Raw genomic sequence first — 53,233 nt, 5'->3', positions numbered from 1 at the left:
GTGTTTTACAGCATTATTTCCCTTTCTCTTTAATTTCTACTTTTCAAGTTAAATAAATTAATCTGGTGGCCGAAATAATTAAATAATTTTGAATAAGAGACCTCCCTGACCTAGCCCAAAATAATAATATAAAAACAGAAAAAGAAGAATAAGAGAATAAAAGCTCTTTTTTGCGCGCTCTTCATGGATTGCCATCAACTTTCAATTCCTTTATGTTTTTTTTTCCAAGCTTTTTGTTCAACCTTCTTTCAGGTGCCCCTTTTGCTAAACGACCTCGCGTAATAACTCGAAATTACAAAATTTGCAATATTAAATTATCTGCATGGGTCTTCAAAAGCTTAGCCTCCCATTTGCCCATGCAGTATGCATAGCTTTCCTCACTCAAAAGCAATGTAAATAAATAACAAATGCTTCAAAAAGAGAGGAAAAGAAGGCCTAGATAAATAAACAGATCTTAATTAATCAATTTGTGATTCACCAAAAATATTTTATTCCTTTTTTCTTGTACCGAGAGAATCTCGTTCAACGTTCTTCTTTTGTCAGATTTATTTATATTAAATAGTTCATAAATTAATTTGATAAAATAGATTAATCAAACAACATTTACATTACTTTGGCAATAAAGTGGACGTTGTGCTATAACCCAAAAGGCACTATTAGCTTAATCTAGTATTTTTCTCCTATAAAAATTAAGAGAGAAACTCGCATACATGTTTGCCACGTGCTTATTCTTAATAAACTTTAATGTCCTTCGCCGCCTTTACTTTTGTTTTTGAATCCACCAACAAAACGGGGACGTACGGGAGGTACGATAACACATTCAATACTTTCAATTTAAATAGTTGATATTTCAATTTGAATGTTTAGTATTTTTATTATTTATTCGTGATGATTAGTACAAATTTTATTATATTTATTTATAGTTGAAGCATTTAATATGTTAGCTCAAATAGGTCAATTGAAATATCAAATGCTTCACCTTAATCCCTTTTCATGTAAGAATTTATCTTGTTTTTGAGATATAAGTAAAAATTTGTTGAGAAGAAAGTGTAGTGCATGTGACATGCTATTATATGGTAATAAAGGTTTCAAATTCGATTCTCTTGATGAGATGATCATAAACCTTTATTGGATTTTTTTATTTTCTTTCATGAGATCTATGGCCTGTCTGATAATATACTTTTGTCCAATTATCCAATTCATGATTAATTTAATTGTTTGATTGTTCATTTGCCTGCCTGTTAGAGATATTAGTCCAATATTTAACAAATTAAGATATTTTAAATAAAATCGTATCGACCAAATTGTTTGGTTGATTTCTTATGAATTTTCAATGTCTATTTCAAATATTATGCTGATATTTTGAGATTATATATTTCCTAATTAGTCATATTTTCAAACCTATAAATAGGCGAGTTAACTATGTAATTCGCTGAGCCTTCCTATTCAGTTCATATTTTTGCTGTAGTGATTTTGGGTTTTTGGCCACCACGTAATCTCTTGTATCTCAACTCTCTCTTCCTTATCTTTTACATATATATATATGCCTTCCGCATGCCTTGTGTTTTTTTTCCCCTGGCAAAACACAAGGCCAAAGTCCGCTTAGTTATATTACAAATTGAACAAGTTAGTTGGTGTAATATTTATTTTTTTCTATATTGTCTAGAAGAAAATTTACGCCGAGAAACTTTTACTCATTAGTGGGCATTGGCTATATTAGATTAGCTCAATTAAACTTCCGGATACCATGATTCATATTAAAAAAATAACTATGAAATTATTAACCATTAGATTAAAAGGAAGATAGGGCATATTAGCCCGTTCATGTTTTTTAACTACCCTCTACTACATTCTTCTCTCTCTTCCTAGTTTCACTATTTTCCTACCCGCTATTACATCCTTCTCTCTCTTCCTAGCATGGCATTTACCTTTTTCATTATTTAAATTAATTTTAATTTTTAAAAAAATCAATCTACACAATGTCATATCCATATTTAAAAGAAACACAATAATTTTCGTATTATAAAGAATCAGAATGGTGCGATATCACATTTATATAAGCAAGACATAATAAAAAAAGAAGGATGATAAAATATTGTGCGTCGCGTTGGCATAATTATTGTCTTGTTATATCCAAGGAGTTTGACTGACAAAGAAAAGAGTATATTGAATCGAAAAAAAAGAAGAGAATTAATTTAAAACACATTTACTATAAATGTATAAGTAGAATATAAAGGGAGAATTCAAACTTGAATTTATATATAAAAAAAAACCCTCCTTTATTTTTGCAAAAGTTCTTATTAACATTCAAAAAAACACATATTGTAAAGACTAATTAATTAATTTCAAAAAAGTAAAATAAATTCCTCAATGCCCGCCCACTCTCCACTGTGCATTAAACTACCCTCAGTCTCAACTGCTGGCGTTCATCCTTATGTTTTCTCACCCTTTTTTCAGTTTTTAAACAATTTTTTACCTTCATCTGAACAATTTTCTTTCATTACTTTTACCCCTCTTAATTTTTTATTTTCTTTTCAAGTCAACCTATGTATATAGAGCTAAAAATGATAAGAATTGAAAATTTGAATATTAGACGCGCCTACTTGGTGAAAATTCTATGAAGAATGAAGCTCAATAAAAAAAAAACACATATAGCGTGAATGATACTCTAGTAAGTAGAATTGCAGCGTTCATTTTGATTTCATTATGTTACTATTTTTATGAAAATTGGGCCATTCAAGATGTTTTTTTTTTGGGTAGAAATGCAAGAGAATTATCATATTATCCTGGTGAGCAAGAGAAGTAAATAGAGTTAATACATGTTAAGCTGACATTAAGCGCTGATAAAGGACTGACTGGAAACTTGGATCGATCGGAAGTTGGAATCTAATATGCACAAGTGGGAAAAACAATCTTAAGATATGCATAATTGTATTAAAAAAATTGAAAAACACGAAATAGCGTATCTTTAATATTTTAAAAGCTTAAACAGTCGTTACACCATTCCGAAAGACTAACTTTATCATATGATAATCCAGTAAAAAAAATTATCATATGACAGGTGTTATTTTTATCACCTCAACACTTCTCTTTACGCACAAAATGAAACATGAATAAATAGGAGGCAGACTGATGCATGGAGAGTTAAACGCGCACGATATTTTATGCAAATTTGATATGATAAATATCGATTAGTCTAAGAGAAATTAACCTTCTAAAATAAATGAATTCTTTTACTTATGACTTTAACACATTACACATTTATCGCACATAACAATTTGATAGCTATTCTATTAAATATTTAGATTTGTACCCTAAAATAATAGAGAAGAAAATGTATTATGAAGTTAAAGAAATCAAAAAGGGAAGCAAAGAAGCAAAAGGAACACTAGGGTTTGCACAGTAAGTTAGGCAAGTGGCAAGAAATGGGACCCAAAAACACCGGTCAAAGAAGACACGTGTCTGTGCTAAAAAAACGCACACACACACACATATAATATATATATATATATATATATATATATTGCGCGTGTATATACGTGGTGATGTGAAGGCCAGAGGAGGAAGAGACTTGACATACGAAACAGAGCGAGTGAAAGACAGCTTGACGTCCTAAGTTACAGTGGGAGCTAAGAGGAGAGGAACAGACACATTAAAAAAAATGACTGTCCAATTTATTGATTGAGATGACAAACTTACATTTCTCTCTGTATACACTTTTGAAGTATCTACCATCCTTAATTTTTACATTTTTATCTGATTTGGATGTTAAAATATAAATGTCATAATTACTTTGACAACGAGCACTTAAAGTGAGATCATTTCTGTTCACTGAAAAAAAATGATATCATTTCGACTTAAAAAATACTAAATTCTCCTAATAATTATGCTTAATCACATTTGATAAAATTTCCTTGAATATATGTTTACATACTTTTGTCGCCATTATGAGGAACTGGAAGAATAATTAGGAGTAATTGGTAAAACACTTTCGCCTTAAAGAACTGCTAGAAATTAACTTAAGTTGCGCTACACAGAGACCACCTGAGTTGATCCAATGGCTTTCAGTCCAAAATGATGTAATAATATTCTTTTTTTAAAGTAAAACACGAAGTGCTTTCAGTTCCTTAATTAAGATTAATTCCTATTTACCTGCGCCATCAATAATAAGTTTTTTTTTTCCCTTCAGTCTAAGTTGATTAAAAAATGAAAAGAACAGTGTGGGAGTCAAAGATTGAGAACTGAACTGGGAGACCAATTAAAACAACTACTGCAACTGGCAAGAACAGTGGCTTTGTGTCAAGTAATCAATGGATTAAACGTCTCTTCAGTCTGAGGGACACTGCTGCTGAGTCTGATGAGAGAACACAACACAACAAAACAACAACATATTATAACAACAATAGATTGAGAGGAATCGTGTGGGCCTTAATATCTTCTCTCTTCTCTCTCTCTCTCTCATCAGTCAGAAAGTGAGAGAGAGCTGAGTGCGGGGGAGTAGTGGAAAATGGACTCGCGTAAACAGCGCGGGAGCTGTTTCCCGATGCAAAAACCCTATCCCCAGTCTCTCTCTCTCTCTATATCTGACAGACAGTATTCTCTCTGCCACCCTCTCTCTACTTTTTCATGAGATACGCTTGTATATGTCAATTCACATGGGCACTCTCTCTCTCTCTCTCTCTCTCTCTCCCCCCATCTTTTCAAGTGTTTAACTCAGCTCTTGAATGATGATTGACTCCCCCCGTTAACCCTTAATCTGATAATCTTAGACATGTCTGACAAATCATTGTAAGCCATGGGAAATTTTCACACGGTTTCCTATCACGTAACACTGGATCATCACAGTCGTCTACTCGTGATTGAAACGCAAAGTCCATGCGAAGTGAACGGCTGTGATTTTCGTTTCACATAATATGAGATCATGTAAGATCCTCCAGGAAATCATTTGATGCATATGCTTATCATCAGAATGGGGTTCCGTATAGTAGTACGTGCTCACTTAAACTAAGAGGATTCTGTGATTGGTTCTTTTCACTGATAATTTATATATATATATATTGTTATTTCATACTCGAAAGCTTGCTTGATTCGAATTACGATTTGATTTTAATGAGTTTTGAACTTTTATATTAAAAGTAAAATGGTTAATCACCTAGAAAAGCACGATATTTGTATTTTTTTCTAAATATAACACGACATTTTTGGGAATAGCACAAATTACGACTCTCTCTGGGACTCGAGCACCATCGCCGCCAACTTCACTATTGTCTTCCTCTCTAGAAGAACAACACGACCTTCAAAAAGTAGCAGAGAAAGGCAAAGCCTTCAGACATGATTTTTCTTTTTTAACGTGTTAGAATCGCAGTTAAACATGAAGGTTGTGCATTTCCTATATCTAGGAAAAATATTTCTCAAATGTCATACTATATTTTAAAAAAAAGTGCAAAGGGCGTGCTTTTTTAAATGGTTAATCCAAAATAAAATTTCATCATTTGGAAATTTAGTTATTGCCGAACCGCATTCTTAAGATTTGATGATGAACCTCTTTTAGTTATGTAAGCCAACGAAACTTAAACCATTGGAAAAACTTCAAATTATATCACCTTATAAGATGACCCACAGCGGGCATCTCTCCCCGTTTGAGAGACGCCCGCTGGGGTGTCACCTTGCGTCTCTTGAATGAGAGACGCGTGAGGAGCTATTGCGTGACTGCAGAGGGCCTTAAGTGGCAGCTTTCCCGCCCTTTTTTATTTTTTTTTTAAAATTTGGCCGTTAGGGGTCCAACGGCCTTATTTTTTTAATTTATATTTTAAAAAATTACCGATATAACTGCCCAATTTTACATCCAATTTTTCACTTCAACTTCAACTTCACACTCAATTATCAACTCAAACTCCAATTTTACCCCAAATTTCCTCTTGTCTTCTTCGATAAAAAAGGATTGATCACCTATAAAAACACGTCATTTACATTTTTTTCTTAAATATAGCACGACATTTGGAAAATAATACAGAAAGACACAATCTTTATCATGACTCTTAGAGAATAGCAAAGAAAGACATGATCTTTGCACTTTTTCCCAGATATAGCACGGTCTTTAAAAAATAGTACAAAAAAGCACAACCTTTGGGCACAATCTTTTTTTTTAACGTGCTAGAATCGTAGCTAAACTTGAAAACCGTGCTTTTTCTATACTACTTTTTAACGGTTGTGCTATATTTAGGAAAAAATGTAAATGTTGTGTCTTCTTGTGCTACTCTTTACAAATGTCCTGTTATATTTAGGAAAAAATACAAAACTCGTGCATTTCTGTGTTATTTTCTAAATGTTGTACTATATTTTGAAAAAAGTGCAAATGTCTTACTTTTTTAGGTAATTAACCCTAAAAAATGGCTAATCCAAGGCTTTAAAAAGTAGTCGTTGGAAATAGCAGTTAGAGGTTAGTCGTTGGAATATGTCCATTGGAAAGTAGCTATTGCAAATTAGCCTTTGGAATATGTTTTCTCTATAAAATGATTTCACTCGCATATGCACTCGCTCACATCCTATCGTCTCCCATTCTTATCCCCTTGTCTCCAATTCACATCCTTTGAAACATGTCTGAAAACCCTACTAATCCTAACAATATGTCCATGGATCCGTTGGACTGGATGGAAGATTTGTTGAAACATGCTACGAATCCACGCGTCATTGACCTCCTTTAGAAGATGGAGCAAGCCGCCTCTGGTTAAAGCTCTTCCTCTAGACCAAAAAGGAAGACAATCGACATGGATCGCAAAGTAGGTCGTAAGAAACTTATGCAGGACTACTTCATTGACGAGCCAGTGTACCCTGTCGAGACATTTCGATGACAGTTTAGAATGAGGAAGCACCTGTTCCTTCGAATTGTGGACGACTATCAAGTGTTGATCCATTTCTCCAGCATATAAGCGATAAAGTAGGCAAACTAGGCCTAACCCCGCTACACCAGCCATGCGTATCTTGGCCTATGGAGTAGGTTCTGACGCCGTTGACGAATATCTCCTACTAGCAGAAAGCACTACGGACGAATGCCTCTAAAGTTTTGTGAACGCTTCATCTCGATTTTCGCTCAGTATTTGCGCCTACCTAACGTAGAAGATGTCCAATGCCTAATATGGATTGGAGCGTCGTGCGGTTTCCAGTGCATGATAGGCAGCATCAACTGCATGCATTGGGAGTGGAAAAATTGTTCGAAGGCATGGCAAGGTATGTATAAGGGTCACCATGGAGTTCCAACTTTAATTCTTTAAGTGATAACGGGACTTGACCTTTGGATATGACATTCATTTTTTGGTATAGCTGGATGCAACAACGGCATCAATGTTTTAGACCGATCACCGGTTCTTGATGATGTGTTAAAAGGCTGTGCTCTTGAGGTAAATTATACTATCAATACCTTGGGATATTATTTGACAGATGGTATATATCCCGAATGGTCAACATTCGTGAAATGAATCTCTCGACCTCAAGGAGAGAAGAGACAGTTATTTGCCAGCTATTCAAGAAAGGTTATAGAAGGATGTAGAGCGTACTTTCGAGGTTTTGCAGATTCGATTTGTTATTATACGTGGCCCTGCTCAATCGTGGTTCGAGAAGAAGCTTGAAATGATCATAAAAGCTTGCATTGTATTGCATAATATGTTGTTGAGGATGAGAGGGAGACCTATAATGTCAACTTCGATCGGCGCTTGGAGAACGATGATCCGTGCTTGGAGTACGATAATCCCCCCATCGGCGGCTTACCACAAATTCAACGACGGCAGAAAAGATATGCTCCATACGAGGAGTATGTCCACAATCATATTCGGATTTGGGATAAACAACACCATCGAGAACTACAAGCATACTTGGTGGAACATATTAGCAATTTGAACATGCTCGCAATATCAACTAAATTTATTTTTCCGTTGCTCGTGTATTATTTTCGTTGCTTGCGTAATTATCTTTTCCCGTCATGTAATTTTCAAATTATTTTATGAATTTTATTAAGCATTCGTAATTAATTATTATCGATTAATATTAATTTAAAAAGTATTTAATTATTAATACTATTTAATTAATTAAATTTAATTATCAATAAATATAATTAGTAATTGTTTTTTTTTATGTATATTCATTATACGTATATAAATAAATGTGTGGAGCTCATTAAGAGATTTGAAATCAGAGACTGTGAATGGAGTGATGAATCTCTTTCTTTGATGAGTGAGTCTTTATCTAATGTGACGTTTATGTGGCAACAACGGAGTCCAGTTTAAAGACCCAAAAAGAGACTAGCATTGGAGATAGTCTAAGGTCAACAATGCGAGAATCTGCGATGCATCTCGTGTCCGTCCCTCTAATTTTAGCCTTGAAGGCTTTGTTGACCTTATAATCAGTTGTTAAGCGGAAACGAAGAAATTGATTGTGTTGTCATGTAAGGAAGCACCTAAAGCAAATCCCACATTCAAAGTTTTTTTTAAAAAAAACCACATATATATATATATATAAATGGAGAAGATTCCTCAATACTTGTAATTTAAGTTTCTCATGCAATAATGTCCCGTCTTTCTCGTGTTTGCCTAGATGTTGCAATATCTACACGAATGGGACATGTAGTCACTTCGCATTTCCATTTTAATTACCTGCTTCGTGCTAATAGAGAAGAGCAGAGAGGGACAATGCATGTTTATGATCATTGGAGTGACCCTTTTTGAGTAAATTCTCAAACGCGTATATATAATTCATAAATATATTAATTTCCTTCAAATTAATGAGTGAATAGGCTATTTGGTTCCTGAAATTCGGATGTAACATTAATATATTTTTTTACATCAATTGGGTCCCTCAATTTTGAAAGTTCATCAATGAAGTTCTTGATGCATCAATTTGGTCACCAAATTTTCATTGTTACATCAATATGGTCTTGATCACTTCATGAAGGTCCCTCAAGTTATAATGTTACATTAATACGGTCCTGCTGTTGCATCAATTTGGTCCTCTGCACTATCATTTTGATCCTTCAAATTATTTTTGTCCAATAGTGTTGCTAACTCCATTACAACATGGAAAATGCTACATCAAATTGATCCAGCGTTACATCAGATTGGTCATTCTGCTTAATTTTGGCATCCTTTTATTATGCTCCTCTTCAAGAAGCTTCATCGCTTCAGCCTCGTGCTTCTCCTTTGTGAGAATCTACATATAGGCTTCCTTCTCCGCTTGGTACTTCTCCTCGTAGGGCTTCTTTTCCTCAACAGTAGCATTCTTCCATTTTAACCCCAATATGTTCGAGATCTCCTTGAACTCTGCTTCAAGGCTCTCCTTCTTGATCTGCCAGCAAGAATCCTCTTATAGGTCATTCGGTCAATCAAGAATCAACAAGAAGATAAGATCTGAACATCTTAAATCAATCAATCAACAAAGAAGCCCTTCTTTTTACCTCAGCTCACTGATCTTTGCACCAAAGAATGTAAGGCGGCGACGACCTCTTCTTCTTAAGGCAAGCCTTCTTCTCTTTCTTGTCTTGCTCGTCTTTGACTGCTTGAACGATTAGGAACGTTTGTAACAAATTTTGAAAATCCATTTCAAATCTCTGTGAACAGAAGGATATTCCATATAGTCATATATTACAAGAAATGAACTAACCATTGTGGGCTTGAACTCCTTGAGTTTTTACACCTTCTTGAGCTCGGTCTGGAGCTTCTCCTGCTCTCGGTCCTTCGATTGGAGCTCCTCCTCCTTCTGCCTCAATCTCGTCCTGCTCTTTCAGCATTTCTTCAGTCTTCTCCTTATCGATTCACGCAATGTAGATGGAAAGGAACAGTGGAACAGGGGTCACGTTTCAAAGAGGAGAGAAAGACGAAGATTAAGGTGTCTGTGAAGTGAAATGAGCAGTAAAGAAGAAAGATAAGACACATATAAGGCATTGAGGATCAAATTGATGTAACTCTAATTGAAAAGTACCCCCACTATATCACTTTTCATATTGGTTCCTGGGACAGTTAATGTCCGCCTAACGCCGTCAGCCATGAAAATTGTCATTGTCTCCAGAGATCTAACTGATGTGCTTAGGGACCCCCATGATGTAATTCCTTATATGGAGGACCATATTGATGTAATCATGAAAACTTGGGGACAAATTGATGTTTCAATGAGTAAATTGACGTAACTTTCAAAACGGAGGGACTCAATTGAAGTAAAAAAATATAAGGGACTAAATTGATGTTACATCCCAATGTCAGGGATCAAATTGTCTATACTCTAAATTAGTGAATAAATTAATTAAAGTAAATATATTATTATTATTATTATTATATACAAGGAATAGAGAAGATGGAGTAATAAAATTATAAATTCAACGAGTAGGGCGCGCCGTGGGGTGTCCGGCAGGGAATACTATTGAACCATGTGGGGTTGGGGCCCACGGGACCATGTAAATTGAGACACGGATGCGACTGTTTTTGAAGGGGCTGAGGTTGGTGGGCCCCGCTACGCGTCGCATCACCAATCCTACTAAGATGGTGGTGGTGGGGACTCCATCACACCGATGTGATAGTGGGCCACCGTTTTGATTGGCAAATTAATAAATTTTCATTTCATTCATAGCTTGTCTTGTAATTACAACTTCGAAAGATTATAATTTTTACAATTATCGATTACGAGAAAAATCCGCAATAAAATGACACGTAAGTCTACCGGTGACAATTTAACTCGAGATTCATAATTTGTTTTGAGCAAAGAATCAGTGTCTAACACAATTTTCTGCTTGATTTTACTAATCAGAGCCACTCATAATTTTAGTCAAAAGCTTGATTACTTATGTTGGCTGAAATTTTATTTATCTCGCCTTAATAACCTTCTGGTTGGATTGTCAAGCCGTTTCGAATTTGAATTATCTCTCATCTTAACATGGTTGGAGAAGAGAATCCATACCAAATATACTTTCCAGATGATATTAATTCAAGCAAAGAAATACATATCTATGGAGATTTTAATTTGTCTCATCTAATCCCTTAAAGGAAGTGTAATGTGATTTTTCGGTGTGTACTCTGGTATAATAAAACCTACCATAAATTAGTCGAACAAGTTTAACGCACTAAGTAGTGAAACTCTATTTAATAATGAATTTTACAAGCATATAAATAATGTGATTTAATCGAGCAATTAAGATATTGTTCTAGAGCAATTGTAATAAGTAATAACAATCAATTCCCTTTTGTAAACTAGTTGAACAGCTTCATCAATTAAAGATATTATTGTACATTCTCTTTCATTGTACTAGATTTTAGGACATTTTTGTAACCAAAAAAATATTATTGTACTTATTTTATAAAAAAATTTAAAAATTATAAAAGAAAGTATCATTAGGCGTGGATTGCTGTTCTACTGATTATTGAAGATGTCTTAGCAAAAAAAGATTATTGAAGATGCCCTACTCACATCCACTTAATTATTGGGCTTAATCGGAGATGAAGTTAAACGAATGGCAATGATCTAGAGATTTGTATGGTTGATGTTGTTAAATTGGGATTAGTCAATACTTAATTGATGTTAGTGATGTTGATGTTTGATCTGACAGCGTGAGTAGCGGCTCTTGTGGATGTCTTGAGGAATTGGTTTAATCAGATGCATCCCATCACAAGATTCAACTTCCTTCTTCAGCTTTTGCAAGCACTATTAAATTAGTGATTAAAACGAATCATACAAGATAAACGACATTTATCAGTCGATTCAGAATCAAGAAATTATTTGTTTAATTTTTATTAATAAAACTTTGATGTCCCATTATTTTTTAGTTTTTTATTCCTTACTATTACTAGATATATGAGCCGCTATTATCGGGAAAAAAATTGAATGGTAAATTCTTCATTTCCCCATTAAATTTGATTTATATTTTTTAATATGGATACAATATGGATATGATTTGATAGCTAGCAGAATCTTAAACAAATCAACTGAGGTGCCACTCACTACACAATTTGCTAACAAGGGAATTTAATTTCATTCTGAAATTGAAAGCAACTGCCATGACCAAAAAAAAAAAAGAAGAAAAAACCTCTTCATTTGAAAATGGGGAAAGCCTACAAAGAATCTATTCGGAGCATTGCTAAATAATGGATTTATTCATTTGGCACCATTCTTCATTTTGGCATCCTGGGATCAAGCTGCAGTGATTTGTCTTTATAAAATTCCCAATTCTAGCGTGAATGACCGGGAAAAAGGATTAGTTGAAGTACACTCAAAGCTGGTCCGTGCAATGCTTAATCGCCTTGCCCAAAAAAGGGAGGAAAAAAGGGCTGCTCTGGGAATGGAGATAGAGGTCCTTATGCAACGGTATTACCAAAAAGTTGGATCAATTGTAATGGGCTGTGATTGTAATCTTGCATGTAAACCTGGCCCAAGGCTTTCACAGACCCAATCTTATAGATTTATCAGGCTCAAACATAGCTGGATATATATATATATATATAGATAGACGTGTTAGTTACCGCAAGATTGACGAGAAGAAACTATCATATCCTGTTTTGTAGCAGAGATGGAATTGAAAAGGAAGCATATTAGTTTAAGCGGTTCTTGCTCTTCTTAAACAAGAAAATTCACTCCGGGAGAAAATTCGAGATAATGGCCAAGTAGTTCAAGATTTTAATATGGGCTTGGAGATTTTGTAGGGATCCAGTGCGAGCCTTTTGTTTTCCTGAACTTCTCATTACCCCAAGACTAAAGTTAAGTCTCAAACATTGATCAATTAGAACTGACACCAGGGACGGATTAAGAAATTAATTTAAGGGGAGCGAAATTCCAAGCAGATAAAGCAAAGGTAAAATCCAAAGCTAAGGGGGCGAAATAAGACAATGTCATGTGAAAATAATGACAAACTTGTAAAAGTATACATAAAATTTGTAACTTTTCCCCAATCCAGGGGACGACCGCACCACGGCGCTCTCATTAGATCCATCCCTGGCTGACACGGAAGCCATCTCTTGAAAGGAAAGATTACTCGACCATGAAGCTAAGGGGATGAAATAAAATAATTTCATAAAAAAAGGTCGCGCTACATATACGGTCATACATAAATCTTCATACTTTTTTGTTTGGACTATCCTTGTATAAAAGTACAACTCAGAGGGCATGCAGCTCAAGAGGTAATAATTTATGGAAGGGACACATCTATGATTGTTTCTTGTTTGTGAGCTCTATTATCAAAGATTGTAACTTGTGTTTATGTCTCTGTTGTGGGCGTCATTGTGTCCATTGTCACTTGCGACTGATGTGTTTCCGTGGTTTTGATGGGTTTAGGTTCCTAAAGGCCTAAGCAAAAATGTAGTTTCATCTACCAAAACGCAGGCCAGTTGGTATACAAAGCTATTGCAGGCGCGAGAGGAATCAAAACTTCAACCAAAAAACCCAAACAGTCCTACCGATTCATTTTAAAAACATTGAAGGGGCATAGAAGAGCTATGACATTGAAGGTCTATCAGCTTATTATGGTCTTCCACTACTATTCCCATTCGTCAAAGTCTCATCTCGATTCCCTGCTTCAATGCCACCCGAAGTCAAGCACATTTCCATACACTAGCTGTTAGTCTGAGAAAACTCTTCTTTTATTGCTTCATTTGTCAGTAGATTAAAAGTAACGTGTTTTCTTTGTTCATTAGGCGGATGGCAAAGATGTTGGGGATGGAGATGGCATTTCGGCTAAATACCAAATTCGGCTGAGGTAGAATTCTCTCCTTTTTGCGTTATGATATAAGACTTGAACCTAGGAGAACATGGGAAGGACCATTTGAGCAAGTCAGTCACTCGACACACTTTGATGGTAGAGGAATAGATGCACCGGATGGAAGAGAATCGAAAAAGTGCCTAATAAGATTGGGAGATCACAGACCATATTAGCCTGTGGAAAAGATAAATATGGCCGTTGTGTGGCTGATGTGTATATGGGATGATGTATTTGTTCAGGTATTTTTGTATTTGAGGATGTATTTAAATTAACTTTTTCCATCATGTCACCGTGCTAGTCTTGCCCAGTGGGCAGACGAGGCAGGGCCGGCAAAAATAGGCATGTGGGCTGAAGGAGAACCCCATTCCACCGTAGGTGTGGCGGAGACGCTAGAGGAACCGTCGTAGGAAAATTACAGAGGAGAACCCCACTGATTCATTGATTTGATTCATCTTTGTTGGCAATTCCCCAATGTAATAAGATGCATTGTTTTTGCAACTTATGAAATCCTCTTTTCTAGTTTTGGAGATGCGTGTTGGTAGATGGGGTGGTCTTAGTATTCTGTATACGTTCCGCAGTTTACTTGCGATATTGATATTGAGATTTACTCAATGTATTTGAATTTGATAAATTTGTTCTGATGATAAAATCAGATTGACCTGACAGAGGGCAAATACTTGTTTATGTCCACATTGCTTTTTCAGGTGGTTATGAATTTCAAAATGCCTGGAAAGGTTTATACCATAGCCATGTCTCTCCTGGCAACCCCTCAGATGCTAATAGTTGTGGGCATTGTTATTAAAACTAGATCAGACGCCGGCCCAGCTAGGGCATGGGTTCACGAGTTCAATCGGAGGTTTGATGGGTCAGACATGCATGTTTAATTAATTATACAATAAATATTTATATTATTAGTAAAAAAGATAAATGATGATAAATGCATAATATTTGAACAAATTAAAAGATAAACGTTAAAGAGTTGTGTCAATAAAGGACTTGTAGTTAGTGTGGTGGTCACAATTTTGGTAGGGGAGTCAAATGTCACGGGCTTAAATCCCACCACATGCCAAAATCGGTATGTAGAAATTCAGCTTGAAAATTGCAAATTTGCAATGAGTTCCTCACTTATTTCTAGAAAAACCTCGCCATTTTCAGGGACCCCTTTTATCTCTTAGCGATTACTAACGACATGTTCATTGTAGCATATGGATTTGCTTCCCATTTCAGAATGATCTTGATATATGTCTGCTCATTTAGATAAAATCCACCGAGTCCTTCCTTTAACTTTGCAAATTCAACATAAGATATGTTGACATCAATAAAGATGGAGCACGACCACCTATACTGACAAAAAAAAAAAAATGCTGAAACCGAGATGCCTATATTTATGTTCCTTTTTAGATTTTGTTCGATTCCTCACCTGGGTGTTTGAACTAAACCTTGTCTTTGATTCCATCCAAGGGCCTAAGGCTAGCTTTATGTCATGGTTTCTAGGCCAATTATGCGAATCAGCAACATTTTGTGCTTGCTAATAGGCAGTGCTCCTATCCAGTGGACATTGGTACTCTACATTTTTCTAAAGAGAGATTTCTTAGCCTTACTGCATTTTTTATGAGTATTCTCTCTTTGCTGCATAGAAAGCTGATGATGAAAGACATAAATATTCTTAAAGCCAATCATGCTGCCCTAGGTATCCATTTTCAATTTTTATTGGCATTGTTCCATGTAGCTGTCCTGCAGTGCTTCCCCTGCTTACCTCTCATCCCTATTTCCCACGAAATTCAATTTCCTTTCTTTGACAATCGATCTGCATTTTAAGTTGTTCAGGCTGTAGGGGGCAGACCATCCGACGTTTTTAGACGTTCAACACTTTGTAAATTCCTTCAGGGGCCCGGGCAAAAGTTTTTAGTCTTTACTGGGGGAAGTTTAAATATTACTCCACAGATTAATTCTATCAGCTTGGGAAAATCTCTTGTTTTATGCTCCTTTTGGGGTAGGTATCTCCTCTAGTCCTTTTAGACTGAAGTTTTCATGATGAATATTGCGAGCTTTTATACAATTTGAGAAATCGGACTTGTAGGAAGAGAGACGGGTAGATATTCATGGATAATCCATTGTCTTCATCTGCTGGCCGGTGAGGAAAATTGGCCTCTGGGAAGTACTTGCATAAAAATAATTTAAGTTATCCACGTTACACACTCAAGAATATCATTAGCAAGATATAGGAATTTTGCGATGAGGAAGGTGCAGTATCTTATATCATCATGAAATAATATGCTTGAAAATAGGGCTGTTATATATTGACTTGATTGACTGTCACATGGTTGTGGTGGTCCCTGAGAAAATCAAATTAATGAGGTCATTGGGAAAAAAGTAATTGGTGACCGTCAGGCTTGTATCATAATCCCTTTTTTTTCCCCCCTCGTTGTAATGTAATTTCTCTCAAAGTGCTTCTGGGGTCTTTGAGATTGTCACAATTTGACCCCAAAGAGAAGCTTTTACATAAATAGGCGAATCCTTCACTTGTTGCCTTCTCTCTCCATCTACATCTATCCTATGAAATGAAGTGATATTATTAGTGTCGAGATTCGTAAAACTTGAATCTTCATTAAGTGCCTTTGATGTATTTTACCATCTCTGTTTTCAGAGGATGAAGTTTTGCCTGGAAGAGTGCTGCCTCCAGAATGCAATGCTGAGCTTCGCACAGATTATGATGGTGCCGCTGTTAGGTCGGCCCTGACCCATCCCAAGGAAAGTGCAGCTGATTTTTGCCAGGCTTGTTGGGATCAGGCCAAGCATGCCAAACCCGGCACAATGAAATGTAAGTGCAGCATATGGACTTATTGCTCGCCTGAAACGGGTTGCTGATCTCCTGACATTTATCAGCAAAAACAAGAGGAGTGCTGGCTTAATTATGTAAAAGCTTTCTTATGATTTGAAACGCATATATTTCATACATGTCTGCATTACATCTTTTTTCAAATAAGTATATCTACACATGACATCTAGATAAGAAGTACATGCATTAGTTAATAACCAACGATACCATAAAGAGGACCAACTCCTACTAATTAAGTAGTATAAGCATATTATTTACCTATAAAACCTATAGTTTGAATATACACATAAAACTGAGGGGAAAAAAGAGATAGATATAGCACTAAAAATAAAATGACACATTACATGCACCGTTGATAGGCTCGTCCCCAAGAGAATGGCTTCCTGCAGTGGGTAATAATGTATGCCTTATGGAGTGCTCAACATTTGGATCCATATGGTAGAAGAAGACGACCTGGGAAAAGAAAATACATGTTAGAGTCGAATATGCAATTTAATTATTTCTCATGTTGATATTTCAGTTACAAATTAAGAGATTTACTCTTAATGTCTTCAAGTTTTCCCCTTGAATCTATCCCCGGCAGCTGCGTCCTTGTAATTTCTGCAGAAATTTGTCGACAAACTTCAACATGCATTAAATCACAACCTACAGTTAAGTATCTTCCAAGCCATATCTCTAACCTTTGTCCTCGTGCCTTTCAGCCTCGTCCTCCCTTTCTACCCAAATCGCAAAAAAATGACTATTTAAATTGGTGAGTAATTGTTGAATAAAAAAAATTGATGACAAATAGAAATAGTATTTTTATGAGCGTGCATTGATCATATTAGTTCTAGGTGAGTTGGCACTTATTATCTTTAAGTAAAATATTTGGTGCAAGTTTTGTGATGGGAGAAAAACTCACGCTTCAGGAAAGATTTATACTTTAATGGATTGATCTCGCTCAAATATAGATTAATTAGACAAAATTTCGGAATAACCAATAGTACACACCCGAAAAAAGAGACATGTATAATTAAATTTAATAAAAAAAAACTAAAATTAGAAGGGGGGAAAAAAAGTAAAGGAGGGACGGGCGAGCGGGTGGGAAAAATCACCCACTCGGCTCCTCCATTCAACGGACGGGGTTTAAGCAGTATAAAATAATAAATATATATAATATATAAAATAATATATATAAACTATAATAATATAATAATATAATTTATATTATTTTGTCCTTTTCTTTGTCTAGCAATAATTAGGAATTCTCTCTCTCTCAGTCACTGGATTTCTATGTGAGAGTGAGAGTCTATCCGTAATTTGTGTTATTATTATTATTATTATGTGTAATATATATATATATATATATTATGGACGTGTGAGAGTAGAATATGGGATTGCCACTCTCCACCAGGAGGCACGAAACTTTAATCGTATACAATTCTCTGTAGATACGAGTTGGTTATAATTCATCACCTTAAAATTAAAAGGAGGTAACTCCCAATAAAAATTCATAGATATTTAACGGGCCGTTTGGATTCAGAGTTAAAGTTACTTTGATTTTGATTTTGATTTTGATTGTGAAAAATGACAAATGAGATGTGATTATAAATTTGACTTGGGAAACGTGTGTTTTTGTTGTGTAGTGTGTTGAGTTAAAGTTAAAGTTAAAATTTTTGAATTGGAAAATGTATATTTTTGTTATGTAGTGTGTTGAGTTAAAGTTAAAGTTAAAGTTAAAATTAATAGATTGTGAATCCAAACGGGGTAAGTGTTTGCAAAGTTAGCTGGTCCTACAGTACAGGGATCTCTCCTCCCTCCCTCCCTCCCTTTGTCCCTTCCCTTTTTCCATTAACTACCAGTTATAACCGACTTTTGGCCACCTCTTCATGGAATTGACACTCAAAGTTTGCCACTCTCTTTTCTGCTTCTGATGAAATGCAGGCAGAGCACCCTAAACTGAACTTCAAGGACAAGTATTCCGAGGAATACAGGAACGCCCACCCGACTGCTCCATTGGTAGTCCTGTGGGTTGCTGGCGTTATTAAAGTATGATTATAAGATGACTATCCCAAATGGCGATACATTAAGCAGTGTCTGCAAACCGTCTGCTTCCGCTAACTGCTCACTTGTACAAGGCTATACTGTGTTGTGCAACTAACAGTGCAAAGGTTTTGGCAGCGGCAGGTGTGTTCGGGTCCAAAGAAGTATGTTCCCTAGTTTTATTCATTACATCATGAAATTTTTTGTATAACGAAGAGGTTTTGGTGGTCTCTCTCTCGGGCAATCGATGATATATACATTAAGCTCGAGAAGTTATAGGCGGCCAAGTAGTCTCTCAACTTTCAATACATTTGAGAACCAAAGAAAAAACTTCATGAACTGGGAATTTTGAGTCATCACATATTGGAGATGCTCTAATATTTTGCTCTCTCTCCCTCTCTATTTATCTTGATGGATATTCTGTTCTGTTTTTGTTGCTGCCTGCAGTTACTTGCAGGCAACATTTGAGTTCGAGTATCTTTTCCCAAGATATTGGCTGATAATAAACAAATGCCGTTGACAACAATCAGCTTATTGTTCCTTCTTCACAACCGCAGTCACGAAGAGGGTCTGTAAAGGATCCAATTCAAGGATAGTCCTCTTTTCGATAAGCATGTTGAAGTTCATTATGTGTGGACTCCGATAACCCCCTGCAAGCGGCATATCGCTGGACTCCACCATTGACCAGTGCACGTAACATGCCAATGTAAATTGTCATTTTGTTCCATTTCTTGTGTATGTTTAGATACTCATTTTCTACAAGCAATACCGTATCCATACTTCTGCTGATGCGCAGAAAAAAAATTCTAATTGATAGTTATATGGAATATATTAGTCTATTTGTCTGCATTTCATGGTAATATAATGTAATTCATATACATTTTCATGGTTGTAGATGGTGTAACGACGAGTCAGTAGTCTGCTTCTAGTGAGTGGGTACTGGTAACTGGTGGTTGCGACCGTGCTATACATTTCTGGGACATTAGACGTGCGGGATATTTCCGTGTTTTGGACCAATCTCATTCTCAGCTTGGAGGCGCCCTCCTATTTTGCCATCCCACAAGATAGGTGTTTTTACCCCCCTTTTGATGCTGGAAACTATTTGTTTCCCGAGGATATTGCATTCACGTTTCTCTAATTTTCTTAAAATGTTTTCATGCTTTTATTGAAAAACGCGTATTCTGAAATGAAATTCTACATTTATCAACATTTTTTTTTGGTGTTTTAACCAGAAAATGAGAATGATGCTTTCCTAATTATCAGATACCTGTAATTTAGATCTCTCCAAAATAGTGATTTTCACATTTAAAATCCAATAGTGTTCCACCTTCCTTTTGGTACGTTGGATCTTCAGCCTATTTCCTTAAATCCTCGTTGGGAGGCTAAAGTAGTGCTAAAACTGGTGCTGCTTTGGGAAAATTTCTGAATGGGAATGTTACAAAGCAGTCATCTTTGGTAGAATCCTAGGAAGACAGAGCAGAGATTGCATCCCGGGATGATGTCCAGCCGGGATCGTGCCGTTGCCCATTACGGTGCTCTTACTGGGCTAAAAGTAACTGAGGATGGCTTGTACCTTCTTAGTGCAGATATAATTGTCAAACGGCGTAATGGAAGTAGTTGTAGCGTTAGTACTTTAGTATTTGATGAAAAATACTTATGGGGGATCTGATAATGTACCCTCTTCTCATAATTATGAACTATAGGATGTTGAGTCAGGTTGCAACACATAATGAACTAGTAGGTCGGACATAGGCAATCTTATTCTCAACATTTGCCATCTGCAAGTCCTGGTGCAAATGTTTTCACGACAAACTGGAAGCAGATAAGGAGCTTCACACGTACCACGTATCAAGTTCACATCCAACAACACGCCCAAAATACGGTTAATGGAGAAAATTTTCTCAAAATCGAGTATTGTGAATAGAGAAAATTCACGCCTGGTCGAAATGAATGAAAAACATGAATGTGCAAACCTCTTCTGCATGATCCTCGTAGATGGAGATGAACCTAGCCCAAGATTGATTCGATGCACCTTCTGATTTGCTTTCTCCAGTAATGTACTATAACTAGTTCTCGTCACGACTCAACCATCTTATATGGATGTGGCACTTCCAACTCCGAGACATGTAAATCCTGGACACCTGCAAATCATCTCCGCACGCGCACTGAGGATATCCTGATTTTCGACGGGTAAAGTGTATCGTAGCCAAAAGGTCATTTTATGTTCAAAGGCGGATAGCGAAATATATTAACAGAAGGTTTTATTCATTTTGCCGTTAGCATTCCTTTCACTACAACGAAGAAATAAAACATACATAAACTTGAATTAACATGTTACAGATCTATGGAGATGACCAGCGGCGAGTCGCCCTTGTCGACAACAATGCTCTTCGTTATGATCTGCCCGGCGATAACAATACGGACGTCATAGGAGCCATGATAGCCTCTAAACTTGAACTCTCCCTGTTCATCGATGTGCCCGTTGGCATGAGACAACCACTCCTTCTTAAGATCGAGGAACCGCTTCCCGGCCCCGTTAATTTCGCCTTCCGCATTGATCAGATAAGCATTTTCTCGGCTCATAAACAGCTCCCAGAATCCCCACAGCATCACCCCTTCCACTGCAGGATGTGCATAGGCTTCACGGAGCATCACTTCCAAGTCGTCCGCCCTCACGTGCTCATTCATCGAGGACACATCGAGCTCAGTGAACCATATCGGGAGGCCGAGGATGCCCAACTTGTCAAGGGCGGAGCAGACAATGGGCCCCACTGGGCTCTCGATGTGGCCCTGAATCCCGATTCCTCCTACTGGTGCACCCTGTTCCTGAAGACCGATGATCTGCTCAATGTACCTTTCTGCAGAGGATCTCGACTCGGACCCGTCCTCGATGTGGTAGTCATTCACGAAGAGGATTGGTGCAGGGTCCAACTGGTGGGCGGTCTTGAACATATATGACCGGATATCTTCCCCTAACTGGTCCTGGTAGAATGACCCGTGCAGCATCTCGTTGTTCACATCATAGTGCTTGAACTTCCCCTTGTAGTGAGACAGGAGGCCCGATAATCGGTTCTGAACTGCCGCCGATAGGTCTGCATTGCTCAGGGAGCGAACCCACGACTGAACTGTGCTCTCGACCTCCCAAAAGATGCAGTGGCCTCGAGCCTCGATGTTGTGGGCTTGGCACAGGTCCAGCATCTCATCAGCATCTCGATAGTTGAAGTTCCCCTGCTGTGGCTCAGTGCAGTACCACTTGAGCTCGTTCCCAAAGACCGCCCAGTTGAAATTCTTCGTGAAGAAATCAACAAAGTCTTCGTTGTCGATATTTGTTCTTAACATGCACGATCCGATGGGGAAGCTATTCTTGGTCTGTTTAACTATCACGACGCTGCCAGGCAAGATGCTGGTCCCTGACCCTGACCCCAAGAACTTGAGCACAACATCACGCTTTCGAATCTCCATTTGCAGCAAGTACGAGATCGTAATTAAGTATCACTGAGGAAAAGTTCCATGATAGTTGTTAAGCCATGACAAACGTAAATTGTTAGTTACCTTATCTGTTTGCGTCCTCAGATGTTTAAACCTTGCCTTTCGATCTACAGCAAAGATCTGAAGCCCTCCAATCATCAAGTCGACTCCTGGAGCGGGACCTTGTATACTAATCATAACCTTTGAAGGCTGCTTCTCGATCCTAAACGATCCGCTGAACTCATACCACCTGTCATCATTAGCCTCGACTTGCCCTGCCATCACCCACTTGTCATCCACATTGAGACTGACATTAACATTTTGAGGTCCATTTGCAGTGGAACCTATCCGAACCCAAGCAGACACTTGGTAAGTCAAGAAGAGCTTGATCTTGTCGGTGATCGTCTGAGCAGGGCCCATCCATGTCTTTGTGCGATTCGCCGCCAGTATGTATCTGCCACTCAGAGGGTCCTTCGGCCAGAGAGAGTCTCTCGCTGTCGGAGGAAGGATATTTGGAGACCCGTCTTTTACCCTTAATGTGCAGTTTCCAAGAGTGGACCACCCATTAATCCCATTGCTTAGGCTGCTATTCTCGATTATATTTACTCTGAAAGCAGGATTCTACAGAAAGGAAACCAAGAACAGCAAACATTATTCATGGTCCTCTAGAATCTTCCTATGAATGACAATGTTGTGAAGTTCGGCATTGGCGAACTGCTTCATTGCAAAGAAATGAAGGTGAATTCCCGTTTCATCAATTTTTAATGAGAGGAAAGCGCAAGGCAAGGACAGTAGTTCTCAACTTACGTCAATAACGGGAGGAGGTGAAGGAGGAATCTTCTCGGCGTGCTTCACAATGAAACTGTTAACGAGAATATCGGTTCCTGCTGGTGGACCTTCGATGAAGACGATAACTTTCGATGGGGAATTATTCAGCAAGAACTTCCCTTGCAGCTGTGTCCAGTCCTTATCAGTGACCTGCATGCTTCAGAGCAAAATTTTCGAAATACATAGGTTATATAGACAACTGCGATTCTCAAATCAAACAGAAGAAGGTATAATATGAAGTTCATACTGTGCTACGCTTGTGTATTGTTCACGGGAATCGGCTGTTTGGGTCCACAGCGATATTCTAACATCGCTTCTTCTGACATTGCTGCCATAAATCCGAACCACAGCGGAAGCTTCAAACGCAGCCTTTCTCTGAACTCTCCCGGTGATCTCCTGCTGAATCCCGTTCCAAGTCCCTGTCCTCTCTGTTGCACAAGCAAAGTAGTTCCCAGTCATCGGGACGATCTTCCCATCGGCCATAGAGTCGCGGACGACAATCTTGCATCCTCTTCCAGCCCAGTTGTTTGTTCCATCATCAAATGTGGGGTTAAGTGTGATCTTCTGCTCCCGGTCCGTTATGCATTATTTAAAACATAAGAAACCTTAACCATGTCTGTCCCCAAGAATTCAAGGTGCTGACTCAAATCAAACAGAGTTGGACAGGAGTACATTACCTCCGATGTCACCGCAGCATTTCTCGGCTGTGTGTTGCCCATTGTGAGTTTTCACTCTCGTGGCAACCTCCGCAGTACGCAGATCAATCAAGAGCAAGACCTGGGTTCTCGATCAAGAACAAGAAGAGATCGGTGAAGTGGCAACAAGAGATCCTTCTCTTGTGATGCCCCCGAACGAAAAAACGACCAGGTTGATTGATTATAATTATAACCATAGAAAAGGCCAAGTTGCTACCAGCAGGCTCACAGAAGTCAGAAGGTGCCTTGCTTCATCTTCCTCAGATTATGGTTTATATAATGGGTTTTAGTTTAATCTCTTATCTTCAGATCTGCAGCGGGTTAGGTGGTGGGTAGATTAGGTAGCACTCTTACTTATTATCGTTCTGATTATGATACATTATCTACACAAAATGCACAAACGATTTATCCAAATTATTTATATGATGCGGAAGGAGAGTCCGGCGCAACGATATCACACTCAACTCGGAACCAAGAGGTTCTAAGGACTTCATGCCTTTATTTCTCGTCTATATACGTACAGTTACGCACCTGATTTCGCGAGGGTGTTAAGAATGCCAGCCAACCTGTGGATTGGCTGGCGCCCTTCCATGGTTGTTTGGGCATAAAATGCCCAAGAAGATCAACACCATGATAATCTTATGCTTCCAATTTGCACTCAAAGTTATCTATTTGAGAGAAAATTCCTTATTCAGCATGAAAGAGTAAAATTGAATTATCAGTGCTCATACATGGCACATCCATGGGGACGGCATCGATGACTCTCCCCTGCCTTGTTATGTCTGTCTTTCGTGTTAGTTAATGATCGGCAGCTGCGTATCTTGGCTCATCAAGAGTTTGATTATAGGCAGTTTGATTATTCGAGTGCTTTATGTATATATGGAAAGTGTGGCAAACTGGGCTTCCTTTTGTGATCATGTCGGGCCTATTCACATAGAGATCTTGAAACTGAATCGTATTCCATGAATATGATATCTATCGTCTCCAGACTCTTTTTTTCACTCTGCATAGGTGGAGATGAACCCATGCAAGGATTGATGTACCTTCCGAGTAATGAATTAAACCTCTCGTCAATGGCTCTCATAACCATCGTAATTTTGACCATGAGACATGTAAATACTCCGTCCGCATACCTGGTAAATCGAGATTTTTGACCTGTTGGGTTGTATCATAGCTGAAAGTGCATCTTAGATTCAAAGGGAGTCTAAACAGAAAGGTATTATGTCGCCAGGAGCTGAATAGTACTGCAACCACTTCCGGTCCTGCTTTTGTTTCGCTTCTTCCTATCATCCAGCCTGATCGACACGACTCTTCTCCCTACCCCAACCTCTCGATTCGTTTACATTCTTCTTTCGGATCGCACATTGCCTAAGCTGTGAACCTCCAAAGACCAACACCAATTCTCAGTTGGAATTTCAGGAAATACTTCGACATGTTACCGTCACATTTTATCCAGTAAAGCATTTGCATCAGTTTTATTCTTTTCTTTCACATTTACAACAAAGGAATAGAACATGTGTATATGATGAGAGAGAGATGCAAGGCAAACTCTCTTTGGATAAATTCGAATAGAAATATTACAGATCTATGGAGATGACCAGCGGTGAGTCGTCCTTATCGACAAGGATACTCTTTGTTATCTTCTTCTTGCCTGTAACAATGTGGATGTCATAGGACCCGTGATAGCCTCTGAACTTGAACTCTCCTTGTTCATCGATGTGTCCATGGGCATGAGACAACCACTCCTTCTTAAGATCGAGGAGTCTCTTCCCGGCTTCATTAATGTCACCTTCTGCATTGACCAGATGAGAGTTTTCCCGGCTCATGAACAGCTCCCAGAATCCCCACAGCATTACCCCCTCCACTGCAGCATGTGCATAGGCTTCACGAAGCATCACTTCCAAGTCATCTGCCCTTATGTGTTCGTTCTCCGAGGACACGTCGAGCTCAGTGAACCATATCGGGAGGCCGAGGATGCCCAATTTGTCAAGGGCATTGCAGACGATGGGCCCCACTGGGCTGTCACTATGGCCTTGAATCCCTATTCCTCCAACTGGCGCACCCTGCTCCTGAAGATCAAGGATCTGCTCAATGTACTTCTCTGGACAGGATTTTGGGTCACATCCATCCTCGACGTGGTAGTCGTTCATGAACAGGGTTGCTGATGGATCCAACTGGTTAGCGGTCTTGAACATATTTGAATGGATATCTTTCCCTAACCGGTCCTGGTAGAACGACCCATGCAGCATCTCATTGTTCACATCATAGTGCCTGAATTTCCCCTTGTAGCGGGACAGGAGACCTGATAATCGGTTCTGAACTGCCACCAATAGGTCAGCATTGCTCAGGGACCGGACCCAAGACTGGACTGTGGACTCAACCTCCCAGAAGATGCAGTGGCCTCGAGCCTCGATGTTGTGGGCCTTGCACAGGTCCAGCATCTCATCAGCATCTCGATAGTTAAAGTTCCCTCGCTGTGCCTCAGTCCAGTACCACTTGAGCTCGTTCCCAAAGACTGCCCAGTTGAAGTTCTTTGTGAAGAAATCAACGAAGTCTTCATTGTCAATATTTGTTCTGCTTATGCACGAGCCAATGGGGAAGCTATTCTGCATCTGTTTAACTATCACAGCACTACCAGGCAAGGTGCTTGATTCTGACCCCGAGAACTTGAGCACAACATCACGCTTACGGATCTACATTTGCAGCAAATAAGAGATCTTAAAGTATCACAATGGGAAAAGTTCCGCGATAATTGTTGTTCAATTTGCACTGTTAATGCATCCCTTCACGGAAAACAAAGGCTTAGGATGGCATCAAAACACAACTTCTGATTTTAAGTCGCAATAACACTCCTCATACGGAGAGAGAATCATGTATGGAGTGTAAAATCATACATTATGTTTGTTCTAAAGGTGCTAATTGAAGCTTACAAGAAAATCCACAATAAAGCAGTAGTAATACTTTACCCCATGATTTAGAGAGAAATTACCTTATCTGTTTGCCTTCTCAGATGTCTAAACCTTGCATCTCGATCAACAGCGAAGACCTGAAGCCCACCAATCATCAAGTCCACACCTGGAGCAGGACCTTGTATATATACCATAACCTTGGAGGGCTGCTTCTCGATCCTAAATGATCCACTGATCTCATGCCACCTGTCATCACTAACCTCGACCTGCCCTCCATTTACCCACTGGTTATCCACACCAAGAGCGACATTAACGTTCTGAGGTCCACTTGGAGTGGAACCGATCTTAACCCAAGCAGACACCTGATAAGTCAAGAAGAGCTTGATTTTGTCGGTGATCATCTGAGCAGGGCCCATCCAGTTCTGTGTACGATTCGCTGCAAGGATGTATTTGCCACTCAGAGGCACCTGGGCCCCAAGAGTGTCTCTGGCCACTGGGGGAAGGATACGTGGAGAACCGTCTTTGACGTTCAATGTGCAGTTTCCAAGAGAGAACCACCCATTATTCCCATCACTTAGGTTGCTATTCTCGATTATATTAACTCCAAAAGCAGTATTCTGTAGAATGGAAACAAAAAACGGCAAACAATATTCATCCACAAGAATGTGCTTATAAATGACAAAAGTTTCGAAGTCTGGTCTTGACGAACTGTACCAATGCCAAAAGACAAAAAGTTGATATCCTTTTTCATCGATTTTTCAGAAAATACTTGCGCTTTATAAAGAACAGGGCCGTTCTCAACTTACGTCGATAACAGGAGCAGGTGAAGGAGGAGTCTTCTCCGCGTGCTTTACTATCAGGCTATTCACGAGAATATCAGTTCCTGCAGGTGGACCTTCGATGTAAATGACAACTTTTGATGGGGAATTATTCAGCAGAAACTTCCCCTGTAGCTGTGTCCAGTCCTTATCAGTGGCCTGCACGCTTCAGAGCAAATTTTCGAAACAGTTTCATTATATAATTACTTCTTCAACATACCTGAATCAAACAAAAGCAGGTAGTAAGGAATACATACTATGCTACGCCTATGTATTGTTCACGAGAATTGGATGTTTGGGTCCACAGTGTTATTCTAAGATCGCTGTTGCTGACATTGCTGCCGTAAATCCGAACCACGGCAGAAACTTCATAAGCAAGCTTTCTTTGAACCCTCCCAGTAATCTCTTGCTGAATTCCATTCCAAGTCTGTGTCCTTTCCGTCGCATGAGCAAAGTACTTCCCTGCCATTGGGACGATCTTCCCATCAGCCATGGACTCGTGTACGATGAGCTTGCATCCTCTTCCCGCCCAGTTGTTGAGTCCATCATCAAATGTCGGGTTAAGGATGATGTTCTCGTCTCCAGCAGATACCCTTCTTGTGCTAGGTCCCTTTCGTAGCATAGATAGAGTGAGTACGGGAAAAAAGAAGGAAAAGAAAAGGACTTGCTGCTTGGTCTTGATAGGATGCCCACATTTTTCATCTTCCCGTGGAAAATGCATTAAATGCCTAGAGAAGAAGCAACAGAGAAAAGATGAAGGGTTTCGAAATCTCTTACCCCGCACCCACTAGGATTACTCGAACAGCTTATCACCACTGATTTTATGAGCAAATCTATACCAGGAGAAGGACCTTCAAGGTAAAACACAACGCGTTTCGGCGTAGTTGACAGTGAGAAATTGCCCTCCAGAATTTCCCATCTCTTTTCTGACACAGCAGTCCTGCACATCAATATTGATTTCCAATCAGTACAAATGCTACTCACCGTAAATAGAGAAATCAGAAGTATAAAAGAAGCTCTTTACTTTCCAATGAATAGATAGGAAGTGGCAGAATCTGGGTACTCCAGCTTCAGGGTTGCCAGGACATCACTGGGCCACTGAACGTGTCCCGAAACTCCAACACAAGCAGATACTGAGTAAATCGAACCCGGGAACACTCTGTCCGTGATGTCCTGTTCCAAGCCCTGCCAACATTCCCTTCGATTCGTGACCACAGCATAATACCCGTCCGACTCAATCGCATTTGCATCTGCCGAGACTACAAAGCTTTCGCAGCAGTTGGGGTGCCAGGAGTGCAGTCCTTGAGAGAAATCATGGTTCTTTACGATGTTGATGGGACTAGTAGCACTTGAACTGGTAGCGGTAGCATTAACATTCTGCCGAGAAAGATTACTCTCTTCAAAAACTATCTCATCATTGCATCTATTGCCAGAAAGCCAAACCAAAAAAACAACGAAGCCATCGAATCTATGGATAACGAACAGAAAGAGAACGTCCACTGTAGCAGACTTTCTAAGCAACAAGTAACAAAGAATCAGCTTCATCACTACACTAAGCAGAGACTCAATGCAGAGATCATTTCAGTGAGGACTACAATCAACTTTTGGGCCTTAGGTTTTCTTCCGACATCAGATTCCTTAATCAGCCTTCCCCCAAGCACCAATCACACCAGAAGACATCAAAACCACAAATCAAGAACTCCCACTAAGACGCTGAGCTGCAAAAACACGACGGCCACCATTACCTCGGATATTTCGACGGCATTGCTCTTCTGAGTGTTCTCCATGTTCGCTCTTCTGGGACCCTTCAAAGTACGAGGAAGATCAACCAAGAACAATAACTGATGAGTTCACAATCAAGCGACACTGTCAAGAGAAGAGACAGAGAGAGACAGAGAGAGAGCAAAAGTAGGGGACCTCGTCGTGCTTCCGGTGGGAGTTCTTCGAGAAGAGATCAGTGAAGCAGCCACAAGAGATCTTCCCCATTTTATAGGAGGCCCCGGCGCCGGCGCATGATCGAATTGAAGCCGAAGAAAAGCGCGGGACCAGCTGACCAGCTCAAAACCGTTGATCTTGCGTCAGTTCCTTTGGCTTCCTGTCTGAGATTCATCCCCGACAAGACAAAACCCACGATTCAATTTTATTTTATTTTTCCTGTCTATGCACCTCAAATTAAATTAAAAAAAGAAAAGAAAATTGCGGCTTTTTGTCTCAATATTCCTTTCTTTCCTTCAACTGAAGACCGGAAATTCTCGTGGGCGAAGCTTAATTTCGAAAAGGAACATAATAATTTTTTTAAAAAACCCCTTTTATCGCTTTGTCTTGCAGAATCGGGGTAATGAGCAAATTGCAATTGCCGTCATATGCTTGAATTGGAAATGAAGGATTATAGGGATAGTGGGGTTGTTGCATAGATTGCTAAGATCTATTCTCTCTTTGTGGTTTCTACCGTGCAGTTTTGGGAATGAAGCCAATAGGTTTATGTAATTGAACTTTTTCTTTTTCTTTGAGGTCCCTTGGTTTGGTCATGTTAACTAGGTATTTAGGCTAAGTTTCGAACCTCTACACTATGGCTAAAATCCGATTATATGAAAGTATAAGTTGCTAATTGTACCACGTTTCGTAGTTTATTTACTTAGTAATTGAATTGATTGCTCTTTGGTGTGCACCTTAATACATAGAAGTCCAACGAGATTCGACTAATTCGATTGAGTTTGCTCAGCCTACTAAGGATAAAACTTCGTTATCATAGATTTTAAACTTTCACAAGATCGAAAAACTTAGGTTGTGTTTGTTTACAATTTAACAAAATAAGTGTCTAAAAGTTAGTTATAACTTATTTACATAGAAAAATGAATAGGAAGAAAGAGAAAAATAAAAAATAATGGTCGCATCTACTTAATGATTAAGTAAAAAATCACTCAATTAATAAGTAAAATTTTTGACTTAATGAAATTGGTTAATTACATAAAAAAAAGTACGACCTTTGTATTTTTTTTTTCTAAATATAGCATGACATTTAGAAAATAGCATAAAAAAGGCACGACTTTTGTATTTTTTTTCTAAATATAGCATGATCTTTGCAAAGTAACATATAAATGCACGACATTTGCATATTTTTTTCTAAATATATCAAGACCTTTAAAAATAGTATATAAATCCACGATTTTCAGATTGAGCTGCGATTCTAGCACGGCGTCTATTATTCCGTCAAATGTAAAGATAACAGCTAGTAGGAGTTAACGATGCAATGTGGCACAACATGCTTGAACGAGTGGCATATGGCACCGCTAGCTCTATATTAGCTGTTATCGTCTAATCATGTGGAGTCTACTCGTCTAATCATGTTCTGTCATGTGACATCGTTAGCTCCATGTTAACTATTATCATTACAATTTGACTGAATAATCTACATTATGCTAAATGCACAACTAAACTTAAAGATCGTGCTATATTTAGGGAAAAGCGCAAAAGTCGTACCTTTATATGCTACTCTCCAAAGGTCATGCTACATTTAGCAAAAAATACAAAGTCGTGCATTTATGTGCTATTTTTCAAATGTCGTGCTATATTTAGGAAAAAGTATAAAGTTTGTGCTTTTCTAGTTTATTAAACCTAATGAAATAAGTCATTTTTTACTTATTAATACTTTTTTTTCCTCGCAAAATATTTTCTCCTCATCATCTGTCCCCTCTTCCTATACACTTTTTTTTGTCAACTAATTAAGTGCTTAATGTTTAAGCACTTAATAAGTTAATATATCAAACACTACATTATTTAATATGAACAAATACCAAATCACTTTAACCAACTCATGTCATTAATTTGGATTGATTGCTTTTCTCCGACAGATACGAGAGATGGAACCATGAATAATGAAGAATGGTAGTAGGTGAAGATTAGATTTCAGCAAGTTAAGTATCCAATCAGTGTCAACATTAAGTTGCGTCTTTTATTTTCTTCAACTAATTATTTGCAGTGGACACTTCTCCTACTACTTGTTATTTTTCTGCTCCTTTTTTTTTTTAGGTTTCTGGTAATAAGTATTTATTAATTGAATTTTCCCTGCTGTTTAATGTTCGACAAAACTCGACTTCTGACTTTTGAATGCTTACTAGCTTATTAAATCAATCGTCCTGTTGACTTTAGTTTCTGCAAGATGTCTAGCATATTGTTTTTGTTGATATACAAATGAACCGAATGCAAAATGGCGATTCTCTCACCGAGAGAGTTCGCCGGTCCTTAATACAATTAGGAATCAACAGAACTTCATGAACCCAAGAAACAAAAAGTTTCTATGCTGCCCCATGCCTCAAGGATTCGGCTGAATTGCACGAAATGCTATGATCAGGAGTAGGCCAAAAGACTACATGAGAACTCTTCGTCATTTTCATATAAAGAAGCGTTAAAGAGACTGCTTTATATTGGGAAGCTCAATATTCGTATGATATCAAAGAAAGCCAATCGGTATGTGGTCATGACCTGCATCAATACCAGTGAGTTTCTAATCTCCTAGTCCCGAAAGCAATCCGAGAGCAAATCGTTCTATTTGTTTAGTTTGGAGATACAAAAGGAGGAAGAAGAAAAAATGCATCATGTTCCAATTTTATTTTATTTATTTTTTGCTTGAACGTCAATGACTGTCCATTGATGACAAAAGCGGATACCCTACTTTTCTGTCCATGCTGCAACATCCTTCACAATGCTACGGCATTAACTGATCCAAACTGAGTTTTCCTTGCCACAACTCCATAACCTACGAAAAGAAAACAAATAAATACCAAAATCTAACTAAAAATAACTATCGTTTGATTTTCAAGTTAGATCATGATCCAACTTAACTTGATTTTGTGTAATGATTGCAAGTATTGACAAATATATGGATGTATGAGAATATATATATGTATATATAGAGAGATGTGAAAGTAGACGATGGATTTATTATTAAAAAATGATTATAAAAATTGTTATGAAAAAATATGAGTGAAAAATTGTTACTAAATGGAGAAAAAGACAAAACGGTATTGATTGCAGTGTTGAATTTCGGAAAGAATAGAGTTGAGTTTGATAGAGTAAAATTGTTTACTTGAAAACCAAACAAAGCAAAACGTTATAAAATCCTAAAATTTAACTAAAACACGAAAATCAACCTAAAAAGGACTAAAACTAAACTAAACTCGACAAGTTAAACATAATTTATGGCTAAACGACATGCTAATAGTGCGTTTGGTTTCAGAATTAAAGTAACTTTGATTTTTATTGTGGAAAATGAAAAATAATTATGTAGTGTGTTGAGTTAAAGTTAAAGTTAAAACTTTTAACTTGGGAAATGTGTATTTTTGTTGTGTAGTGTGTTGAGTTAAAGTTAAAGTAAAAATTTTTGTGATTTTAACTACGAAACCAAACGGAGCATTATAATTCTAAATCCTAGAGTTATCAATACCTTCAAACCTAAATTTTGCTAGTCCTTGAGCAAAACAAAACAAAATAAAGAAAATAAACAAACGTCCCTCAACCTTCTCAGAATCAACTAGACATGGAATGATCCTTTTAACATTCTCGAGAGTGATCACATTTACCTTGATAGTCCAATTCATGCCTTCGCTTAACCCACAATCAAGAGGAACCACATCGACCATCCTCCAAGGAAACAAAACAATTTATTTTATTGAAAAGCATCTCATGTTAAGATATAAAATTGATATCATTAAGTCAAAAGTTTAAGCAAAACATGTTCCATAATGATTCATAGAACTTCACCTATCATCCCCTATCCACTACATCTAAGGTTTAGAATATTTTTGGGGCAAAAGAACAACAAAAACTTTTTTTCCTCGATGGCAACTCATGTAACGACCTTTTGAAAGTTCTTTCGGGATCATTTAGAAATAATGATTGTATTGTTGAATTGTGGAAAAAGTAATGAATAGTTGAGAGAATTTAGTATTAAAAATTGAACTGAATGGTAGTTAAGATAAAAAAAAATTAAAGAAAAAAGGAAAAGTAATAAGTTGTTGAATTGAAGATAAGTGGGGTTAAGTAGAGTAGAGTAAATGAAGTTGAGTTCCAAAACCAAACAAAGTAGATTTGTCAAGCATGATTGTTATTTTTTTTACCTCAACACATGATTGTACGTATTGATTTCTTGCTAATGGCCCTTCTCTTCTAGAACTATTGTCTTCATAGTTTGAGTCACTCCCAACCCCTGATGCTGGGACTTCTTCACATAGTATGTTTGTAATAAAATTGGACTTAAACCAAGTATAGAAAACAAAGTCAAAACAAGCTTGCAATTAATCTGGTTTTTAGCTAAAAGAGTACTGAACCAAAATCCATTCCTAGCTCCATAGCAAATAAAACCGTGAAAGTGGGATTGAACCAAAACATATTTAGTAGAAAATCCGAAACAAAAAGTTTCTTTGGTGCTTCATTTGTTTGATGTAATTGGTTTCCGAAGGTGCTATTCTCCAGGAGAGTACGTAAATTCACCAACGGAGCAGTTTAATCGTGTTTGCACTCGGGGTAAGTGTACGATGAACACTGTCTTGTTCAATTCTATCGGCAATCTCCGGCCATGGTTCGACCATCCTGGTCAGCTGCAAGCCTAACGCCATCACCGCTGAGCACCACCCTCAATGACACGACATGAGGTTCCCCGTGGTTCAACGCAGGGCTTCCTTGCAAAGGTTATTAGCCCGACAAAAGTGGTAGCAACAAGTTTGGTGAATGAGCACATAGGCTTGGTAAGAAAATACGCCCAACCCTGCCCACCCCTTGAAACGCATGCATACAGTGTCACATACTAAGTACAATCATCAACAGATAGAGAAGGTCAGTTCTGGCATCCATGAATTAATATGAATGAATTGAAATCGATCGATCCGCATAATTGATTCTGTTTTATACCTTTTCATTCATGTCTACCAAATATGCAAATATTCTACCACTCAGGCCAGTAAAGGATCTGATCAGGTTCCATTACTAATGAACACGAACTCTCGAAAGATAAAATATTAGATACAAAATTAACACGTCCAGTTCGGATGTACAAGTCCTAATCAAATCTCAAGAGAAATATATATAAAAACATAGTTATTGCGGGCTCCCTATGATAATGTGATTACAGGCATCTCATGTAGAGTTACCTACAAAAATATAAGTTTTATTATCACCTAATAACAAATTAAAATTGAAACAAAAAGATTGCAACGTAGTTATGCACGCTCTCGTTTATAATTAAGAGATTCTAAATTCGATCATTATAATGTGACTATTCGTGTCATTGAAAAACTATTAGAATTTCTATTTTATTATATTAGATCCATGAACTTCCATTTTAACGGACAATAACCATTTAAAATTAAGAGAGTAATTTTACCAATGTGAGTCAATTTGAGTGATTCGGCACCTGCTTTTCTTAAGCAAGATTTCAAATTTGAGTCTTGTGAATAAATAAAATATTTAATTTGGAGAGCTTTACTCATAAATGTGCAGTCATATTAAAATCTAGATTAGTCAGCTATATTAAATTTCCATGTATGGAGTGGTGTACACCCTATAAATTAAGGGGAGTGCCGAGGATACGGAGCCTCCTTAAAAGTATATTTATGCGGATGCTCCAAAAAAAAAATCTTACTATTTGGCAAGGAAACTTGCTATTTAATAAAAGTCTTATTGTAATCAAAATAATGAGTTTTTTACAAAACTACAAGTTTCTTATTATTTAATAAATATCTCATTATATTTAAAATAATAATAAATTTCTTATTAAGTGTCTTGTTATTTAACAAGTTCTTTATTATTTCGTCAACGATAAATATTCGACAACTTGAGACGTGGCAATCTCTTATCTCTCATTGGCCCATGCAAAATACTTCTTTTTAAGGAGGCATCGAACGGTAGTTTATCTCCAAATTAAGAAAGTAACCTCCATGGACATAGAAGGTGTTGATTTTGCCACACGTATGTATATCACTGACCTTAAGTAAAGCTTCAAACCTCCATAACCTATACAGCTATCTGATCGGCCAGGCCACCTCCTTCCTTTAACAATCTACACATGCAGTGGTAGCTAGCCTTACCTCACCTCTCCAAAATTGGGATCTTTCTTGGGAAATAAATCTCAAAAAATTCATCCTCACCCTTCCCATAGAGGAATAGGATGATGGATTTTGCGTGTTGAAGTGGCACTGTTCATCAATCCCCGATACCCTCCAAAAAAAATACCCCACAAATTCCTCTCTCTCTCTCTCTCTCTCTCTCTTTCTCTCTGTGTTCCTCTGCAACAAATACAGAGGAGGTTGGAAGGATAGACAGACAAAGTGAATAAGGGAACCGAGATTTCAAAATCAAGAATCCCCCCTTCTTCTCCATGTAATTTTGGCATTCCATCCTGGCCAGGAGAGCGAGAGTCCCTATCATTTGCCATTTGCCAATTTGCCCCCTCTCGTTTGTCTCTGTTTCCTCTTTTGTATCTTCCCTCAGCCGCTTGCTGTACTGTGATCCCTCCCTTTCAGGGTACAAGTTTTTCTGTTCTCTTCCTTCCTCCTCATCCGGGCTTATCAAACGAGGGAGAGATGAAGATGAAGATGGAGATGAAGGTCATTCCCTTTTCGGCTCCTGTCCTTTGCTCTGTTCACCCTTTGCATTATGGGAGCTGCAGGTGGCCGCAGGCCAGCACCAGTCCTCCTTCCCCCTTTTAATCTCTCTTCCCCATTCCCTCTGGCTCTGCTCTGTTTGAACCGTTCCCATTTCCCATTCCTCCCCCATCAATCATTCTTCCCCCATTCATTACCTTTTCATCCCTCTCTCTCTTTCTCTCTGTCTGAGGAAATGGGCAAGACTCAAACTTGCAGTAATCAACGTAGATACAGACACCTGATCATCTCCATGTTTCTGCTCTTGGGACCAATGTTATTGTTTCACGCTGAAGGTAAGCTCCATGCACATGCAGTGCACGTCTTCGGCTTCATCCTCAGTTGGGCATGTTCATATGCGTATCTGGGAGGAGAACCCATTCGTAAAAATTCAAGCTTTACATGTTGGTTGAAACTGTTGCAGGGAGGGCCATGTTGGGGGCGAAGATCGAACCCGAGGGCGGTGTTGAGTTGCGGGGTGGAGGAGGAGTGGTGGAAGAAGAGAGGATTGAGACAGAGAGAGCGAGGAGGTGGCTGATCGGGTCGAGCCCGCCTAGGTGCGAGAGGCGGTGCAGCTCGTGCAGGCGGTGCGAGGCCGTGCAGGTGCCCATCGTGCCCCAGCAGCAGCGGGCACGCGGGATCAGCCGACTCTTTGCCAACGTCGCTTCCGCCAGAATTCCAAACTCCAGAGGCGGCGACGACATCTCCAACTACAAGCCCATGGCTTGGAAGTGCAAGTGCGGGGATTTGCTCTTCAACCCCTGACCCTGAGGCTGAACTGAAGCATGCGTGAACTCTCCAACGTGCCAAATTCTACGCTACATCGGGTCTCCACTACGGGCTCGATACATCTTCATATATTGAACTTAACGAGCCTCGATCGGGATTCAGCACATGCTTCTTTTCTTTTGTCGAAATTCACTTGCATGTCTTGTTCTTCTTTTTTTTTTTTTCGATGGTAAATGTCTTGTTCTTTGTAGCGCATTGTTCTGATTGGTCCCGTGTAAACTTTGTGAACGTAAAATTGTTCATATCCTGTCTGTATCTAAATTCGGTAGTTTATTCCCTAAGAAATTTTAGGGCGTGTTTTGACACTTCCATCTCTATTACGACTTTATTTCACAAGAATCAATTTTCGTAGTGTTTCACCCGAGAAAAGATAGCTTTTCGATCGCATTGATGCAGCAAACCAGAGTGTAGACATAACATGAGCTGTGAGCAGTTTTAGGCCCCCAATTCTAACTAGGGTGTGCACGGATACTGGATATATTTGGAACCAATCGGAATCTATCTATTAGGTTAGGATTCGGGTAGCTCGTATTAAAAATAGGATAGGGTTCGGATATTAAAATAAGATACCGGTGAAAATAGATTCCGATTTCGATTCTTACATATAGGGTACTTAGAATCGGAATTGATATCGAAACTCGAATAATAAATTTTCTCATTAATATATAGTTATATTCAAATATTTTTATATTTAAAAAAATAAAGTCACTAATTAAAAAATAATAATCTAAATCTATGTCGACATTCTCTTTTGCGTGATTATTAATTATGGATGAGAGATTTTTTATTTTATTTAGTGAGAAAAAAAATTTACAAGCACAATAATGTATTCGGAACATATGGTATAATACAGATTTCGGTAAGGTCCGGTTTCAAGACTTAATATGGTAGGGTCTGGTTTCAAAATCTTGAAACTTATCTTTTACGAGGTATCGTAAAAAAATAGGGTATCCAGATCCGCACACCCCTAATTCCAACAACGGAATAGCATAAATTGCAATACCGCACCGGTCCTAGAATTTTCAAACGGTAAGTTTAACACCAACAGGCAACTTGGACAAAATGTTCCAAACATAGAGACCATGCTTTGGCATGGAGAAGACTGCTTGCTCTCCTTAATTTTATTTTCCTTCCAAATTCCTTTTTTTTTTTGTTTCTTTTAATGGGAGTGAATAGGAAAAAGACTGCTGAATGATGATTCAACAATAATACACTGACTTGGACATTCTTACAATAATAATACTTATATGGCAGTCCTCTCAAAACTATTTTTTTTCATTTTTTTTCACTCCAATCGAGTTGAATGATATGATATTGTGTGGTCTGCGTCTTAAGCTAAAACTGACGATGGGAAGTAACATGGTGAAGTTTTTTAAAATTGAGACAGATAAGGGGAGAGAGGGAGAGAGAGAGAGAGAAGATGGGTCCCATCGTTTTCGTATCTTACAAGATTCGTGCATAGCCAGTAGACAGAAGAAAAGCCTGCCTCCCCTTCCTCGATCCTGTAAATACCAAATCGTCTTGTTCATTTTCCCTTCCTCGATTTCCGTTGTTTATTTTCGGGCTTAGAATCGCGAACACGGGAAATCTCGCTTCGCTTGTGAAGAATGAAATCATGGCGATCTCTAGCTTTAAGTCGAACATTGCTCGTCGCTACACTGAACCTCCTTTCTTATAATTCTCATATACTTCTACTAAGGTTTCAGCTGGCATGAATTTTTCGGCCATATCGATGACAGATGATAATCCCGGTCAGCATTTTTATATTGTTGACGATAATTGCTTACTACTTGAAGACATAAAGAGTCGTGATAGTCGGGTCTTCGAGTCACACTTACTCAGCAAAGACATGTCCAAATGCGTGCCGATATAGATTTTCCAGTGCAGCTCCCTTTCCATGGAAGTTATGCTAGGGAAGATGCAATCAATGCAGTGACTGAATTGAATATGGCAGGCGGGGAAGATGGAAATTGGATAAAAAAATAAAAATAAAAATAAAAATGCTTCAGAATTCAAAGGATTCAGTCTCCTACCTCAATCAGGCGTCATTCATCGAAAAACAGGAAGGTAAAAATAAAAATAAAAAAATTATGAGGCCGATTTATTCGGAAAATTCTATGGTACAGTGTACGCACCTTTCGGGACCATCCCCAAAGGATTGATTCAACAGTAGTCAGAGGCCCCCGAATGGTATACTGTATACTATAGCGTGGCATTTCCCGGTTTGCAGGTATGCTGCATTTACCCGGTGCTTCAAATGCGATACGGCTAATTGATCTTATGTTATGATATGAGTACCATATCATGCAGCAATCAATGCATGGATCTATGCAGTTCCAAGTGAAGTGATTGGGGGATGGGATCTCACATGGTAAAGTCATAGTCGTCATGTCCATCCATTGTCTTTTTCTTTAACTCCATGTCTGTCAGTGACATTTGCAGGAAGCAGATCCCACAAAGAGAAGAGCTTGAGGTCAGATCATTCACCACCACCTACAATCTGCAATCCAATGAGTATTTCTCCCGTCCAATTTACGAAATTGTTCGCTTCTGTTGCCTCTTCCCGTCGTTAGATCATCATAGGAGACCCACCGATAGGTGTAAGATCTGACCGTGAAGAGGGTCCCTGGGGATATTATACATCCTGCCTGATCCGTTCTTGGTTCTTCCCCACGACCACATTCTTGGAGCTGCATCGGCCTTAGGAATTGGCATGTTGGAAACTGACAATTTCCGTCAATCTCCTGACTCAGAGAATGGGCTTACTGCTCTACTCACGCTCGAGATTCAATGCAACTCCCTCGATTTGTTTTACCATGGGGATTCGTTTCACCATGGGGTAATCCCAAAGACTCGACTCAGATAGACCTTTCACGGAGGTTGGGACGGGTGAAGGTTGATCTAAGGTCTCATAGCCTTGTCAAGATCGTTTGTTACCGATGTTCGGGACGAAGAATTACTTCTGCTTTTGTTCCGTGAAAGAACATTTTGATTCATCCCCTCTTAAAACACTGGCATGAAGAATGACCACCCGAAAACTAGATTATACTCGATGGCCTTAAATTTCCAGCTGAAGGAAAATCAGAGTAGCTTAGCAGAACTGTTTGCATTAATCAACGATTTTACAACTTCCATGAATCAACCTCACTTGTTTCTGGACTCCAAGTTAAAGCGGTTATACTCAATTTTTCCCATACACGGACTCCTACCAGACATCGACATAGATGTTTATAAATCAGCCAAACCCTTTAACAATCCATTGCCTTCAATACCAAAGCCTCTTAATAGAAGATAAACCCCTTTATTATCATCCTTCGCAAACTGGAGATGCCGTTCTGGAGCAAGCAGCTGAAGCAACCAATGCCATGAACTTCAATCAAGCTGAGCTAACGAGAACGAAAAGTGGTGTATCTCCCAATCGATCCCGACCCTGTACTCAGCCAAAATGATAGAAGTAAGATGTTAGAAGAAGCATGATCATAGATTTCTAAGTTTGAAAATATGACGAGGATTGCAACAACTGACATTTTGCAAGAATTGGGAATTTAGAAATTCATAAACTGAGCTTTTGCTTATGGTTCTGATAAGGGACAGTTCATGCGTTCACCAAAGAAGATGGTATATTTGTCAACCAAAAGCAAACCACAGCGCATTTCTTCCGTCATCATCCTTAAGCATTATTCACCTTCTCTGATCTTCCAAGACAGCTTGAACCCTTTATTTTAGCATCTAAATCATTTCATCAGTGTATGGACCCGAATTTCCCGTCTAAACTATGATATGGGTCCAGCTTATGGTTACTGGTTAGTGACAAATGACTAAGGGAAGAAAAAAACTTTTTATTTTTGTTTCTTTTTTTTTAGCATCGGCCAGTTCAGATCAACTGTTAAAAAGTTGAATCATATGCAGCCACACTATAAAGAGAAAAGAATCATGAAATACCTTTAGCTCTGGCAATTCAATAACACAAGCACATTCAACCACATGCGCCCCAACTCGCCCTGCAAGAAACCAATAACAACATGAAAACAAGAGACGACATAATGGGGCACACAAAACCACGAAAACAGGGCTCTGGCTTCTTAAAAAAAGTGGGACTGAATATTAACAAAACCAACAAAAAGCCAATAGAATTCCTCGCTCTAAAGGGGCTTATAACTCTAGCCTCCACAGACCTGAACACCGGCTGTTTCTAATAATGAAGAAAACCGGACTGCAGTGAAGGGAGGGAAAATCAAGCTCCTCTCCAATCATTCTTGAAATAAGCCATTTTCATTTGAATGTTCCTCAGGTTTAAATTGGAAGTAAAAAGAACTTATCCAAAAAAGAGATTGGAAGTAAATCCATTTTCTCCAGAAAGTAGTGCAAATGAGAGTCTATCCAAAAAATTATTCAATCAAGGACTTCTTCATATGATATTCCAAAAGAACGTAAAATTAAGCTCCGATACTCTACCAAGTAGTCTGATTGCAGCACCCAATGTCCCCCCAGTAGCAATGAGATCGTCTATTACAAGGACCTTCTCCCCTGCCTCAACAGCACCTTCATGCATTTCCATTTTGTCTGTTCCATACTCCAGAGAGTACTCCTCTGCAATTACCGGTCCTGATAAAGACCATCAGATCATCAATAAGTACCGTGATTGCCCTTCTGATTGCTAATTGAAACTTGCCCATCAAGTAAAGGAACCAGAGGAGAAAACTTAATCTAGAGGCAAAAAGTGTACCGGGCAACTTATTAGGTTTTCTCATGGGAACGAATTTTGCACCAATAGCCAATGCAATGGGTGGACCAAAGATGAAACCTCTTGCCTCAACACCTGCAGAATATCATAAATGAAAAATTGAACATCTAATACCCATGCTTTAAATAACTCTATTCTATATTCCAGGGATTCCAGCTTTTCAGATGAATTTCCAGTAGCCTAATCTTTTTACGGACAAGGCATGCTGCAGAAGCACACAGTGCATGAGAAGGATAAGACCATAAACTGTTTATCATCTTCACCATCGTGGCTTAGATCACAATTGAACTTCAAAAACTGGGAAAATGGACCTCTTGTGCAAGATCATCCAAACTATACAAAAGACAAGTAGACAGACGCCCACAGCATGAAACAACTCTAAGCAGCATAGATGCTATTATAACCTTCTATAAGATACTTCTATCAAGCATCGGGCTACCTTAAGATATAAAAGCTTTTACCTTCAGCAACGAGAAGCCCCTGCAGGAGATATTTAGCTCTTACGTACATCAAAGTTCATTCTAATAAAGAAGTTCCAACCAGAAATGCTCATCCTAGAATCAAATAAACAGCTAAATAAATGAAGCAACAGCAACTTTAATGTCATTAGACCGAAAATCGGTATTGCTTGGTCAAACAACTGCTGTGAATGATTATAGATTGTAGAATCTCGTCACCCCTAGCGAGCTTCTAACAGTAAGCTTTGACTGATCCGTCAACAACATAATATAGTCAATATGTTCCTTCCCTTCGTGTATTTTCGGTCACAGCAAAAGACAACCTTGAACAAAAGCCAACATAAAAGGAGGCCAATCTCACCCGCAACAACAGAGATGCCTTTCCCCTGGTACCTTTCAACAAACAGATCAATGGTGTCCCTGAAAGCCTTGGTATGAAGAAGCAATGTCGTAATATCTTGAAACAAGATCCCTGCAAACGGGTCATATTTCCCAAATCACAAAGATTTCGTAGCACTCAGAACCAGTTGCACCATTTGACAACCCGACAAACCACAATGGAGGGGCTGGGCAAAGAGCAACGTACCGGGTTTTGGGAAATCTGGGATGACCCGAATCGACTTAGCGATCCCAGCAATACGGGGGTCGGATGCGTCACCGGTGGCCATCTGTTGAGCTCGCACTGGTCCAGTCCCTTCCCAGCAGCCCAAGTCAGACACCGAGTTTTAGCAAGAGGGGAAAAAGACGCAAAGAAAGAGGCGCAGAGAGAGAGAGAGAGAGAGAGGGAGAGAGAGAGGAAAGGGATGATATGATATTGATATGGAAAATCAGGAAAAGGGAATCATCATCATCATCATCATCATCATCGATCGATCGATCAAATCAATCAAAAAGGAAGAACTTTTTACAGCCTTGTGCACCCCCCTCGTATCCTGCTTCAATGATATTTTTGAACTATGTTTTGACGCTAATGACCCTCCCGACACACTTGTCTGAAATTATTATTATTATTATAACACTGATTAAAGGCAGAGCTCCAAATATTTGCTTTGGCCAAACTTAGTATTGGCGTTGATCGTGGGAATTAGTCCAGTTTATCTATTACATTTCGTTGTGCACTTTGATATGCAAAAGTCTGAGGAGCTCTGACTAATTCTATTCGCAAGGGATAAAGTTCTTTCGCTAATAAATTTTCTCCATTCACAGCACTTTGAACCATCCCGTGTTATGATCCTGTTCTATCACTTTATTTCTATATTTTGCAAAATAAAATTACTTTACAATTGTTGAGTGAGAGATGGGCCATTGATGTTTGCCAAATTGGACTGGAAAGTTTGCTTATGTCGATTTTGTTGACAAATTTGGGTGAAAACATTGAATATAGAAAGAAAGAAATGGTGGGCGAGTGACCAGTGAGTCGTGATTCATGCCGGCATACCTTTAAATTTTTCTATTTGCAATAATAGTCCCTCATCTTCTTTCAAAAAATTCATCATTTCGCTTTAGGAAAAAAATCCAGTTGGAAAATTTTGCATCTCGATAGTAAAAAAATAAAAGATAAATAAAATTACAAACTTGCCCCGGAGTATGCAAACGGTGGTCCGGCGAGGCTGTCGGAATTTTCCGATCGACGAGGTAAGAATGGGAGTCGTGCAAGCCGCAAGAGAAGTGCTAATTGAGAAGGCAAGACACTCACCGGGACCCCGTGCTGCTCCCTCCGTGTCGACGACACGGGTGAATGCAAAACTGCCGCTTTTCTCGGCGGCGGCGCTGCACGTCAGCTTAGGGGAAATTGCCTTCTCGGTCGTGCTCCGGCCAAGATCGGAAGCACGGACTGCCCCGGGAGGGCTGAATGAGCACGACGGACACCTTCCCAGCTGGCCTCCCATCCTCAGCTGCGACGGAGCACGGAACTTCGCCAGCTGTTGAAGCGAAGACATCACTGATCCAAAGTTGTTTCTTCGCCGGTTGGCGATTGCAACTTGCAGCCGATCGGGGAATAGATTCCGGCCAATAGCAGACAGAGAGAATTTGGGTGGATTTTTTTTAACTGGAAAACCAGAGTCTGAGATTTGACGGGCGGTGAAGGACTTTAGATCGTTAAGCGGCGTTTGGCGGGGCCGCACGACGGAGGCGTTCCCGGGGAGTGATGGCGTTTAACGTTCACCTCTTTTTGGCTTAATTTTTCATCTACAATTAATTTTCCAGCGATGCGATTATTTCCCCTTTTTTTCCTTTTAATCTAATAAAACACGTAACTCGCCCCAGTAAATTCGTTTTTTTTCCTCGATTATAAGGAAGGCAAATCGGAAATTAAATCGGGTGAAAAGCATGGGGTAATGTCCACTCTCTCTTGGACGAGATGAGTACGGAAGCATATCGTGCAATATAATCACTAACTTATCAATTGATGAATGGACATTGAATCCTACAAGCAATTACTCATTTGCTTGAACATAATCGAAATGTCATATGATGTAGTTGTACCGCAATGTTCAATCGATTAAACTCGATACGCCGGTCATTCTTTTGCCAATTTCTTATCTTAATATCATCGATAACCAAGAGGAGGGTGGACGGCATAGTTTATAAGTTAATTCACAAGCTGGGCTGGACCCTCAGTTATGTTCGGGCTAAGGATGATTATTAAAAGGTCATATGGCTGATTAAACCATACCGTTTCCATCTCCAGAAAAAAAAAAATTTTAAAAAAACAACAACAACCCGTTTCGGAAGAAATACTTGGGCTATACCATTTAATGGGCCTAAATCCTGTGATTAGTCCAAATTCTCAAATTTCACCTCCTTGGGTGCATATCACATCACTACGACAAAATTGACTTCTCCCACCAAAGAGGATGTAACGCAGTGATCATTTCCTGTTAATCTAGAGATTTCTGATTCGATACTTAATGAGACTATCTTTGTCCATTTATCATTGTATTAGGTTTATAGGTCTCACTTACAACTGAAAAAGAAATTGGTTTCTCCCGACCCTCCTGCAACAACGCTCTCTTAAGCATCGCAAAAAATGGAGCTGCATTGTGTCTTTGTCATCGCTAAATATAACATCAGCAGGCGAAATGCCATGTCGATATTATAAAAGACGGTGCATTTTGAAACTTAATTTCACGCGAAATTCATGGTTTCAAGACATCAGCCTTATATGTACTAGGAACGAATTAATTTCCATGGGTAAGAGCTGCCCCATAATGTTCGTAAACTATATTTTATTCACATAAATTATAAGGAAAAGTACAAAAACTCCTCTTATGGTGTGGAGTTTGGACAAATTGCAATATGTGCTTTTGTTAGGGATAATTTGCATTCCTATGGTGTACTTCGTTAGCCATAGAGGATTAGGACGTTAGTTTTTTTCATTTTTGTCATCAATCTTTAGTCTTTTAATCATTTTGATTCTCAATCTTTTTTATTTTATCATTTTTATTCTCAACTTTTCATTTTTTTTTCATTTTAGTTATAGAAAGAAAATCGAAAAGGGAATGAGCGGTCGAGGCCTCCAATCGGCGACCCCAACCCTTCTACCGAGGTCGTCGGCAATCTCTGTGGGTACCGACGACCTCGGAGGAGGGGTTGCGGTCGTCGATTGGCGGCCTCAGCTCCCAAATCGATCGGGAGCTCTGAGTCGGAGTTCCCGATCGATTCGCGGGCTGGGGCCACCAATCGATGACCCCATCCCCTCCACAGAGGCCGCCGACACACATGGAGGATGCCGGTGACCTCGGTGGAGGGGTCGGGGTCGCCGATTGGCTACCCCAGCCCGCGAATCGATCAGGAACTCTGACTCGGAATCCCCCGATCGATTCGAGGGTTTGGGCCACCAATCGGCGATCTCAGTGGAGGATTTGAGGTTGCCGATTGGCGGCCCAGCCCCCTCCTTCCCTTTCGATTTTCTTTTTAGGACTAAAATGGAAAGTTGATAATAGAAATGATAAAAGAAAAAAAATTTAGAACTAAAATAATTAAAACGCTACAGATTGAGAACTAAAAATGGAAAGAAAAAAAAAACTAACGTTGTAACATCTTATGGCTAACGGAATATACCATACGGGGGCTAATTATCCCTAAAAAAAATCACATTGTGCAATTTGTAATGACTTCAAATCACAAATTGGGGTTTTGTACTTCTGCCTAAATTATAATATAGTTTACTTCCCTAGCCCAAGCCATAAGACATGAGAAGTCATACGACTCAATTCTAATATATAATTACTCTGATATAGTTTGTTCTTTTTTGAATATTTCCTATTGTTCTGGTCTATCTACAACAGTTATTTACTTCCGTGGACTAATTGCTAAACAATTCCAACGTGTTACATAAGGCGGACAGGATCGAATAGGAAAACATTGGGAGGCTTACACTATTCTCTTCTGTTACGTATGATTTTCATGTTTTTGCGTTGTGCCAATTGTCAAATCTGTCCTTGTGATCAGGATCAGCACGAGTAATAATAGATCAGGACAGCAATCACATGTTTCTTGCTAGCACATATTACTTTGTTCTTTGTTCTTTAGTGCATACACACTGGTATCCGACAGTCTAATGAATCACAACTAATACAGTTCGAGTCGGATCGTGTCCACTAAAGGATAAAACTCTCACCTAAAATGAATTTACTACATTCACAGAACTCGAATTCATAAATTTAATTTAAAGGATCAAGCATTTGACCGCTTAGATTGACCCATATTGGCAGCACGTAGTAGTTTTGAGTTGCTTGGCTTTGGGAAAGAGACAAGTTTCTCAGATGTTTGGAACACTCCTTACTTTGTCCGGGGCCTACGTGCGTGCGTGCGTGGCACTTTGGTTTTACAGCTTCAGCCACGGGACGGCGGGGCCACAGGAGCTGAATTTAGACACAGACACTATCTTATCACGTAAGCAATGACTTTGTTCATTTCTTTAGACGAAAGGAAAATTGGGGGCTTAGTCACAGCCCCGAGCTGCTGCGCTTTTGGCCCGGCATGGCTACTTTCATAGAGCGTAAACTACTTTACATGAACTCTCCTAATTTCAATATATCAATATGCGCTTTCTTACAGATAGACTTTTTGTTTTCGGAGAATTGCGATTGAGACGAATAAAACTTGGGACGTCAAGTTAACTAATCCAAACCTTAACCACCAAGGCACCAGACCTCGGCTTGAAGTCCCCATTTTTCCTTTGACCCAGGATAGAGCTGCTCAAAATGGAGGTGTGATACTACCACCTATCAATCAATCACTAGATAAACGACACGAATCCATCTTCTTGAAAATATTCTATATAATTCACTTATAATCTAAGTAAATTATATAAACTAAAGTGCAAGTAATTACTTGAGACTAGGTAATTTACTTGATAAAACAAATGATTTACTTGAAGGTATATAGCCTTTTCATTCTGTCCGCTTTCCGCCAAGTTTCCTTCTTCCTTTTATATATGTTTGTTTATTATTAATATTGTTGAAGGATTGCAATTATTGTTGGAATCTTGTAGTGCTTACGTTTTCTTGGAAATGAATCACTTGCTTATGAGGTCCTTTCCATGGATGGTCCTGCCTAAGAGTGGTATGACAACCTCAGGCCCCGGTCCATACAAAACTAGAAACAGATGCAAATGATCTTATATTTCAACCTAGAATCGGATATTGCAACCAAGTCAGCGTACGATACTCACCTATTTCAATCGCTGCGATTTGATTTTAAAATCTCAAGGGTTGAAAATTTGAAAATTTTGGGTAGGTGATATTTAATCGTAGGATCTCAATGGTAGAAATTGAAGAATATAGCACATTCATTTTCCGAATGATTATAATGGAAAATAATCCCCTCTTTCACACACACACACACACACACATATATATATATATATACAAACTTCTGTTTTAGGGTTTAATAATGATGATTTCGTCAGTACCTCAGTAAAAATATTGGCCTGACAGTCCTATCTATATATAATATATAAAAGTCGAAGAGCAGTTTCATTTGAGAACCCTCAATTCTTGGTAAAAGATCGTTGCTTGCTTGAATCAATCCATTCGATAACTCTCAGCTTCACGGATAATTGACATTTCAATTCCATTTCAATGAAGTTTACTACATTTCATTTGTGTCCATATTCAACGTATTTTGATTATCCGTCCATATTATTTGTATATATAATCATTGTTATGAAAAATTAAACGATTTCTCGATATGTTGAAAGAACTCCTCGATTTAAGTAATATTTTCCAAGTTCGATGTACCAATTGTTCTATAATTACGAAGTAAAAATTCATCATTTTACATCATTTTTTATTCATGTTAATATTTCTACACTATAAATCTTCTATTTTTCGCCGCCATCAATGCATATTACGATGTATATTCTTCTATAATGAAAGTTATTCGAATTCCTTCTGACTAATCATCGCAATCGATAATGAATTCCTTACAAACCCATGGGATAAGTTCTCCAGCCACAAAGGCCAATCTTATGGTCACTACAATGGAATCGATCATTTACCGCAAATGAGTTCGTGGGAATCTGTGTGTTTCTCGTGGCAAGAGGGCTGTACTCACGAATATATTGTTGATATGTACTCGTGAATGTTGATGGCCTGGCAATTGATCAATAGTTACAAACATAAGTGTCCGTGGAAATAATTTAGATCAATTGCCACAAGAGTTATTGTTAATATTTCTCATATACGAATGTGGATAATAACACTTTAGATCAATTGCCACAAGTGTTATTGCTAATATTTCTCATATACGAATGTGGATAATAGCACTTTTCGTGGTTATTACTACATCTAAAATTCAACATTAAAGTGTTATATCCACAAAAATATCGTCAAATTTACATTTTACAGTAAATATTATTTACAAACAAATCGTGCCTGTTATTTATACAAGTTTGTGACTATAAATTAGTTCGTGACTATTAATGGCTTACATGAATAATATTTTTAAGAGCACGGATGAGCATTTTTGTTAATATCGTATATTGGTTTTGTGAGTAATAACAAAGATCGTGGAAATTGTTCGGTTAATTCTAACAATAATATTGTCGCAATTGGTAGTTACTTGTGGTAATTAGGAATGTTATTTTCCTCGTAATTAATGTGACGAGTACCATAGTTTTTGCCACTATTATAGCAAATTTGTATTTGTGGCAAAAACATTAATAACCACGAAAATAAATATCGTGGAAAGAAATTACAAGGATCTTTTGTCACGTTGTTGCCTTTTGTTGTAAATACTAATAGGCCTTTTATCTCGATAATTTTGTTTATAATACTTATATGCTTTTCCGACGAACTAAATCATGGTAAATGATTCAGACGTAGTAACCACCACAATTCGTGGTTAATGATTGGCATTCCATAGTAGCAACCACAATAAAGCATAAATATAATAATAATACTTATCCTGTCATATCTTTAAAACTCTAAAACAAAACATGTAGTCTCATAAGTGGCAATCATCAGTTCCTAATCAAGAAGCAAACATCGAGAGAGCTTGGTTGACGGAATATACCGAACATCATAAGAGTTACCAAAAGTTTCCACGATATAGTTCGCATGCCTAAGAAAAAATAGTCCATACCAACAAAAGATCCTAACATATCATCTTCTGCTGTTAAACTCTTCCTGCACCTACCTCGCCAAAATGACGTAGCCGAATGGACCTTCACCATTACCTGTACATTTTACCATTTAGATAAACAAATCAAATGAGTAATCCTATCATAACATTATATAATATTACATTACAAAAACATAGAAATCTACATATTGCTTCAATCTTAGAGTTCATAATGGATTATTATAGTTATGTACATGAGTTACCTAACGTGATTGAAAGAAAGCTTCCATCCTCTCTTCCATCAGCTTCTGTCTAGCCTCCGTAGTTGCAATTTGTTCTTGTTGACCTTGAATTTTCTCTTCTTGAGATTGAATCTTCTCTTCTTGAGATTTAGTATGGTATGTCCTCTCACAAATATACAATCGAGGCAATTGTTCTTGTCTACTTACCACGACTATCTCGTAGCGATTACATACCTCAGTATTTACAAATGCTATGATCGTCACATGAATATCCAATGGCACCAAAAAAGATACTCTTTGGCAGTAATTAGATAGCCACGACATACTGTTTGTGGCAAATAACTTATTTCTTCTCACAAACATACAGTGGTGGCAACTGATCGTGGCCTCTAACGATGACCTAGCAATGAACTATATCAGTAGCCACAAAGCGTTTTCTCGTAACCAAAAATACGATTGGCCCCAAAAAGATACTCTTTGGCGGTGATTAGATAGCCACGACATATAGTTTGTGGCAAATAATATATTTCTTTTCACAAACATACAATGGTGGCAACTGTTCGGGACCACTAAACACGACCTACTCGTAGCAATGAAGTATATCAGTAATCACAAATCGTTTTCTCGTTACAAAAAGTGCAACTGGCGCCAAAAAATTCACTTTGGTGGTAAATATATATCCACGAGATTATATTCGTGTTGTTGCTATTGCTGTGCTTTGTTGCCGTGATCCTACCTGTTCGTGGGAATAAAAATTAAGAATTGCCACGAAAGCCCGCAATGTGACTATAAGGGAAGCTATTGCCACAGATGTCTTGTTCGTGAAAAGAAAATGGTGGCTATAGAACTGATTTGTTATAGTGGGTTCATATTACAAAATCATTGACTCTCTATACATGTGATAATATCATCATATGGCTAGAGTGCATATTAGTTTAATGATAATTTAGTTCTTTTCGCATTTTGTTGTATTGATTACGTCAATTTGATAAATATATGATTTTTAACAAATAATTTCTTTATACCTATATCCATTTAAACATCGTATATATGTTAGTTATTTAATTTTTGTGTGAATATTAATTATTTAATTTTTGTCATATGAAAATTGAAAAAAATTTACTGAGTAACGCGCGGGTATCAATTAATTATGGGTAAATCTTATGGACGATAATGATTTCCATATACTATCGATTGAGCCATTTACATGGGTCGTATTCGCGAGTGGTAACTATGCCAATCTCAATCACTGATGCAGGTGCTTAGGAGGATTCCCATATTTGACTTACCTGTCATATGAGCCTGTAGAGTGTTAGTATAAATTGCGATGAATCTAGATATCATCTTAAATATAGTAATAAATGAAATGAAAACGGCCTTCCACGTAGACGATGAGAGCTTAGGACTGTTCTAGATCAAACTATGGCGAGTAAAAATCCGAGCATATTTAATATAGTTATCATATATATAAATATATATATATATATGTATGTATCTGCGGGGTCACTGATGATGCAATTGGGCAGGCTAGCTAGCAATATAAGTCCAACAGTTTGCTTGCCCCTCTCAACTATATCTCCACCTATAATTTAACAATTCATCCCTCGGCTTTTAGTATATGGCACCACGTACCACTCTAAGCTAGCATTCTTTACAATGTTAGCCCGTGGCCCAAATCAACTTTTGATTGAACGTGTAGAGAAGGCATTTCGTCATTTGGCTGCACTTCTAGTTATTCAGAACCTTTTGTTATAGCATTGATTGAATACCAGAATCAATTTGAGATCTTCTAAGTTAAAATTAAATTAAAATTTCAAAATTTTAATTTTAACGAAATTTATAATCTCATCTCATTTGTCATTTTTCACCATCAAAATCACAATTACTTTAATTCTGAAATTAAATGTACGGCTAAAATTTCAAGTGAAGAGGATCTGCTACGTCTTTAATTAATAATAATTTAAAGAAAGGGAGAAAGGGGGCGGCACCTGCCCAAGTGCCCGAGCCACCCCCCACCGCCCTCACAAGTCACAAGTACGTACGTGTTGGTGGAGCCCATTCCCTGCACACGTGTCCATCATCGTGGATGCTTCTCGAATCTTATCTTCCCCTGTTGCTTCTCTTTCATCTTCTAGACAGACAGAGAGAGAGCTGGGGGTGGGTGTTGGGGGGGGGGGGGGGGGGGGGGGTTGGGGAAGAAGTCAATAATGGAGAAGAAAAATCCAAAACATACTTTTTACTGGAATGCCAAGAATGAAGGAATATGAACTCACTGCTCTCGTAGTTGAGAGAGGCTGAGAAAGAAACTGAGATGACGAAGAATCGGAATTTTCTCCATTTTTGGGTCGCTTCTCGAAGTTTGCGGGAATATAACCGAACTCTCCCATTGAAATACTTGACAAGGTGATGATTCACTTGGCATATTTATAACAATAATATACTCTTTTTTTCCGTTCGTTAAGCACGAAATTTTTACTATAAATATAATTGTATTTACCTAATTCAAACTTTAATTATTTTTAGTTAAATATCAAAAATTTTATAAATAATATCTATTTTCCTATGGTATATAATATTTAATAATTATATACAAATATCTTAAATAATTATGAAAAATTCATATATTACTATTATATTAGTGAATAAGTAGTAATGTAATTTTTTAAAATTACCATTTCTCCTATTCAGTCAAAAATTAGTATGCCATGAGATGAGAATAATTTTGTAATTATTACAGATTTTGAGTATATATTTAAATTAAAATATTTCACGTCCAAATATATTTATGGTTATGTACTAAAATTATTATTATTTTTCTTCATAAACTCTTAATTTATATGTATTTAATAATTTTATTCCATTTAATCCTAATTATATAGACATTTACTATTATGTCATTACTTATTACACTGTATTTAGCTTTATATAGTATATAGATAGATGGATTTCATTGGTTATTTTCTCAAAATGATGAATATATTTTCATTTGTTACCGATATAATAATAAGTTTTTCCATTTTTCATACATTTTAAATATTTTCTTTATAGTATATATAATATATTAACATATGAATTAGTAAAGATTTTACCACTTTATTCCTATATTATTTTGACATTTTATTTTCTACCTCTATTGAATGCATTAGTTACGACTTTATATATATATATATATATATATAGATTACCTCAACTACTCTAAAATAGTACTACAACTGATCATGCGTTATTGTAATCCTCTATTCCCGATAAAATAAGGAAAGTTCGAATGCATCGAGAAAATTAAGCTATATGAGAGTGGAGTATGCTGAGTCCAGTGACATTCTCAAACATCCAAACAATAGGAATATCGATTTTCATTTACATTTTTTAGTATAGAATGAACATGGTGAATTTCTTTTTGGTGGGATCACAAAGTGACATGAGTGAATTGGTTTATATTAGTCCTCTTTTAACCCCAAAGGGTTAGCTTGTACCTCTGACGTACCTTGTC

General features: G+C 38.1%; 4 protein-coding genes across 4 annotated transcripts; 1 reads left to right on the top strand and 3 right to left on the bottom strand.

Moving 5' to 3' along the window:
* Nucleotides 1-20,828: 20,828 nt before the first annotated feature.
* Nucleotides 20,829-23,827, bottom strand: LOC116215660 (endo-1,4-beta-xylanase 1-like). The gene is made up of 5 exons (XM_031551459.1): nucleotides 23,558-23,827; nucleotides 23,128-23,444; nucleotides 22,860-23,037; nucleotides 22,137-22,673; nucleotides 20,829-22,040 (listed from the first exon to the last, which is right to left on the bottom strand). Exons 1-5 carry the CDS (start codon nucleotides 23,597-23,599, stop codon nucleotides 20,919-20,921), a joined length of 2,196 nt encoding a protein of 731 aa, XP_031407319.1. The 5' UTR covers nucleotides 23,600-23,827; the 3' UTR covers nucleotides 20,829-20,918.
* A 1,161-nt stretch (nucleotides 23,828-24,988) lies between these two features.
* Nucleotides 24,989-29,744, bottom strand: LOC116214929 (endo-1,4-beta-xylanase 1). Its single transcript, XM_031550437.1, has 8 exons — nucleotides 29,220-29,744; nucleotides 29,048-29,107; nucleotides 28,327-28,679; nucleotides 28,080-28,242; nucleotides 27,560-27,912; nucleotides 27,291-27,468; nucleotides 26,565-27,101; nucleotides 24,989-26,268 (listed from the first exon to the last, which is right to left on the bottom strand). Exons 1-8 carry the CDS (start codon nucleotides 29,286-29,288, stop codon nucleotides 25,153-25,155), a joined length of 2,829 nt encoding a protein of 942 aa, XP_031406297.1. The 5' UTR covers nucleotides 29,289-29,744; the 3' UTR covers nucleotides 24,989-25,152.
* A 5,740-nt stretch (nucleotides 29,745-35,484) lies between these two features.
* LOC116213272 (EPIDERMAL PATTERNING FACTOR-like protein 2) lies at nucleotides 35,485-37,032 on the top strand. Its single transcript, XM_031548145.1, has 2 exons — nucleotides 35,485-36,234; nucleotides 36,363-37,032. Exons 1-2 carry the CDS (start codon nucleotides 35,952-35,954, stop codon nucleotides 36,701-36,703), a joined length of 624 nt encoding a protein of 207 aa, XP_031404005.1. The 5' UTR covers nucleotides 35,485-35,951; the 3' UTR covers nucleotides 36,704-37,032.
* A 2,729-nt stretch (nucleotides 37,033-39,761) lies between these two features.
* On the bottom strand, nucleotides 39,762-44,092 carry LOC116214641 (adenine phosphoribosyltransferase 1-like). Its single transcript, XM_031550037.1, has 7 exons — nucleotides 43,626-44,092; nucleotides 42,516-42,623; nucleotides 42,291-42,401; nucleotides 41,454-41,546; nucleotides 41,183-41,332; nucleotides 40,670-40,728; nucleotides 39,762-40,157 (listed from the first exon to the last, which is right to left on the bottom strand). The coding sequence occupies exons 1-7, from the start codon at nucleotides 43,867-43,869 to the stop codon at nucleotides 40,104-40,106; spliced, it is 819 nt and encodes a 272-aa protein (XP_031405897.1). The 5' UTR covers nucleotides 43,870-44,092; the 3' UTR covers nucleotides 39,762-40,103.
* Nucleotides 44,093-53,233: the final 9,141 nt, after the last annotated feature.

This window comes from Punica granatum, chromosome 7 (genome assembly GCF_007655135.1).
Source record: "Punica granatum isolate Tunisia-2019 chromosome 7, ASM765513v2, whole genome shotgun sequence".
In the NCBI taxonomy this organism is placed as follows: domain Eukaryota; kingdom Viridiplantae; phylum Streptophyta; class Magnoliopsida; order Myrtales; family Lythraceae; genus Punica; species Punica granatum.
This window is presented reverse-complemented; position numbering and strand designations above follow the sequence as displayed.

Bases quoted from the DNA above. Each gene is read 5' to 3' on its own strand.
- LOC116215660 (XM_031551459.1), bottom strand. From the start codon at position 23,599: ATGGGCAACACACAGCCGAGAAATGCTGCGGTGACATCGGAG. The intron at 23,445-23,557 runs GTAATGTACTCC...GACCGGGAGCAG, and splicing joins ATGCTGCGGTGACATCGGAG to AAGATCACACTTAACCCCAC. The intron at 22,674-22,859 runs GTAAGTTGAGAA...TCCTTTCTGTAG, and splicing joins CACCTCCTCCCGTTATTGAC to AATCCTGCTTTCAGAGTAAA.
- LOC116214641 (XM_031550037.1), bottom strand. From the start codon at position 43,869: ATGTCTTCGCTTCAACAGCTGGCGAAGTTCCGTGCTCCGTCGCAGCTG. The intron at 41,333-41,453 runs GTACACTTTTTG...GGTCTTTATCAG, and splicing joins AAAACCTAATAAGTTGCCCG to GACCGGTAATTGCAGAGGAG. The intron at 40,158-40,669 runs GTATTTCATGAT...GGCTGAGTACAG, and splicing joins TTGAATTGCCAGAGCTAAAG to GGTCGGGATCGATTGGGAGA.
- LOC116214929 (XM_031550437.1), bottom strand. From the start codon at position 29,288: ATGGGGAAGATCTCTTGTGGCTGCTTCACTGATCTCTTCTCGAAGAAC. The intron at 27,913-28,079 runs GTAAGAGATTTC...ATGCTACGAAAG, and splicing joins GTAATCCTAGTGGGTGCGGG to GGACCTAGCACAAGAAGGGT. The intron at 26,269-26,564 runs GTAATTTCTCTC...CTGCAAATGTAG, and splicing joins TGAGAAGGCAAACAGATAAG to ATCCGTAAGCGTGATGTTGT.
- LOC116213272 (XM_031548145.1), top strand. From the start codon at position 35,952: ATGGGAGCTGCAGGTGGCCGCAGGCCAGCACCAGTCCTCCTTCCCCCT. The intron at 36,235-36,362 runs GTAAGCTCCATG...AAACTGTTGCAG, and splicing joins GTTATTGTTTCACGCTGAAG to GGAGGGCCATGTTGGGGGCG.